Source organism: Glycine max, chromosome 8 (assembly GCF_000004515.6).
Source record: "Glycine max cultivar Williams 82 chromosome 8, Glycine_max_v4.0, whole genome shotgun sequence".
Taxonomy (NCBI): domain Eukaryota; kingdom Viridiplantae; phylum Streptophyta; class Magnoliopsida; order Fabales; family Fabaceae; genus Glycine; species Glycine max.
In genome coordinates this window covers 16,642,844-16,693,364 of record NC_038244.2, presented here as the reverse complement: position 1 = coordinate 16,693,364, position 50,521 = coordinate 16,642,844, and the positions used below count along the sequence as shown (strand labels likewise).

Sequence of the window (50,521 nt, the reverse complement as noted above, 5' to 3'; positions counted from 1 at the left end):
TTAGAAATATAGATGATGATTGCAAGATGCGTAGTTAGAACAGAGAAAAATAAGGAAAAAGCAATAGCCTGGCATTAAGGGCCAGGGATCTCCTAAGCAAGAGAAAAAAGGAAATTGAAGGTAATTTTCATTGTCTCTACCTTATTACATTAGTCTTATATATAGTAATGTTGAGAGAATGAAATTTATAATTCTGTGATAACAAAATCATAACAAAAAACAAGTGGGAAAAGAAAATGGCAGACAGGATCAAGCAATATCTCTAGCTAGTGCCAGCTCAACCCAAATTCAGTTAGACATAGTCCTTGAGGTACCCTGGTGTGGTAACCTTTCTCGTGGACCTTTCCCTTAAGCCTGGTTGCACTTGTGGTTCATTCTTCCTATCATTCCCTATGCCTTCCAAAAACATCTTGTCCTCAAGGTGATAAGTGGCTTTTAACTGGTCCCAGTCCTTTCATAATGTGTCATTAGGTGATAAGCCCTCCCATTGGACTAACACTTGTAGCTTGGGATAAACAGAAACAGGGTTCCAACGAGTACTCAATACAACCAAGGGAGTAATGATTGATTGATTCTTAATTGATGTAGCTGGTAACGGTAAAGGAGAGGTGGTATCCAAAGTGGAATGATGAAATGGTTTGAGCAAGGAATAGTGAAATGCAGGATGAACACGGGCGCCATCAAGCAACTTAAGTTTATAGGCAGCCTTACCAATGTGTTCCATGATCTGATAGGGCCCGTAGTATCTCTTAGGAAGCTTAAAGTAAGCAGCATGGTTCCCAGATTAAGTGGATTGTCAATGAGGTCACAATCTAACCATTACCCAGTATCCTTCATCAGAGTTAACTTCCCTGCATTTGGCATCCGCAATTCGCTTCATAGTTGCTTGGGCCTTCAAAAGCTTTTTTCTTAATTCAACGAAAACAACCTCTCTGTTAGTCAGGAGTTCGTCAATTGCCTCCAAAATAGAGGTTCTGATGATGTATTGAGGGATATTGAAAGGCTTCTTGCCGGAGGTGATCTCATATGGAAAAGTCCCTGAACCCGAATGTCAGGATGTATTGTAGGACCACTCTACCCAGTTCAAGAGCTTATCCCATGAAGATGGCTTCTTATGAACAAAAGCATGAAGGTACTATTTAATGACATGATTTAGCACCTTGATTTGTCCATCAGTTTGTGGGTGATACGCTGAACTCATCCGTAATCGAGTTCCACTTAGCCGAAACAATTCCTGCCAAAAACAACTGATGAATAGAGGGTCGCGATCTGAAACCAGGCTACTAGCATCCCATGAATTTTCTTGACAATATCCATAAAGATGAGGGTGATAGTGTGAGAAGTATGGTGAGTTGGCAGTATTCCCAAATGGATGTCTTTCAAAAAATGCTCCACAACCACTAGAATAGTGGTGTGCCTACGATACGTCGGTAGACAGACGATGAAGTCAAGAGAGAGATCTTCCCATGGCCGGAAGGGAACAAGTAAAAGGAAAAGCAACCCAGTTACTTTTCTGGTTTCATATTTCATATGCTGGCAATCAACACAAGTTGCTATGAGCATTCGATGTCCTTTCTAATCCCAGGCCAATTGAAATTCTCGCTTAGTAGTGCCAGAGCCTTAGCTACACCCATGTGGTCGCCTGTTGGGGATGAATGATACTCCGTGAGCAAAGTTGGGATGAAATGCGAGCCTTAAGGTAACCAAATGAGGCCTCCCTTCAAAATCAAGTCATGTGTAATGGAGTAATCTAGATATGTCGCCGAATCGTCGGAGATAGCTTGTCGCCACTGGATAAAAACTTGGTAGTGTGGAAGGTGTTGTTTGAGTTCCTCCAAAAATGTCCAACAAGGAACTGACAATAGAAGCAAAGTGCTCAATGGGGTCTCTCGAATTCTAGATAAGGCATCTGCGACCATGTTTGTTTTTCCGAAACAGTATTGGATCGAATAATCGTAACCAATGAGCCTGGCGAGATACATTTGTTGCTTCGGCATCTGCACAACTTGTGTCATTAACTCCTTGAGACTCTAATGATCCGTGAGGATGTTGAAGTGATGGCCAAATAGATATTGGCGCCATTTCTTTACCGCGACAATGATAGTGAAAAGCTCACTGACGTAAGTGGAAGCTCAAAGTAATTTGAGGCTAAAAGGTTTGCTGAAGAAGGTGATAGGGTGCCTTCTCTACAACAGGATCACACCCATTCAGACACCAAACGCGTCTGTTTCCAGAGTGAAAGGAAGGGAAAAATTAGGCAAGAGCAAAACTAGAGCTGACGTAAGAGCATCCTTAAGTCCATTGAAGGTCTGTTGGGCTTCAGGCAACCATTCAAATGGATCCTTTGTCATCAACCTAGTCAACGGAGCCGCGATGGATGCATAGCCACGGATAAACCGACGATAAAATCAGAAGAGACCAAAAAAGCTTCGCAAGGCCATGGAAGATTGAGGCGTTGGCCACTACAGGATAGCTTGGATCTTAGCTAATACAGGTTCAACACCCTAATCTGAAATCAAGTGACCCAAATACTCCACTTGTGTCTGGGCAAAATAGTATTTCAATAATTTTAAAAAGAATTGACCATCCAAAAGGACCTGGAAGGCCTTCTCCAGGTGAGTTAGATGGTCTCCCAGGGTTCTGCTATAGATTTATATAACATAAAAAAAGATGATGATTAAATGACGAAGATAAGGCCGGAAAATTGCATTGATTGTCGCTTGAAACGATGACAGAGCATTGCACAACTTGAACGACATCACCCTAAATTCATAGTGGCCATGATGAGTGCGAAAAGCCATTTTACAGACATCATCCTCATTCATCAAAATCTGGTGATAACCTTATAAGAGATCCAGCTTCAAGAACCAACTCGCACCTCTAAATTCATCAAGGAGCTCATCAATGGTTAGTATCGGAAAAAAATCCTTGATAGTTATCACGTTGAGTGCGTGATAATCAACACAAAATTGCCATGTGTCGTCGTGTTTCCTGACCAAAAGTACAAGGGAGGAAAACGGATTGGTGCTAGGGTAGATGAGTTCTTTCTGCAACATCGAATCCACCTAGGCTTCAATTTCATGTTTATGAAAATAAAGATAACGATATGTGCAAACATTCAAAGGCTCTGAGTTGGGAAGAAGGTGTATATGGTGATTGGTAGGTCTTAATGGAGGTAAGGATTATGGGGTTTGGAACAAGGAAGCAAATTTGGTGGTGAAAGTCTGCATTTTAGGAATGAGTTGGGTTGAGTTGGTTTGGGTCAAATGGAGTGCTATGGAAATAATTTGAATGCGAAAGAAGACATTGGCTCCGTCTTTTTGAACCAAACAACGAAGTTGTGGTGGAGTGATGAGATGAAGAGTAGATTTAGTGCCATCCTTTAGCTCAATGATTCGACCTCTATGAAAAAACTTCATAGTTAAATCATTGTAGTTAGTGAGAATCGGGCCAAGGGATTTGAGCCACTATACCCCCAATACCAGGCTGAAACCACATAACAGTAAAACATGGAGGTTGACGGAGAAGGTGGCATCCTGAACGCATATGGTGACTGCCTCACAAAGAAGTTAGCAGTGGAGTTGATGCCCATTACCCACCATGACTTTGAGTGGAGTTGTGGCCCGAGTTGGTAGGCCCAAACTATGTGCCGAATGCTCTTAGATGAAATTGTGGGTGCTACCTAGTCAACTAATATCACCACCTACTGGTCTACAATATGGCCCAACAGATGCAAAGTCTCAAGGGCTAGATGTATCGAAAATATGTGCAAGTTGATCTGGGCTGGAGTTGGAGCAGGAAAATTAGGTGGGTCAGGTAAAAGGCTTATTTCAAGATTATTTTCCTGAGGACCGTCGTCGTCATCTGCAATTAAGAGGAAAAACTTAGAGGTGCATTTGTGGCTGCGATGAAACTTTTCATTGCAGTTGAAATAGAGGTCGCATTCTCGCCGCAAAGTTAATTCCTCAGGTGACAACCTTTTGATAGAAAACGAAGGAGGTAGTTTCAGAGGTGTGGGCAATAAAGGTGAGGAGTGTGACAAAATGGAGGAAGAAATAGGTGATAGTGTTACGGAGGATGAAATGGGGGGCATTCTGCCACGCAATGAACACTGACTATTAAGGAATTTTTCCTCTTGAAGTCTGGCCAAACCAACCGCCTGAACCAATGTCAATGGTTGTAAGGCTTGAACCTCGTGTTGAATCTCTGGGGCCAAGCCAAAAATAAAAAACTCAAAAGAAATGGTGGCGGAAGACCTATGATTCGATTCACCAGGTCTTCGAACTCAAAGAGGAAAGCATTGACGGTGTTGCATTGTGTCAATTTGAATAGAGCCCCGGTGGATTCTTCATACTGAGAAGGGGCAAAACGGGTCTATAAGGCCTAAAGGAAGACATGCCAAGAAGTAAGTTGACCGTTATTGGTCATCCATTGAAACCAAGTGAGGGCTCGACCTTCCATGTAGAAGGAAGCAATAGTCAGGCGTTTGTGTTCTGGGGTCAAGTGGTATTCGAAAATTTGGGTGATGTTAAAGATCCAACCCAGGGGATTAGCACCATCAAAACGCAGAACTTCGAGCTTCATGGAGTAAGAAGGAGAAAGGGAAACATGAGGTGGATTAGTGGAAAAAATTGATGGGGAGTGGGTGGGTGATTCTGGGTTAGCTAGTTTATGGATGAGCTCGTCGAGTTTAAGGGTTATAAAGTTCAGTGTTTCGTTAGGGGATAACTGATGTGAAGTGAGCTTGACTATGAATCAAATTCGTTGAGTTTTGGATTGAATTATGAGTTTTAATATTTGAACTCGTTGACCCGTTGACTCGACTCATTGATCTGTTAATTTATATTAAATTATTATTATTATATAATATATTTTTAAATTTTAAAAAATTCAAATACTATTGACTATTGATTACATAGACTAATCAACCTGAATTGAGTAAACATCAATGGATCCTTAACCTACATGATCAAAGCAACAAAGGTTTTATTTATTGAAGCCACTTCATATGGACTTCTAAAAATATTTTCAAATTTATTTACAAAGAGTAAGTCTTGTAATGTCTCATTGGCTTTGATAGAAAAAGTGTTTAAAACTCATCCTCACCATACTTATTGAAACTCCTTATCTCAAATATGGTGTGCTTAATTTCTCATCCCCACAAATAGATAAGAGTCAATGGATATGAATAAGGTGTGTCAGGATCACAAAATTTTCTTTTTAATAAAAAATCTAACAACAAACATTGTGTTTGATTCATTTAATAAAAAATTTAGTTTATAAAAAGTATTGCATTAAAAAAATATTTTGACTCGTTGATTCAACTCAGACCATTTACAAACGGGTTGATTTGGATTGAATTTTTTTTTTTAGAAGATCGACCTAAACCAACCCTTTTAAATTTAATTGGATTAGATTATGTGTTTGACCAAATCCAACCCAAATCCACCCACCTACACCCCTAATCTCTTTACCAACTCCTTGCATATAATTTATTTAATTGGTCTAATCATTAAACTAAAAACTAAAAACTGTAATTGAAAAAATCTATTTTATAAGTTTTATTAATTTAAAAAAATGTTTTACGTTATTAAATAAGTTAACGTATGTTTTAAAAAATAGAAATAGTATGTCTAATTACTGTATATAATTGCTAAAAATAATATTAAAATATTTAACAGGTAGATTAATACAATTTAAAATATATAGAAAGTTATTAAAGAGGGTAAATCCACACACACAAAAATCCTAACATAACTTATTTCTTCCTTTTAAAAAACAATTTATCAAATTCATATGAATTCTATTTTTTTCAAATTTTTTTATATAAATTTTAATTAACATTTACTTTTAAAAAATATATCTATTATTTGAAACTAAATAGTGGCCTTTGTCACTTCCGTCTTATAAATGGAGGTCCTTCCTTTCTTCATTTAGTTCTATTTTTCTTCTCCTTTTTTCTCCATCTCTTTTGAGCTAAATAGACTTTTGTGAAAGTTCACTTTGCTTCTCTATAAGTGTATTTGATTTTATTTCATTTCATTCTATTTGTCTAGAAGCACATTTGATTTTTTATTTCATTTCATTGATTGCATTCTATTATATGTGTTTTCAGTTTTCACATCTCTTATTTCTAACAAAAGGTGGTAAAAATAAAGATACATATATAAAACTATTTAAAAAATAATCTCTATATAAACATCTAAATTTATCTTATATTCTAATTGTTTTATTTTTCTCACTCTCTTGTACACCCCTTCTCATTTAAATATTCTTCTCTCCTGAAATGATGTGAAATGATGAACTCTCCTCTTGTGTTTTTAATGTCAATTAAATGATTCAGTTTTACTTCTTATTTTAAATCTATTATTTTTAAAGTCTCTAGCTATAACTTTAATTTGCATATTTTTAAAAAGAAAGAATCAATAATTAATAACAATAATAATAACATATCACAGTATAAATTTGATCATAAATTAAAAAATATAACTTATGATCAAATCATAGTATTAAAATCCAAGGAAAGTGAAGTAGAGAAACACATGAGGCGTTAAAGATAAAGAAAAGCCCAAAAGGCCCAAAAAGGTTGCACACCACCGCCTCAATCGGTGCTATATGCATCCATTGTGATTACGGTTGACACAACACAAAGGAAAACGTGATGTGATGTGATGTGATGTGATGGAGTCTACAAAGGAACAATCTGGAATGCTGCACAAGATCCTACCTCCACGTCTAGAAGATGCCGGCCTCGAAGATCCTGCCCTTCCACCCGATTCCATCCACGAAGCTTTTCTGAAGGCCGCCGCCGCCGTCAAATCACGCGCCGCCTCCATTTTCTCCTCCACCGACGACGACAACGACGGAGGTTGCGTCAGCGACCCGTGGCCCAGCGCCAAGGACGCCTCCGATGCAGTCATCGGAGTCGAATCGGAAAACGAACTGCCGGGATCCTGCATCGTAGAGAGGGGAGTCGAGCCCGTCGCCGACGAAGTCAAAGTTGCTGGTGAAGGAGGCGACGCCTCCGCCGACGTGGTGGTGGAGGGAGGAGACAAATTAGGAGAGGATGTGGAAGCGTGCGTTGATGAGTTGCAAGGGTTGGATATCAAGGATGTGAAGAAAGGTGGAGAAGAAGATGATGAAGAAGAAAACAAGAAACCTACCTTGGTTGAAGGCTATGTGTGAAAAAAGGGTTAAATCTTTATGTTCTTGTTCTTTACCCACTTGTACTAGTAGTTTTCTGTAATAATCTTTTAAGTGTCTTAACGTTTGTAATATGAAGAAAGTTTCTTCAATGTTCATAATCAATGCCTTCGTTTCACATAATCTATAGTCTTTTTGTATTACTATATAGCTGGCTAATATGCTCATATTTTATGAGCTTTTATTTAGTTAGTCCAATCTGCTAGAATCACATTGTAAGGCTTGTTTTTTGTGTATGAGAAAAAAATGTTTGATTCAGGATATGGTTCGTGTATTTTGTAATGCAGATGACCCTGCAATACTTGTGATATTTCCCCTGCCTCAGTTTTATGCAACAGACCAACGATAAACGTTTAATGCTTGTTAAGAAATCAATCGCGTTTATCATGTAGACACCACATCTGAAATCATCATTAATAAAATTAGTGGATGAAATCTTAATACCGCCAATTTAATTGAACAATCGTTAGTCGTTACAACTGCTGTAAAGGCCTTTTAGATCAGTTATTTAACTCATGCATTAATTGTTTTTTTTTTCCTGTGAAATTAAATAGGACGTGATCTTCTGCCAATGTGGCTACCTGTTCTTGGAGTCCCACCATACTGCATTTTCTCATTAGAAGAAATTGAAGATGCTACAAACAACTTTGACCCATGAAATCTTATAGCAGAAGGATCACAGAGACAGATAAAAGAATTTTCATATTTGTTCATTTCTAGCTCATAATGATATTCTCTACAAGACCAAGTGGTAAATACCTTAAGATTTTAAGTTGATTACTTTTAAGGAGTTGTTGATTTAGGATTCAAGCACACTGAGGATTGTCACTAAACTGAAGCTTCCTGTAAATACCTTAAGATATATGCAGGTTCTCTATGTTGGGGATCACATTTATGGAGATATACTACGCAGGAAAAAGGTTCTTGGTATATCATTCATCCTTTTAACTATTCTGATAAATGGATTTTTAATTTGTATTCAATCTACCCGTAAATTTTGGTGATAAAATGTGGTTATGATTGTAGGAGGGGAAATAATAACTGGAAATGTAATTGAGAAAATAGACATTGATGAAATCTTTAATGAGTTAATAAAATACTTGTTTGTCTAGAAACCAATTGTTAACTGCTCCTTTTGAAATTCACTTATATTTCTAGATGTTGCTTTAAGTAACTTAAATTTGATACGATGCGATGCGCTCAATGGACAAGATGGAGAACAATGCTTGTAATCCCTGAGCTTGAGAAGGAGGTTAAACTCCTCTGGGAATCTAGGGATACCCGCAAGATGCTTATTATTTATTATTGTTGCATGCAAGCACAAATATATTTGAAGTATTTGGGAAGAGAGAAGTTTTTCATGTTTGAGAATCATGAATTTTAAAACGAATAAAATACATAATAAATATGAAAAAACCAAAAATTACTCTTCTATCAAATGTTTCCCTTAGGTAAAAAATAAATAAATAAAAATACACGGACAAATTACAGACATGATATGTGTTGATGATTTTAAGTGGTGTTAAATTCATAATCAACTGTTCGAATTGCGAGAGCTAGTATGCAACCTTCAACCTTCTAATTGTATGTGTTCTTATTGTATGGGGCTATTGTTGGTTCATGATACTACGTACGCAGTACTTACAGTAAGGGACTAATACTTTGTGAGTCATGATCGAAAATTAAGTGCTTCAGCAATTTTGAACAAAATTGGGTAAAAGGAGGCAGTCATGTTTTCTTGCAAGACTTGACAAGTTTACCGTCAAAGAGATACTGAAGGAAACTACAAGTCTACAAGTTCTTGCTTGCAATTTAGCTGGTACACTAAAGATATAAGGAGATAAATTCCTGCTATTCAACACACAAATGATACAAGATCAAGTAAAAAAATACATAACTTATATGCTTATTACAACACACGGATTGAAAGAGTAAACTAGTCACTGCAAAATTTTCAACATGTTCAACATCACGTTCAGCAATAGCAAAAGGACAAAAATAGAAAGAAGTAGAAGAATGACCTCAACTGAAATGGCGTTCACTATATGGGACATCAACTTGACATCTGTATGTTGTTCCATAAATATCAGGTTAGGGATTATCAGATTGAAGATTATGATATTTCATAAAGTAACACTTGTAAAATTTAAAGCACATTAAAATTTCACTTACCTGCTATATATTCCCAGTGTGTGTGCTGATTCTCAGTTCCTTTAACGACCTTGATCGTATCGTCTTGTATTTGCATTAGATTTGTTGCTTTTCTTTCTCACTCTTTGATTAAGAATGCCTTCAACAAAACTGATTGACCATTCTGGTTTCCGAAAGAAGACAATATAACCCAATAGTATTCCAAATACCCCTCCACATGCATATCCTATAGCTACGGGTTTCCAACCAAACCTGAATTCTTCATCATGCTGAAATGTTGCTGAATCTGTTGGCAGTTTTTCATCATTGTGGCAAGACTTTGACAAAGGCAACCCACATAGCCCTTGATTGCCTTCATAGGAATCATTCTGGAATGTTTCGAACTGTTTAACTGTTGGTATCATCCCCACCAGCTGATTTTGTGAAAGGTTTAATGAAGAGAGGAAGTGAAGATTGGTCAATGCCTTTGGAATTTCACCCATTAACATGTTTGAAGAGAGGTCTAACCATTCTAGATTTTCCAAACCACCAAAGTTTTGTGGAATAACACCAGTAATTCTGTTGTGGGAAAGGTTAAGCCCGTTGAGTGACTTTAACTCTCCAATGATTGCTGGGATCACTCCTCCAAATCTGTTATTTGACAAATCAATAGTTGTGAAAGTAGTTAAAGATCCTCTCCAGCTCATAAATGTTTCCTTTTATGGTGATTACCACAGAATCATAGTAATTGGAAGAATAGTTTTTGCCGACCATTATCGACATTCACCATCATTCCCTTGAAGTCTTTTATGCAAGCTGTTGGCAAATTGTCACTGAAATTATTGTTAGAGATGACAAAAACCCGCAACATGGGGCAACAAGACAACGTTTTCAAGCCCGAATAATTCTTCTGGAACAGTAGGCTCATTTTCAAACACATCTAGCCCAGCACCACCCAAAAGACCTTCTAGCAGTGCTGGCACTAACTCTGCCTCATCAACATGCTTGCCTCGTCCAATGTTAATAAGATAACCCTTGGGACCCAGTGCATTGATCACCTCCCTGTTGATGATGTGATGAGTTTCCTCCGTTAGTGGGCAAGCAACTACCAGTATCTCGCACTTAGATGCTAGTTCTACAACACTTGGATAGTACTTGTATTTTGAGTCTCTTTTTTCAGTTCTAGAGTAGTAGCATATGGGACAGTTGAATCCTTCGGCTCTCTTAGCAATTGCTTGGCCAATCCTTCCTAGCCCAATAATGCCAACAGTTTCCCCCGAGAACTGGAAGGAAAATACACAACCAAAAAGATTACTTTTGCTGTTGAAAATAGGGGCAGGAATACTATAATATATAAAAACAGATTTTAACCGTGAAGCACCGACACGGCCCGAAACAGTGATATCCCTGTTTCCGACCTGGACATGCGCCGAACACGCATTTGCTGTGTCCAACTTTTTTTTTAAAAAAAAAACTTTGACACAGTTGTGGACACGAGAAACCAATAGACACGACACAACTTTTGTTATTTTTTTTTTCAAAATCATATTTTTTAAAATCTTAAAAGATAAAAGATTAGAATTTAAATTATATTAAAAGAAGACAAGTGAATGTAGAGTTTGCAAACTTTTCTGGTGGAAGAAAAAACTTTGATGATATTGACTTTTTAAGGGATAAAGGTCTAATGGAGGCAAAGTCTTGGTGGCTAGTTCATGGTGTTCATGCACCAACACTTCAAAAGATTGCTCTTAAGTTACCAGGACAACCTTGCTCATCATCATGTTGTTAAAGAAAGTGGAGTACTTACTCTTTCATTCATTCAATCAAAAGAAACAAGACGGCATCTCATCAGGCAGAAGATCTAGTATTTGTTCATAGTAATCTTCATCTTCTTTCAAGAAATTTTCCACAATATCATCAAGAAGAAACTAAAATGTGGGACATTATAGGAGATGAGTTTGGATCACTTGATGAGAATGAAATTCTTGAAGTTGCTAATTTATCCCTTGATGAATCAGAATTAGAAGTTGTGTTTTTTGATAATGATGATCAAGAAGGAAGAGGGAGAACTTAGATACATTAGGATTAACATTTTTTTATTTATCTTTTCAATTATGATGATTTATCTTGATACTTTTTTAAGTGAGACTCTATTAAATATGTTAACAAATCTTTTTTAAATTATTTTTAAAGAGACAAAATTTTTGTCTTGTAAAATTTTCTTTTGAATAATAACGGTGCTACTTAATATAATTTTTTTATGCATATAATAATAATAATAATTATTATTATTATTATATGCATAAAAAAATTATTATTATTATTATATATGTCGTATTTTCGTGTTTTATGTTTTAAAATTTAGCCGTGTCACAGTGTCATATCCGGTGTCGATATCCGTGTTTCATAGGATTTTAATGAGCAGAATAATCATATAATACAGCTAATTACGAAGATTGACAGATCCTTAGTGTCCAATTTTGTATTTGGTTTTTCACCACCACTAAAAGTCCTAGACATATAGTAGTAAGGTATACTGGCTTCGTTTATATATCTTGAAGAGAAAATGAAGAGGAGAGAGATTCTAGTAGAACACTGTCACGTTCACACCTAACATTTATTGTCCACTAAGGTACTTGACAGGTAGGATTTTCTGCAAATAATTCTGATTGAGATGATGATAATAAGATAAAGATAGAGATGGTTCTTTGTATATATATGCACAGCGAAGCTAAATTAGCGACTAAGGGGTTCTTTGTGACAATTCTCTTCATAGCAAGACAGATCCAACTCTCACTTTTCAGGATAAAGTAATCTCAGTTATAGACTATGATGCATAAGTACAATTCATATCTGCTGCGACAATATGATTATTCTAAAAATATATAGGATGATACCATATGTGTATGAAACATATCTAGATATGTATAAAAATGTCATAAAAATGTAACAAATATATAATTACAGTTCTGCAAAACCCAAAATTATGAACATACTTTGTTGGACGTGACTAAAACCAAAATAAAAAAGGAGATGTTGGATCAAACACATGATACATGAATTTGATTGGAACTTTTTAAATCTTTTTTTTTTTACATCTCAAGCACTCAGATCAAAATTGAAGTTGAGAATGATTAATATGAGGATTATAACTGAAAATTTTATGAATTGAGTTCATTTTCAATTATTATTATTTTAGAGGTCATCCTGTTTGAGTAAGGTATGACAACTAATTGTTATTTACATCTTTTGGGAGGCCAATTAAATTAAAGGAAGAATGTGTTGAGAGAAAATCTATCATCTCTCATCTTCCATTTTTGTCTCTCCTATTTGAAATTCTCGTGTTTTACTAATTTTATTGTAGGTGGGGTTAGAATAACTTTTTGAAATTTTATGTGATTCAATGTACTTCTTTGAAATTGGAGTAATGTGCTCTATTTCTAATGTAAACCTTAGGAAGATTGACATTGAAAGCTTTGGAAAACTTTTTTTTTTATCATGTTATTAGTACACAAATATTTATGGATTTTATTGATAATTAATATTCATCGAAAAACTTTGAAATTTTTTTTAATTACCTTTAATAATTTTTTTTCTTATCATATTTTTTTTTCATTCACAATATTCAAATTCAAACTTACTTGAAGACCAAGTTAAATACCACTTGTAAATCTTTTAATCCATCACATAACAATTAACAAACTATAAGTCCTTAATTTTAATCGTTCACTTTTTTTATTCATATATCAATTTTTTTTTTTATTCATTCATGGTGCGGTTTTTTTTTAATTAGGTCGATTTAAGGAAGAGAGGAACAACCCATAAACACGACAAACCACAGGAAAATCCCAAGCATTTGAGAGTTTATGAAGAAAATATGCTGCGGCCCAAAAAAAGTATGAGAACTATTTCAAATTTACTCATGAATCAGCCACGCAAGTTCTTCATTTTGCTTGTAAAAAAAAGTTCTCCATTTGCCATGAGAATTAGGCATTTTTCAATAGTGTGTAAGATCTGGTATATGTTGAGCAGAGATCATGACGTTGATTTTCCACATTATTTATTAACTCACTAAAACACGATCCGGGAAGTTTATTCCTTTTAAAAAAAAATTAGAAAAGTAGTTCGCCACATTTTATCTAAGTCACTTAAATAATGAAGAAATAAAAGTGTAGAAGGGAAGAAACAATGATAAAGAAGGATCAAATAGGATGATGAACAGATAGAAACAGAAGAGCGAATCATTACTAAGACCATATTGAGACCAAGGTTCAAAGAAAATCAAATTCTCATTGAAATTGAAAAATGGATACAAAAATTATCTCTGATCTACAATATAATTGAATATAAGAGAATAACAGAATAACTAATTTTAACTATGTTTTTTTACTATCTCTGTGCTCATTGCACAATATTTGGTATTATTAATATATAAGTAAAAGTTTTGGAATGTGGGGCTCCGAATTTTGGTAATGACAGGGTGGAAAATTGATGTCACTCTATAATGGTAATCAAATCTAATAAAAGACTCAGGTTGTGTGCAGGTGGCATCATCAGAGAAACCGAAAACCAAGAATTTGGAAATTACTATGAACATTTTGAACTTCACAAATCACAAACAGAACAGTAAAATAGTTGTACCTGAAAATTGAGATTGAAACATGTTCCTTAGATTATTCAAGTGATGCATCTGCACCGTCCAATGATGGGGAGAAAGTGAGGCGTGTCATTGTAAATTGCCTAGGCATGCATGTCTGTCTTCCCTGGTCTTCAGCTACCTTTGACCTTTAAATTAAAACCTTAACCATCCAATTTTCCACATCGTGGCCAAAACAGATTCCTCTCGACATAAAAATGCAAAATTTTGTTTATAACTCTTAAACCCACCTCATTTTCATATAACATGCACCCCACGTTCAATGAACCAAGCTCAAAAAAGAAATAGAAACTAACACAAACCCCATCAAATATTCACCTCCAACTATTTTTTTGCTTGTCAAACTCTCACTCTCCTAAAAAAAACATCTCCCTTTTCATTTGTACTTCTCCCCTGGTATTTTCCTCCCCTGCCACAATGCAACAAACTTGACTTTCCTTATTTCTCTCTCCCTACACGTACCTGAAACCCCATGTTTTGTTCTTGCTTGTTCATCCCTTGACAATTTTCCTTAAAACATATATTTTGATACATTAAGAAAAAGGAAAAAAATGGTTAAAGCAATGGAACAAGAACAGGAAAGTCTCAGGTCCAAACTATTCCTTTTCAAAGGAATGTTTGAGAGTGCAGGGAGGCATACAAAGAGTTTGAGCATTGAGAGTGCCAGCGCATTAGATCCTTCTCCTTCGGATGAAGAGCCGGTGTCATCAAGAAGTCAAGGATCAAAACCTCTAAATGATCTGGATAAGGTTCCTAAGCCAAGGATAAGCAAGGAGGAAATTGTAGCCAAAGAAGCCAAAGATAAGATGGTGCAAGGTAAACATTGTGTTAATTAGATTGAAACCTTTACTTTACTTTGATATGATTAAATGCAATGTTAGAAATATTTAAAATTGTTTCCATGTTACAACATATATTTGATTTAGAAGCTCTTTCATTCAATGTTTTTATTTTCAAACTCTTGATGTGTTGCATTGGATTAGTCTATATATAATATTTATCTATGGTTGGGTTTAATTCAGAAATGGAACAGATGAAGGAGAGATTTGCTAAACTGCTATTGGGTGAGGACATGTCTGGTGGAGGAAAGGGTGTTTCTTCAGCTTTGGCATTGTCAAATGCATTCACAAACCTTGCAGGTATCTTGACCTCTTGCTTTCTTTCTCCTTCAACTAAGACATAGCATTCTTCTTTCTATCCTGCTCCAAATCTCCAATCATGACGTGAAAACATTGTGCTGTTCCTTCCATTTTCAGGAGAGATTGACAGCAGAAATGTTTGAAATAATTCATTTACAGTTTCTCTCATTTTTTTCTTACTGATAATGCAGCTGCTGTTTTCGGTGAACAAAAGCGCCTAGAGCCAATGCCACCAGAAAGGAAAGCAAGATGGAGAAAAGAAATCGATTGGCTTCTATCGGTCACTGATTACATTGTTGAAATGGTTCCTGTGCAACAAAAAAACAAGGATGGCTCAACCATGGAGGTAAGTAACCCTTTCTCCTTCCTTATGTTTCTCATCTTTCCTATCACAATTGCTGTATGATTGAACCTAATCTTTGATTATTGAATAGGTTATGACAACGCGACAAAGAACTGACCTCCACATGAATATCCCTGCCTTACGAAAGCTTGACACAATGCTTATTGTAAGATCAATATCCTTGCATCCTGATTCCCTCCTGAGTTAAATATAATCATTGCTTTTCTGTTGGCGTCAATTGACTGTTAGCTCTCATACAATTATTGATGATGAGCAGGATACTCTAGATAACTTCAAAGACCAAAATGAGTTCTATTATGTATCAAAAGATGCAGAGGATTCAGATAGAAATAATGATACCAAGTGGTGGTTGCCTACACCTAAGGTTCCCGCAAACGGTTTATCTGATGCAGCAAGAAGGTTTGTTCAGTATCAGAAAGATTGTGTGAACCAAGTTCTTAAAGCAGCTATGGCCATAAATGCTCAAACTCTATCAGAAATGGAGATCCCTGAAAGCTATATTGAATCCCTACCCAAGGTAAGTAAAAAAGGAACTATATTTTCTTAAAAGTTATCATTGTTGACATTCAGACATCTTACACACAACTTATTTCTTTAGAATGGAAGATCAAGTCTTGGGGACTTGATCTACAGGAGCATTACAGATGATTTTTTCGATCCTGATCAGCTCCTATCAGCCATGGACATGTCATCAGAACATAAAATCGTAGATCTCAAGGACAGAATTGAGGCATCCATTGTGATTTGGAGACGGAAGATGAACCAAAAAGATAGCAGCAAATCAGCTTGGGGTTCTGCTGTGAGTATGGAGAAAAGAGAAATCTTTGAAGACAGGGCCGAAACCATCTTACTTCTCCTAAAGCATCGTTTTCCCGGGACTCCCCAATCTGCATTGGATATAAGTAAAATCCAATTCAATCGGGTAAGAGCATGTTCATTGTAACCACAATTTTCAATTTACGAAAAAAATGTTAATTATATGTCACGTTGGAGATTGATCGTGACCATATTATGATTCCAGACCATGTAATAATTTCTTGGGGCTCGCAGCTTCATTCTGCATGATTATTTGGCAAAGTTGAAAATGTGTTATTCTTTTAACATAGTTAAGGATCTCTTAACCATTATGCAGGATGTGGGGCACGCTGTTCTTGAAAGCTATTCAAGAATATTGGAAAGTTTGGCTTTCACAGTGCTGTCAAGAATAGAAGATGTACTCCTTGCAGATCAGCAAACTCAAAATCCATCACACTCAGGAACAAAGAGCAGCATTTCGAGAAACCCGGTTCCGAAGCCAGAGAAGTCTCCAACTCCAACTCCTAAAGAAGAGGTAGACAAGAGTGGCTCAGAAGCAATGACACTATCAGATTTCATGGGTTGGAACAATGATCAAGGTGACTCAGACGCTAAGAAAGACCATTTTGCAGATTCAGATGACTTCGACAAAAACATTGATAATGGAAAGCCTCAAAAACTTCCAAACGTAGTGACAGACAAGAAGGTGTCCTACCTTGAGACATTGGGAGGTATGAGGAGTCCAACATCACGCCATTAAGCCCAAAATTGAAATGCAAAACACTTGAAGTGGGAGATAAAAAAAAAAGGAAGGGAAAACAACACGTTTTTGTGAGAAGCATGTGTGGTCTTCGGAGGAGTTGTTTAAAACACAATCATTTATTCTTTATCATCTATTCTTTCTTTTTGTAAATAGGAATGAATGAATATGAACATACAAATCCCAAAATCATCATTGTTTTTGAAGCATTGTCAAGTATGAATTTGTAGTCTGGCAGCCACAAAATGTGATATTTTATGAATTCACAGATGTCATGCTCATGCATGCCTTTCATTGGCATCGTACCGTGAAATACTATATAACTCTATTCGACCTATGATAGAACGAGAGTCGAGCTATATGCCATTTTATTTTTAAATAAACAATTGTCTTATACATATTTATTAATATGTTGGATTTGAAACGCAATAATAAAAGCACTATATATACATCAGTTATCATCACTTTTTTTTTATTTAAAAAAAAAATCACTATACTATTTATAAATTCGTAAGTATTGTGATAAGTAAAGTTGTATTGTTTGATGAACCAAATAATATTATACAAGTTAAAGAGGTAATCAGGTAATCAAGGCTCTGGCTAGCTTTGCGAGTTACAGTTATATATCTGGTTAGACAAGCCTCGAATCCAAATCAACAATTTAAGATCAACATCCCAATTCCAATTTCCAAATATGTCTTTGCTTCAATTGAAAACCAAAGCAATGCCACTCAATTAGACTGGAAAGAAGCATCTTTGAATAGTAAGTAGTCTGCAAGCATACTTACACATTATGCAAACCAGAAAAATAAAAATTAAAAAGGAACTCAATAGATGGAGCTCTGATACAAATCAAATTAGATCTTGCCACGAGGACCAAGCTTTGGTGGAAGTTGTGGTCCCTTCTTGATTGGTAGAATGTCACCTGAGGCTGTTGCACTGAAGTATGCAAGGGTGGAACCACCTCCCAATATCAGAAACTTGAGTAACAATCCCCTCTTTGTGAATGGAGCAGCAAATGTCTCGAAGAACTTGCTCTGCAAATCCATATCAATAAAACAGCTATATACTATAATTTCTATCAAATGTAAGTGTATATGTCAAAAAGTCATAAATCAATCATGCATACAGGTACCACTTTTAATTTAGTTATTATAAAAATCAAAGACTTATCATATATGAATTAGATAAAATAGTTTATAAATTGACAATATAAATTTTTTTACGGTCATTCAATTATAACAAATTAATATGATAAATTTATTAACTTTTACCGTTATTTTCTTTTAAAATCACACCTGTCATGATTTCTTATCAGTTGTCAATGTAAAATTGTTTTACAGTGATATGGATACAAAAAATTAAACTCTAAAGTTATGCATGCATCTTTGTTATCAAAGTATATATTATATCATTGAATTATCTATAATTTTTCATGTTTGATTCTCATTGAAGAAGATGCACATGTAAAGAAGCAACAAACCTGAAGAGGGTTGTAGGGTGAAGGTGCATCTGAGCCATACAAGTCCCACTGCCCCGTAGTGTTGCCCAGATCCTCCAAATCAAAGTACACACTCTTGTCACCATACTTTGCTACCACGGCACCACTCCTGTGATGTTTAGTACACTGTTTTAGCATACAATTACAACACATGCGAACCATAATATTCAAGGGATATTTTTTCTTTTTTTATACAAATATGGATCATTTGACTATCTTCTTCTTATTGTTTGATTTTAACAAAATTTGACATATACAATCTTAATAATTCAACGGATGCATGGATTGATCAAAATCATATTTTATATCAAATTATAAGATGATATAATAATTGTTTAAGTTATACAAGTATAATTTAACCCCTCATCGTGCGTGTATATATATATTAAAATTAAAAATTTATGGAAATGCATGGAACCTGAAGTTCTTGGATTTGACAGTGTGGCGAGAGGGCTTGAAAGAGAGCTTAGTTCCAGAGAGGGAACTTCCAGCAAGGCCATTGAGCGCAGCTGGTTGAACAGCAGCTAAGGTTGCAAGAGAAGCCATTAATGATCTTCTTAATTTACTTTACTTGTAACTTTGTTTCTCTGCTAGCTGTTCCTGTATCAGTAATTTAGTATCAGCTGGCCAATGGGGAATATAGCTGTTTCTGTTACTTGGAGCTCATGTGTCCACGTGGCCACATCACCAGATTTGGAAATTCATTCCTGAGGTCACGCGTGACTTGAGGATAGATAAGCTTATCCACTTCTCAATTCTTGCCCAATATTAATGAGGGAAACAGTAAAACGTATGGTATCTATTATTGTACACTTATATATCAGTTAAACTAACTCTACCTTTTTTTTTATAAATACACACTCTGAATTTCAATTTTGGTTTAATTAATTTTTATTTATTTATAAATTTTGGTTCTCAAATTGATGTTGTTTAGCACCATTTAAATTTAGACATTTTCAATATCAGTTTCTAACCGATATAAAAAGGATTCGCTGAATCGCTGTAGTAGTGTACTTACAATTCTCTATTGTAGATATTCTTTTTCTTTTTGACCGTTGTAGAGTACAAATAAATTATAGAAACGAAAATAATAATTAACCTAAAGATATCTTTTAAATAAGTATGATTGATTCTTTTCAAAGCAATAGTTACCACAAACTACCCAAGAGTTCAAGACTACTTATGTGAGCCAAAAAAGTAAATCATCATATAAGGCCTTAATAAATGGTAACCTTGTGCATAATACTACATTTGTAGGATCTAAAAGCTTTTTGTCTCTCTTCATGCAGATATACATTTGCCGTTCTGCAAATTCTATTTCCTATTGTAAATAATAAACGACAAATGATACTAATCCAGAATAAGGGGTCGGGTAGAAATCAAAAAACATTCTATTCTACTGCTGAACTGGATACTAATTAAGACTCAATTTGGTATTCCTTAAAAGTTAATTAGAGGTCAAAATTCAAGGATAGATGAGTTTTCCATGTAAAATAAAGTCCATCCATGGAATTTCGCCTCCTATAATTTTGAAGGAACACTAAATATTCATCTCAACTGTAATTAAAAGGGGTAGAAATTAAAGCCTGTAACTTTAGCAGCTAATCAAATCCTATGTATGATCTATCTAATTATCTTTTATCTTGACTAACCATCTTCACACTGCAAACTTGTTTTAATATTTCTCAATGTACAAGACACAAGATTATTGACCGATTCCACAGACTCCGTTGTTAACTTGACTGTTGGAGAAGGGTTGACAAGAATCTGGAATGCCATTGTAAACAAAGAGCCTCCTTCAGTGTATTTTTCTTCTTGCCTTGACGAAATCACCAATGGCCTTCCCTCAATCCCATCAGGTAGAATTGAGAATCCTGACGGCAATATAGCAAGATTACTTGAATCACATCCTGTAAGCACACTTTGTATACCAGCAAATTCCACAGGAGCATATACCACCATTGACTCATAAGCACTTGTGCAGCTATCTTGCAAGATCCACACACTGTTATCTTTTGATTGTATTTTCTGCCAAGTGAGAAGAATCAGATACTTCACATTAGTAACCATGTTTTAAACACATTTTACAATTAAATTCTTTGTGTACTATTGACTATTCAACCATCCACAAATTGAAGAGAAAAATATAGAACAACTTACCTTGATCTTCTCTCGCTACCAAAAAATTAACAAAACTAACAATTAACATTTACTAATAAAAATAAAACTTACTTGAATGTTTACAACGTTGCCTCGGTCTTTTCCTTTAGCTAAATTTGCAACGGACTGAACTGACCCACCACTGGACATGATATCCCACTGTGGCAAAGAGAATTTTCTACAGTAAACAACACAATGACCCCATTTGCTATTACTATTACTCACCAAACTGCCTAAATAGCTGCTGCTATAGATATGTATCTGTAGAAGACACAAGGTGGTGGATCCACTTTTGTGGAACTCAGCAACTTTAAATGGTATCTTCCAAGATGCCTCTAACTCTAGTAATAGCATTAACTAAATAAACTAACATGACGTGATGATGTTGTCAAATAATAAGTAATTTTTTCTTCTTAATGTGAACAAATATTTATTGAAAGATATTACAATCTTTCAAATAGGTATCAATACAATACCTGAAAAAAATCCTTGAACTTGGGCCCAAGAATACCCTAGATTCATTCAAAAAAAAAAAAAAAAAAACAGAAGGGATGCAGAAAGTTGTACCTCACTTCGACGAGCTTCATCCCTCAAGAAATCGAACAGCACGTTAGTAGAGACAGGAAGCCACACAGAAGAAACGGCAGACAAGATAACCCCAAGAGGTTCACCTGGGTCATTCAAGTTCTTCCTAGAGCTAATCCTTATGTCTTCTCCTGTTTTACTTGTGACCATGGTCCATGTATGAAAACTTGATGCACCAATTGCATGGCAGAAACTCCACGTCATCCTTTGTGCCAACTTCAAAATGCTCTTCCTCCCAGCCAACGTGGCAACACCTAACATTTCATCATCAAATTATGATAAGAGAAGATGTTAATTATTTCAGTAAAGCCTCCAACACCTTGGAATAATTCATTAATATTTCTCACCAGTTGAATCCTTCATGGGAACATTCGTTGCCATGTAGAAAACCAAACGTTCACAATGAAGTTGTAGTGTTGCTATCCAATGCCTTGCCCCAAAAGCTAGACCACTGTTGACAATAGTTCGGTACATTGTATGAATTGTGCTCTTTTGGCACTCCAAGTGCTCCACCCATATCACCTGAAACCAAATTAAAGCAATCTATTATAGCCCGAATTTCTCATAAAATGTTAAAAACTACTTTTGTTCATACCTTGCAATGGCCATTTGACTTATCCTCAATAATACACCCAGACGGGCGTTTTCTACATTTCACAAGGGATGCATCAATGTTGTCTTCTACTTTGTCTATGGAGACATCAACTATTGCCCACTGTTCATCACTCAACTGTTTGCAGCACCTCACAAAATACACTTCTCGGGTGGGCACCATAGGAGTGAGCATTTGAAGCTCAGCAAACATCTGCATTCATTATAGCTCATGGTTATTACTTGAAACTTTTCAATTTTCATCATGTCAAACACAAAACAAAACCTCGTGCCTTTGTGTACTTTGATGGAGAAAGTCTCATTGTCATTAAGTGTGTTCTTTTGGAGGAAAAGAGAGTAGAAAATGAGATAAATAAAAAGTAAAATTATGTGGGACTCTCACTTTTACATTCTATTTAATTTAAAACTTTGATCTTAATTCATTTTTTTTATCCTATTATTGTCCACGTCTAAGGACTTAAACAGTATATATGTTTGTCTTGCTATCTTAATGTATTGAATAGGGAATAAAGCAGAATTCTACGACCCTGGGGATATGCCGGGAGAGAAGAAGATTTTTTTTTTTCTAGAGATAAAGAGAGATGGAAAGAGAGAGATTTTGTGTTATATTGGAAAGTGCGAGGAAAGTGCCAAGAGTTACTCAAATTATGTTCGATCTTTTCTATGTATGCTTTTAAGCTTTTTTTGTGTCCTTATCAAGACTTTCAGAGATACAAATAAAAGGGTATGTTTAAAGGGACGGAAAAAGGCATCAGCACTTACATTCCCCTACGGAAGAGTAATGCATGATGGGTTATTAACTTATAATAAAACCTTGATTTATGTTAGGCAAAATTATAATCATAATCCACATGCATCGTCTGAAGTGTTTTAATTTGTTTTTTATTTTAACCTTAAACGTGTATAACAGTCGGTTGAAAATTTCAATTGTGGGAAAGGTCACTTTAAAGAGGAATCCCCATCTTTTTCTCTTGCTTGTCAAGGTTGGACCACTCGATCATAAATAAAAAAAAGGATCCACGTTCTAACATGAGGCCGAAATGAATGGCTAAAGATAAACGAGGCATTTATTTTGTACGTATATGTAGCAGTAGTGTGGCTGGCTACCTAACAAAGTGAAATTATCTTCCCCTTACCAATTGCACTGCACCATTCCTGTTAGAACCTTCGCCATTGCTTATAACATCAACAGTTACAGCCTTTGATATTAAGCACGGAAACATTTCCTTCCATTGATTCTGCAAGAAACATATATGTTACAAATATTATAAGAAATTAAATACATTCCAAAAATGATTTTAAATTATTGTCGGCAACATCAAGGTATTTAAACATTTCGTAATGGCATCACGACCACAATTTCTGCTGTAATAATATAGTCACATTTTCATATGATTGTTGTCTGTAATGTAAAGACTTTTTAACTCACCATAACGCTGTCGCAATCACAACCTCAATTTAAAACCACGATTCTAACCTAGAGCTTGATTAGTATTAGAGAATGAAAAAATATTCAAGTTTAATAAAAAAGTTGTAAAATCATTTGAAGCTATCATGCGGTTCAAGATTTAACTCAAATATATCTTTTGGTAACATTACCTATGATGCATTCTTTATATATATATTCATGCACATTGGTACGTGTCTTACACTTACCACGTCTAGAAAACTTTGGAGAAGCCGAGGAAGATCCATAAAAACAACCTCAGTTTCTCTTGAGGCTTCGATGAATGTCTTTGGCCTTTCACTGCCCGAATTTTCAGCTGCCATCTCCTTCACATATTCATCGTAGTTAAGTATTTCGCGACCTGTTTCAACGCTACGAACCCATAATGGTTCCCCCATAGTTGCCATCTTTATGAGCTCCTCCGTTGCTCGGTTTGCTACATCCATTATCCTTGATTTGTCGAGCCCGAAAAGTACACTGTAAAAACCCAAAGAGTTTCTATTCTCTTCTTCATCATGGCCAGCAGAAGATGTAGTAGGAGACGTTGTCCTTGGTGAGAATTTCCCTAAAGCTGTTCGGAGCTTCTCTACCTATATAATGATTAATCAATTAGCGAAACATTTTTCAATAAGATTGTAGTTTGTACTTCATAGACATACAAGTGGTTGAGAAAATGAAAAGGAAAGAAGGAAAAGTGGTGGGTTTGATTCCCTTATCTGATAATAAAACTAATAAATTAATATTTGTCCATAAAAAAAGTTTGTTTACACAAATTAATTATACCTCAGCTTTGAGTTTGGCATTTTCAATAAGAAGTTGTTTTTCTTCAGTGGACATGGAAGCATCTATGGTAGCCGTTACCATGCCACAATTGGGGCAACAAGATTTGTTTATGGTTTCTCGCATGGCCTTAGTTTCCTCCCTAAGTTTGTCTAATTCTGTCTTCAACAATGAGTTTTCATGGCGCTCTTGTAGTGCCTACAAAAGACAATAATATTGCATAATGCATACATATATAATTTCTAAATAAATTAAGTCTGCATTATTCTAAGGTAAATAAATTTAGATATACCTTGATTTGGGTTCGACGATTTTGGAACCAAAACTTGACTTGCCTTGGAGCAAGGCCAAGTTGCTGGCTGAGTTTTTGCCTCTGCTTTTCATCAGGATGCGGTGATTCCTTGAAAAGCCTACAATATTAATTCATTATTCATGTCAGTTTGTCTGTCTTTTTTGCTGTATTATCTTTCACTACAAGCTTCATCTCAGAGAGACTGATCCTACAATTAACAAAATGTTTAATATAATAATAATGCAACAACCTAAAATAACACAAACTAATCAAGTGGAAAAATGCTTCTTATTGACATAAGATCAACAAATTAACCGACAAATTAAGCAAAAGCAGTTACAAATTTTAAGCAAGCTTTAGCTTTAGTAATCATCTTTTTGCTTTGACTATACGATGTCGATCGCAAACTTTTCCCACAATCTTTGCCATTAGTACGGTATACATACAAGTTATATACATAAATTATACTTTAAATTACCCCACTTGTAATGTCGGCATATGCAAATTATATATTTAACTTCGGAAGAAACCATTTTCATTAGTACTACTTAATCACCTCACACCTAACATTTTTTGTATAGATCACATTGATAACCTCTTTAGCAATCATGTTAGAATTATTATAAAAAATAAAACTTTATTTTAATATTTAAAGACTTAAATTTATTATTATTAATTAAACTAAAATAATTTTATATCAGCTGATAAAAATTAGACCATGTTATTAGTTAATACCTAATATATGAAAGTATGCAAATATAAAATGATCTCACAGGCCATAAACTATAATTAGTTAATAAGAAAAGCTGCTTCTCAATCCTCAATTAATAACTCGAAGTGTCACTCTCTCTTTCTCCAACAATGAAGGTTGAACTGAAGACACCTCACAAATAAATAAATAAAAGAAGAAAATTATAATGCTCACCCATGATTCAATACTAAATTAATTTATACGTATAGATATACGCAAGGTGAGAGAGTTTACGTACGCTTCCATTTCTCTTATCTGTTCAGTGGTGTGCCTGTGATACTTTCTCTTCTTCTTTCTATTCTTATCATCGTTATCTTTGTCATCACCATCATGAACATCATCACAATCAAAATCTTCTTCTGACCTGGATCTCACGGGTCCTGAGTTGTCGCTGCTAATATCAGCAGTATCCTCTTGCCGGACCTCATCGCTGGCCATCTCCATGCCGGACGTCTCCGCCGCCTCCCCAGCATACCGGAAAATCCCAGCCTTCAGTATCCAATTCAAACAGAAAAAAACAACAACACAGAATTCAATCACAACAGAAACAAACCAAGTTCAATTTATTCATATATATACTATATTTTATGCTATATGCACATATATGTATATATTGATACACATATATATATAAGGAGTTGATTATTACTTACTAAGCTAAGAGAGAGAACTGGAGAGGAAAACAAGTCTTTGGTGTGAGGTGGCGTGTTGGACATGTTGACTCCCATTGACAACCACGCTTGCTGTGCTTTTTGTTGTTCTTGATGATGTTTTTTAAGGAGCGAAAATGGCGAGGGCAAGTTTTTTTTTTTTTTTTTTTTTGGAGTGAAAATGCTGTTGGTGCTAAGGACCCTTTCTCATGTTGCACGCTCTCATTATTCTTATAAAATAAAATTATATAGAAACAGTCTGTCAGTACAATTTATGAAAATAGAGATAAATATAAAGGGGATAAATGCTCACAACATTTATTACCCAAATAAAAATAATATATAATGAAACAAGTATTTATTGCATTGGATTATGCATTGAGTTTCTAATATTAATGTCATTAAATATAGCTAATATTTAAACTATTTAAATTTATGAGTGTTATTTAATGTAACAAGTATTTATTGTATTGGATTTTTTCTTGAATTTCCAATATGATTGTCATTAAATATAGCTACTATTTAAATTATATAAATTTATGACTTTTTTTAGTAAAATTTAATGAAGCAAGTATTTATATATTACTGGAGTATATTGGATTATTTCTTGAATTTTTAATAATAACATTAAATATAGCTACTTTATGAGTATTTTTTAGTAAATTTAAACTTATATTATTAATCAAAATTAATTAAAATAACTATTTTCATTAATTGATCTTGATGAATTCATTATTATTTTTTATTTAAAAGACTCAAGATTATGTTTTTAAAGAGTTTAATAGATATGTTTATCAATGTAAAAAATATATATAATATCAGCCAATCAAAAATTATTTTTAAATAATTTTTAAAGTAATTATTATAAAATTAATAAATTTATCATACATGATTTGTGTTTATATAACAATGTAAAAAAAAATACTATTCATGTATATTTATTTGTTTTAATTAAAACTATTTACTAAAGTGTGTTAGTAAATATTTATTGAAAAGTTCTTTAAAGCTTAAAACACTCAATTAGTACCATACATATTAAACTTGAATTTAATTAGAATGTAATGATAATATAAAGATTGTTTTAGACTTTAATTTAATTTAATAATAAATTTATGGTAGGATTATTATTTTTTGTAATACTTAATTTAAAATTATATTTAGACGAATTAAATTTTAATTAATTAAAAGTATAAAATATTTACATAATAATGTGTAAAAACTAAACTTATATAAATTTCACTTAAAAATGGAACATGTTACTTGGAAAGCTATAAAAAAAAAAGGTTGTATATCTAGAGAGAAAAAGTGACAGAGAAATTAAAAGTGATAGATGTAATGGGTATTTGAAGTGGAAAAAAAATAAAGATAGAAACAAATATGAGATGTCAATGAAGTGTTTAACTCTTAAAAAATAGTGCATCGATGAACATGAGTATAGTAAAAGATGTTAATTTTTCATAATGTGATGAATTAAAATTTAAATTCTCATTAGGAAAAATGTTAATATTTAATATTTTATCGTGTCTTCAACAAGATCACTTTCAAAGGAAGATATTTGAGAGAAAAAAAATAAGAGTCTTATTAAAAAAATATGAATAAATTTTCTCATCATATGTCAATTTAAATACCAGTTCTGGAAAATTTAGATAAATACTGAAAATATCTAAGACACTTGATTCTTAGGAAAATAAAAATATAAGTTATGTAGTAATAAAAATATTATATTAAAAACATTGAGCTTATTTAATACAATGTCATATGTGCTAATAGTTTTGTACACATGTTAAAAAAAATTAAAAATGTATCTTATTAAATAATTTTACATGGATATTAAAAAAAAACTTTGTTTGTTAGAATTCTCCTAGATAGGGATGATCATAGGTTAGGGTGGATATACAAATATATATAATCTATTCATCATCCGCGCCTTGTTAGAGGAAAATCCATTTCATATCTAAATAAATATCTTTCAAGTAGATATTTATGAATTTTATTAATATATGTTAGTAGCCACGATTATCCGTTGATACTTGCTAAAATATAAAATTTTAAAACAAATTGTAAAAACTATTTAAATATATTATGATTATAATTATATTTTAAATTCTTTAATTTTTAACTTCAATTTATTTTTAAAAAATTATAATAAATACTTGAAAAATTAGAATATATTTTTTTAAAATGAGTGATTCTTTGATGAAAAAGAATTTAACAAAAGGCTTAGTAATTAAGGAAAGTTAACTATTTTTAAATTACAATGTATTTACAAAAACACGGATACTTTGTTATCAGCCTTTGTTCCATCAATATAAGTGGACAAAGAAAGAATATATTTACAAAAGCTCTTAAAATTATCTGTTTTTAAGCTGTAATGAGTTGTCCACGGATATATATCATATTGGTGATGAGTGTCTCTTTTTTCACTTTTTTTTATCCCTTTTATTTGTAAAACTTATGAAAAATTATTTCTCTTCCACTAATGTGGGTGTTTTTGCTTGGAGAGTAAAAAAGGAGAGAGAGACGTAGGTACAGCTGAATTGAAGAATATAAAAACAAAAGAGAGGAACCCGCTGAGAATTTTTTAATTATTTATTTTTCTTTTTGTGTTTTTTGTTGGTTAGTAAGACAGGGAAAGAGCTAGTAGAATATTGACCGTTAGATATGCTAAGTTCCATAAGTTCCACTGTTTCAGGAAGACCCAACTAACCTTACGCCTTAAGCACTAAGCAGTTGAATTGAATTTATGGCCTCAATGGTTTTCTTAGGGTATCTTAAAGGATAGGGCTGTCTGCTTCAATCTCATTGCTTTGTTCTGTTTTTTTTTTTTTAACGTGTCACATTTGTGTGAAATTTTTATCATATTTATTATAATTAATTTTCATCAGAAAATTTGATTCATAATATTTGCCACATTAGATTTTTTTCTTTTAATAATATTTTTTTCATTCATAATATTTGAATATGAGACATTATTTAAAGAGGTCAAATATAATATCACTTAAACAAACAAATCCTTTTATCCACGTTTGTTGCTCAATGATATTTTAAACATCATAGCAATAATTTGATAATGGTATAAAATTATTTAATTTTATATTACTAATGTATGATCATTAAGCTTATATATTTTTCAATTTTTTAATACATTAAATTTCTTTTCCAAAATTTTAATAAATTGTAAGTCACAATTTTTTTATCAAATACAAAAGGTCATAATTATATATTTTAAATATGATTTATTTTTTTGGAAAAACTACTTATTTAATCCTTATAATTATGTAAGTTTTCTCTTTTTAGTTCCTAAGTTTAAAAAACATCCTTTTAGTTTCTATACAGATATTTTTTATATTTATTTTGATCTTTACGTTACAAAATAACAAGAATCAAAAATGTAAAATTTGTGTAACGATAAGATTGAAAGTTATATAAGGACTAAAAGAAATTTTTTTGAATGTAGGAACTAAAAGGAAACTTTTTCTTTGGTTTTTCTCTTAAAAAATATTGTTAACAAATAAAAGAAATAAAATACTTTACAACATGTTTATAAAACTACATTTTTCTTATAATAAATCTGTGTGTTTGTTTTATAAAAATAATTATTTAAAATAATTTTTGTGTGAATTAAATAAAGAATATGTATTTATTACAATTTAAACATCTATAATATGTTATTATATATTTTATTTGCAATAAAAAAATCAGAGAAAGAAGATGATGTCTTAATTTAAGATAGAAAAAAACTTCTTGACTTTAAATATGCATGCACAAACTTTACATTTGTTTCATTTTAAGAAGATGGGTTACAAAATTTAAAAGAATATATTTTCACGTTTTTTAAAAATTAAAATACATATTTTTATTATGCAATAAAATTTTGGAATGAAAAGGACAATGCATCGTAAATGAAACGGAAACAATATAATAAACAGGTAAAGAATAAAACAGGTATAGTAAGTTTTATAATATTATCATTATACCTTAGAGGAATTGAACTATTCATAATAGTAGTAGATTGGTCGATAGAAGCTAGAGTTAGAGGCTTGACTTGTTTTCTTCTTTTTATTTATTTATTTTAACATTATTTTTCAAGAATTAAAATCATGTTTTACTTAAATTTTCGTGCCAATTTAACCTAGTGTTTAATGTGTCTTCTCACATGTTATCAGCATTTAATAACAAAATTTAATATAAAGATTAATTTGAGTAATGAACTTGTCTTCTTTTTTCTTTTCTTTTTTTTAGATTGGTTGATAGTAACTAAAGTTGGAGGCTTGCTAATTTTCTTCTTTCCTTGATTTATTGTATAACATGTTTCAAAAAATCTATTTAAGTAACTCTATGTTTTAATAATTAAAATGACGTTTTACTTCAATTTTCATGTCAATTAAACCTAATATTTAATGTATGTCTTGTCACATTCTATCCAAATTTAACAACAAAAGTTAATATAAGGATTAATTTTAGTGATGAACTTTTTTTTAAATAATATATATATATATATATATATATATATATATATATATATATATATATATATATATATATATATATAAAGAGGGATTAATTTATTCTGAGAGTACTTTTTTTAGAATTATTCTTCATCAAATTTAATGATTGAAATTAATTACTTATTATAATTATTATATCTTAAGAAAACAAACAAATAGCCTGATGAAAAATAACTCAAAGAGTTATTCTTAAAATAAAGTATATGCCTCCTTTATATATATTATCAAATATAGTGTTATTTAACTCTGATGCATATTTAAGACTCAAAGTCCATATTACTCCATGTCAAAAAAAATTTGATTCAGCTCCTTTATTTTTATATTTATGCAGAGATTACTCCGTGTCATTCAATTGACCAGACGCTAACTAAATAGTAAATAGTGATATACATATATATATATATATATATATATATATATATATATATATATATATATATATATATATATATGCTCGTTCTATTTAAAAAAGATAAAATATACAAAATGCCCCTTTAATTTATTTTTGTTCTAAATTAATTTTTATAAGTTCTAAAATGATTATCTTACTTGTTTAATTCATGATAAATTAATCATTTGGATAATTTGACCATTTTCAATTTATGAAAATAAACTAATATTAAAAAAAGAAAAATAAGATAAGAAATACATGAAAAATGGGTCTCATAATCAACCAAAAACTTAAAAAAATCTTATATTATTATTTTTTATTATCCATGGGAATCATTTTTCATACGATTTTCATTGTATATATAAGACTTTTTTTTTTTGTTTCGAGTATTCGTTGATTCCTATATAACTTTTATGTAGGTAAATCTAATGAAACAAGTTTCATATCTTAAATCAATCATTAAAAAATTAAAAATTGTGTTCAAATATAAAAAATGATTTATTTTTTGAAATGACTAACTTATCATAAATTAAATATTGGATCAGCAGCCTCAATAACTTAAGAGAGATAGGCTTAGAATGCAAAAGAAGTAACAATCAATTTAATAATGTTCTTTAAACATGCAAGACAAAATTGATTGCAACAAAATAAATGAAATAAGGGAAGAAAGAATGCAAACACAGTTTTTATACTGGTTCGGCAAAGTCCGTGCCTACATCCAATACTCAAACAATCCACTTGAGATTTTTCACTCTCTTTGTAAAAATCCGTTTACAAAGTCTGAACCACACAACGACAATTCATCTCTTGTGTTCAGGAATTCTTACAACTTAAGAGACCCTCAGTCCCTTAATCAATCTCTTTGAATGAGGAAAGAAGAATTCTCTCTTGAAGAGAAGGATATTACAATTGAAGTCTATGGAGAAACTCTTAATGGATTTGCAAGTGTTTGTCCAAGAGTTTCTTTTGAGAAAACATCTGACAATGAAGTTCTCTTGGAATCTCTCTCATTGTCTTTTGAGAGGATCAGACATTTTGGACCAACAAAACTCTCTCATCAAAATTCGTGTCCAAGTCACCTATTTATAGGCCTTTGATGGCCATTCACAAATTCAACTAAATGATGTGACTATTGACAGATTTTCTGAAAATTCTCAACTGGTAATCGATTACAATATTTGTGTAATCGATTACACAGTTATAATTTGAAGGGTCATGACTTTTGAATTTGAATTTTAGGAGTTTCGTTGCTGATAATTGATTACGAACATATGGTAATCGATTACATGTTCAAAATTCAAATTCAAAATCTTTTTCAACAGTTCTTTCTCATTCTTCCCTTTTGATAATTGATTACACTTCCTGGTAATCGATTACTAGAGTCTTGCATGACTTTGAAACCCTTTTTTTTGAGGCAAGACTTGATTTTTAGTGAATCTTAAAACAAGACTTTGTTTGTTGAAACAATCTTGAAGCAAATGCTTATCCTTTGAAACGGTCTTATTTTATTCTTTTTTGACATCATCAAAATTTATGTATTCATACATTCACATTAAATAAGCAAATTATTTTTAGAATCTTTAAAAATTAAGGAATAAACTTAAAACCAAAAATAAAACAAAATACTGTTCTTATATTTTAGCCATCTAAAAATGTTTAATATTTATCTTTTAAAAAGCAACTTAATTATTAAAATTGTTTTAGAGGCATCACGCTCATTATGTCAACTAACATTTTGTCAAGGAACTTTTATAGCCAGAGGTCCACTAATTGACTCTAGAGCACATTATATTAAAAGCGTATGCACAGTTGGTAAATGATAAAAATGTGGATTTCTCCTTTCCTTATACAACAACTAAAAATAAAACAACTCAATACAATTTTTATAATAATATTATAACAACAAAATATAAAATTCGAAAGTTAGATAACAAATTTTAATTAGTTTTAACTTTTTGATTAATTCAAAATTTCATTTGACTATTCAAAAATGAGTTTTTTTTAATAATTTTTAATATTTTTAAAACATTACTTAAAATAATATTTTTTTAAACGTTAACGTCTACGTTTTAGTTTTTTATATTTTCTTTTATTTTTATTTTTAATATATTTATTTATTTTCCTTGTTATTTTTTTAAAATAAATCATAATTTTATTATTTAATAAATTAAATTTTTAACTATTACAAGAGAGACTCTTTTAATTCCTATTCAAAGTTTTGTTGCCATGCATCACTCATGCGGGACCATGGGTAATAGAGAAGTTTAGCAGGACGCAATTCATGCTAAAGTTTCTGATGTAATAGTTAGCAACCAGTACGTAGATAATTTGAAGTAGTCACTTGATTGATGCATCTTTGATTTAGGGTTAAAATTAATGATATGTGAACGGATAAAAATATAATGAAACTAAAAGTAAAGATTTTAATTTTTTTGCAAAAATATTTTACCTCAAAAATATTTTTTTTATTTGATTTCCAAACATATTCTAATAATTCAGAACATCACTATCAACTCATTTAAGGGATAATCTTAGATGTTCTAACTCATTAGGGTTGGTCTATGGAAAAATAGAAAATAACACATTTTTTTTCTTTTTTTCCACCATTATATTACTGAAAATATCTATTAATTTTATTAATAGATAATTAATGTCAAAAAATAGTGAGACTTTCTCTCCCTATCACTACTTTATTTTTGGTGCAAGAAAATATTTTGATTCGTTGTTTGGTGAAATAAAATGAATTACTTTTTTTAAAATCAATATTAAAAAATTATTCAACTTTTTAAAATGTTTTCTTAAAAAAAACCTTTTTAAAGATCAAATCACTAATTTTTCAAATATTTTCTTACAACTATTTTGTTTTTCAAATATTAATGATATTATGTTTTTAAGATTTTTAAAAGACATAAAAGTAATATTTATTTAGATTAATAATAACTTGATAAAGTGGTTATTTTGTAGTAGTATTTAAGAGACTTGTTTAATATTTTAATTGTTTAATAGCTAAATTGATATTAAATGAATTCTTAAGATATTAAATAAATAATTTAATACTTTTCTAATAAGTTATAATAACAAAATATACATCAATTTAAATAAAAAACTATTTAACATCATTATAAATAATTAATAATATAAAATAAAATATTACATATTTTGCAAATTTTGGATACAAAATCCAGTTTTAAAAATAAAACCTATTTAACATCTTTAGAATTTTATGGCTGGGAACTGGAAAGCACAGTAAAATAAATATACAAAAAAGAGATTGTATTTTATTTTTTTGTGGTGCACATTCCTTTCATTGGCTGTGTCTCACTCATCCTTTGCACTAGAGTAATACTACATACTACATACAATACAAGGCAATCTTACTTTTGATTTCTGAAATCTGATTATCATTGGAGGATCTGATTTCTGACATCTGATTCTGATTATCATTGGAGGGAATCTCAACCCAAAGTTTAGTTTTTTATTTTTATTATTATTATTATTGTTGTTATTTCTGCCACAACATTTAGGGGTGCATTGCAAATGGCTTCCATTGTTGCAAGCTTGCCGCCACCATTGCTGCTCCCTGCTAGAAAATATCATCCGGGCAACTTCCCAAGTTCCCCTTTTTCTCTTCTTTCAGGTAACCCTTTTCTTTCAAAGTTGAGATTTGTGTTCCCATTCGCACAAAATGGTTTTATCCTCAGTAGTGTTTTGTTTTTTTTCAAGCATAATTGGTTCAAATCAAAGTAAGTAAGTAATCTTTGACCTTGAAAGTTCAGTTTCAAAGGGAAAATTTTGATCGGGTAATCCCGTAGGAAGAAATGGTTAGGTTTTCTTCTGCATAATTCTTGGTTGTCAAATGATATCGTTACAAAGGTTGAACTGTAAACTCATCTGCTTGGAATTGGAATTTGGCAATTCTCTGTCTCTAGAAATTAAATATTAACTGAAAATCTTAGTATAAGTGGTTTCTGGTGGCTTTTTGGCATGGTTATGCACCCTGGCACTATGTAAAATTCATGAGATTTTTGCATTAGGTTGAATCCAATTAAGAAAGTCGTTGTTGTATCATGTATGTGAAATTTGTATACTTTTCATGCACAAAAAGCTCAATTTTGAACTGCATTGACTTATTGTTGTATGGAGCAACTATGACTATTGATTGCATATAACCTCTGCTGATTTGTGTTAGAAGTGTTTGTATCTCTTATGTTTCTGATTACTGACTTTCATTTTGCTCATTTCACAGGGAGACGGAATCATGTTTCTTTTGTTGTGAAGGCTTCTGGAGAAAGTTCTGAATCTTCAACTACCCTTACTGTTTTTAAGTCTGTTCAGAATGTTGTGAGTTTTTCCTCCCACTCCCACCCTTGTCTTTCTTTCAAAGAGACACAAAAGGTACCATATACCTGCATTGCTGTTTGTTGATTTTTAAACAGTGGGATCAACCTGAGGACCGTCTGGGACTTATTGGTTTGGGATTTGCAGCCATAGCAGCATTTTGGGCATCAACAAATTTGATTGCGGTAATCTTTGCCACTTTCAGTGTTTTGGAAATGAATACGTGATTGTAGAATTTAGCTGAACTATTGACATATGGATATGATGCACAGATTAGATACATTGTATTAGATATGATATGTATCTGATACAGCGATACAACTTTTCTTAAAATGTATAGGATATAATATATGCAGGATACATTTAAAATTTGATAAAGCATAAAAGGTATGCAATTGTCAACATTACTAAAATAAAAATAAAAATGATAGTTCATTGTCATCATAAGTCACTTGCTTACTGCCTACTAGTAAGAACTAAGAATAGTGTCAATCTCATTTCCTTCTCGAGCATCATCTATAAAGAGGACAACTTCTATTTTTGGTTCAACAAAAGACAATGTTTCTATATTTCTATCTTATGTACACTTTTATGTTTCGTATCTTGCTGTATTAAATTTCATAACCTTTTTCAAAGGCCTGGATACTTCATAAATATGTATCAATGAAGTATCCAAAAATATCAGGGGTTTGAATTATGGACATGTGAAGCAAATGCAGGTACAAGTGCTTCATAGCATATGGGCTGATATGGCCACTGCTAGAAAAAAAATGATCTGATGGTGGAAGAACAAATCCATTGGGGCTATCACAGTTTGATCCATAAGTAAATCATTATTTTTTAAGGATTTGAAAACCTCTTTTAAGTGAAAACAGCTTCACAAGAGATTCCTTCTTTCTTTCTTGATTTGGCTGTTGAGCCTGTACATATTTTTTCCATGAAAAACAAGTGTCTGTAGATCTTATCCCAATGCTTGCACCCTACTGATTTTGTTTTTGTCATTGTTGTATGTAGGCCATTGACAAATTGCCAGTTTTCCCAACAGTACTGGAATTAATTGGAATATTTTACTCTGTGGTAAGTGCTGTGCTGCATAATTGGTGTGTGTTTCTATTAATGCCAATTATGTTTCTATTAACTTTTCCTTTCAATTTCAGTGGTTTACTTATCGCTATCTCATATTCAAACCTGACCGGTAAGCATGTTGGTCCCCTTTATTCTTATTTCCACAAGTTTGTTTAATATTAACCACATCATAATATTAAGACCTCTGATTTAATAACTGAAGTGAGAAAAGTAAAAGAAAACTTACAGTGCATAATGATTAACTATCTAATGAAGAGATTAATCTCATGTAACTAATGAAACTTTTTATTTCATAAATAAGATCACTCACGGATTCTTGTCAAGAGAACCTCATTAAAAAAAAATTAGCTTGTAGTGCACTCAGTTTGCAAGCAACTTCACTTGAATTTTCTTAATACAGGGAAGAGCTTTTTCAAATCTTGAACAAGTCAGCATCAGATATCTTGGGCCAGTAAGATGTGCGGCCGAAATGCTATGCTAGATTGGGAGGAAAAGGTGAAAGGGGCTTTGGTTGTCTTCACTCCAATCGTAAATGTCAATGCAAGGATTATTTATTTGGTTTAAGACCACTATATTACATCAATGAGTTAAAGCTTACTTCTTTTGTGTTGGTTTCTTTGTATAAAATTTTAACTGAGTTCCCTTGTGCATCAAACTATCAAGAGTAAAACTAGCCTAAATAATGCCCAGAACATAACTGCTAAGTGCCAACTTATATACTGCCATAAATCTTTACAAAATCATTGTATGTGTATTCTCATAGTAAAAAAATGCTAATGCTTTGGGAAATTTTGTATAGTCAATCTCTTTAGACCAAGGCCCCGAGGAATGCTTTTGATTAAGATTAAAAATGGGACTCATTCTCATTTTATGTAATGTCCCAAAGGAACATATGAAAAGAGAAGGGCGCAAACATTGAATATCCCATCTTACATGTATTATTCTTTGAATCATTTATCATGCTATACCTTTGTGCTCTTGTACACGCTTCAAATTCCTGCGTTCGTCAATACAAAAGTACGAAGTAGTCAATCAATAAATTACGCAATCAGAGATGGATGAACTGCTTGTCAGTCAGTTGAGGGCTATTGCCACCACCATATATGTTCACAATTTCAACCAAAATAAGAAATAAATAAAACTGTATGTTCCTTATTCATATCAACTCATCATCCACCGAGAAAAACAATGGTCAATATTCACCTTTATCACCTTAAACCTGATTCTTTCTTAAGACTACAGTATTTTTCACAATAGATGATATTTTCTTTAAGCACTAATCAATAGATATATTAAAACTCTATTAAAACTATCTAGCTTTCAATTTGGTTACAACGTATTGACATGACAATTTTTCAAAAAACAAATATTATTTTACACATTCTTTCTCTTTTTAAAGCAGGGATCCACTGTTTTTTATTTTTATTTTTTCCTTTTTACTTTCTTAGCCTGTGCATATGCATAGGAGCTTTTAAATTGGTGGCTCAAGAGAAATTAGACTAATTTGGTTTGATCCAATGGACCAAATGAATCAGATTGGGCCGGTGAAATGTCGGCCCAAAATTTACTGAATCTATTTTGCCGGTATCTTTTTTATTATGAAAAAATACATATGAATTTGGCTCAATCCTCGCCTAACTAACAAATTGTGACGAAGATCAAAATCACTTAATTATACCTTTGGTTTCTTAACTATAATTTAAAATTTAATTTAATCTCTTAATTATTAAAATGTTCAATCAAGTTTCTTAACGGTTAAAAATGCTACAAACCTTTTTCGGTGGAAGAAAGGAATAACCATGGATTCCTAGGAAGCTTTCAAGAACAAGAAGATTCAATTCGACCACGAATTCTTACATGGTATACCCTTTTTGGCATATATTGGTTGCTAATACAATCAATGTGAGATGTATTTTTTTTTTTAAAATCTAGAAGTCTCAAGAAAACCAAACACTAGATCTAGATCCCTAAGATCACCATGAGATCCAAATCCAAATCACGATGGTTGGTTCAATTCTTTCAAATATGAACCATATTCATATCACTTCGCAAAGCCACTGCAATATCCAAAAAGCGCCTCACCACAAGATCCACTTTTCGTTCTCTTCATCTTCAAAAATCAAATCTAACGAAAACCGCCATGTTGCCCTCTGCGTCTCTCATTTTCGTCGCCAAAGAGATCGTTTCACAAAGCCACCACGAGATCCACTCTTTGTTCTCCATGGCTTGCGGTTGGTTGGCACGCAATTGGCTATGACTTGCGGTGGCACACAATTGGAGGAAGGGTTAGAATAAAGAAAGGAAAGATCGTTAGTCAGCATTCAAAAAATCATAGAAATGACATGATTGTTGTATTTAATGGACCTAATTAAAAATTTTAATAATTGAAGGATCAAATTAAATTTTAAATTAGAATTAAGCCTATCAAAATCACAAAAATCGATTCAATCTGACTTCATCCATTTTCATGTTTTGGCTCATCAAGCTAGTAAGAACAAACCAAACAACCCATTTTAATAAAAACATCTAGGAGTGTGAAATGTTTTATATTTTTCTAGTTTTTTTTACAATAGAGAAAAAGGAAAAAAAAAATTACAAACGTAAAAACGAGACACGTAACCCATCCCCAAGTAATAATATCCTCATATGATAGATAATTTTAATAGTTTAGTAACTTGGTAATATAATAATAATAAGAATAAATTACAGTTGCTTATGTGTGTTTTTTTCCAAATTGTATTCGACATCTCTCATTCTTTTGCATCCTACAAAATTGTTTTTTTAATTATTTAGCTCATATTACACTTAAACCTTTTTTCTCTAAATAATTTAACAAAAAGTAGGTACATATTGGTCACATGATTTTTAATAAAAATTTAGGTCTAAAATACCCTCATCTTCTTCCTCTTAGCTCCATAAAAGTCATGACATCATTTTCAACTTAAAAAATATTTTAACACTTTTTCTTTTTTTCTCTAATTGAACGTAAATCCAACTTTTTGTTGGACGTGAACTCATCTGTTGGTACGCATGTGTTAACACCCTTTGTTCTTCTTCTTTTTAGTGTTGGATGTTTGGTTATTGCGTCTTTGTTAAACATGTTCCTAACTATGTTTATTGATTGAATATGGTCATTTGCTTCAAATTTTAGTGTTTTGATCCTGCATTTGTGTTTTTAACTTCTTTCTTTGAAATATTTATTTTTGATGACTATGTATTTGATATAATATCTCAAATAAGAAGTAAATATTAAAGAAAAAAATTATTGTTTAAAGAAAGGTCCATTCATAGGATCAATTGTTAATTTATTATTAAATATTTAACAAAGATGTTAAGACAATTTTATCTTCTTACATAATTCAATTAAGGTTAGTTAATGACCTTAATATAAGGGGTAAAAATAATGTAAAAAAAGAGAGGAATATATTAAGAAAAGCATGGGAGAGTGCGAGTGTAAAAAAATATCATGATAATTTAATCTGTTCATATATTTCAATTGAGATTAATTAATTGACGTTAAAAAAAATATATAAGTAATGTAAAAAAATAAGATATCAGATGTAATTTAAAAAAAACACTTAGAATTTGATTTACTCTAATAATAATAACATAAAAACGAAGATTAATCTATCTTATAGCATTAGCATTTATTCATACACTTCAAGTGAAAAAAGCTTCCCTACTTTTTTTGAAAAATAGAGCCATCAATATCATATTGACCATATCAGACTCTACATTCTTGTGTTGTACAACAACTCCTGTTGAAGATGATTAATGTGCAAGCAAAATGTAAATTTAAATCCCAGCCAAATTTTCAGTCTTGTCGGAAGCACATGACATGACAGACAGACACCATAGCTCTAGAAGCTGCCACATGTCCAAATACACACACATCTATACTACACGTATCCATATGCGAAATCTATGGTAGCTTTTATATTATATTGACCACAACACTGCGGGGCATACTGACACGTGCCTTCGTCCTCAACTGCCGTGATAACACTTCATTCACTCTCTACTAATCGCCACCATTCTCTCTCTGTCTCTGTTAACCTCTGCATTTCAAACGCCATTCCAGATTCTTCATCTCAGAACAAAAAGGTATCCCCCACCTTTTAAATTTCTCTCCTTTTTTAATTTATTTTTCCTTTGTTGGGTATGATTGCATATTGGGTGTTCAGTTTTCTTCTGATAAGGGTTGCCAGTGAGAGAAGCTTCTTGATCTGTGTGATTCTCTTCAAATAAATAAAATACCTTTGGAACAAAAATAGTAACAGTGGGATTTCGGGAATGATAATGTGCATGGAAAAATAACGCGAAAACGAAGTTCTGAGGGGGTGTTAGATCTGAGAAAAACTTTTCTAATTTTTGATTTTGAGATTGGTGTGGTGTTGTAATTGATGTTGTTGCCAATGCCTTGTGCTGCAATGCAACTGATGAGTTCTTTGTTTGTTGTTGTGATGATGATGCAGTAGTGTGTGCTGTGTGGAAAGGTTCTCGCTGGCGAACTTTGGAGAAGTTTTCTATCGTTTTGCCATGCGGGGACGGCAGCGAGTGTCATCAAGGGAACACATACTTGGCCACGATAAAGATGAAAATTTAGGTACCTTTGTTTTTGTTATCTTATTCATGTATATCAAGATTTTTTTAAAAAAAAGTTGTCTGCAACCGCAATGTCGGCCGCAACGTCAAGGTTTTTCGGCTATTAGCAGAGGGCCGCATTTGTTTGCAATTTCCTGCAACCGTAATTGCGACCGCAGTTTAAAATCTTATTGTATATACTTGTTTTATTAGTATTACACTATTACGATTAAACTAAGTAGTTAAGTTTTATTATTTTAATTTTGGATTTGTTGATTTAGTATTTGAGTGATTCCGCGACCACGAGTTATCAAAGATACAAAATATACCTAAGGAATTAGATATAGAAGCTGAGACTGAACTTAATGTTGGGTTTTTTGGCTTGGAGTAAAGGCCAAAAAGAAGATCCATTTTGTCTCACTTATTTAAGTTAATAAGTGGAGAGGGTTGAGATTAGAGAGAGAAAGTGAGATACTGCAAAAGACTCGTTTGAGAGGGGAAAAGAAGGAGAGGGAAAATGGTTGTGATTTTTGCATACCCATTAGAGAGTGTTTTTCAAATGTGGATTGGTTCACCGTTGGATCGGGCTGATTTTTGGACAGCAGGTTCTACGCGTGTGATACTTCAAATTGTCTGGCTGGATCGGGAAAAAGATATATGTAGAGAGAGATAAGTGTTTCGCATTATCTGCTCTATACTTTGGGGTTTTATCTTTTTGTCTCTATTGTATCAATCGAGGGTTTGTTTTGATTTGTAGCACGTTTTAGTGCACTTGTTGGAAGTTCTCTTGTATTTTCATTGATTATAGTGGACGGTCCGTAGTTTTTACCCTTGCATTGAGGAGTTTTTTACGTTAAACAAATTGTGTCTCTAGTTTTTTCTTAATTTCTATTTTGCGCTCACATGTTCTTGCAAGTTTTGAGGAATTTATTTCCGCTGCTTATTACTCTATTATAGAGTTTGTTATTGTGTTGGCCTATTTCTCCCATCACTCGACTCTTCAGAAAATAAATGTGAGGGAATATATTGTGATGAGTATTAATTTCTGCAGCATATGCTTAAAAATTGAGTACACAATTTTTATTTTGGAAAAGGGCAGTGAGCGTATATGTTTTGATGAGTATTGATTTTTGTAGCTTATGCTTAAAAATTGAGTACAAATTTAGCTTACGAAATTTGGTTTGACATTGAGAGAGAAATTGTACATGTACATATAGATTGATACACATCACAAAACGTGATCAATCATGCCTTGTCTAATTAAGAAAGTTAAAATGTCAACAAATGACGAGCTTCTGTCTCATTTTCTATATGCAATTTCAGATTCTTAATTTTTCTTTCTGAAGGGAGAGAAAGCGACAAAGAAGTGTTTTTTTAATTTCTCTTTAATATTTTAATATACCAATTGGAGAAATTGGTTTGTAATGATATGACTAACAGAATAATTTCGTTCCTCATAGCTTCAGTTCGTATACCAAATGCCAAACCTTGTTGGCGGCGGTCTTTGCGGCATGTAATTGTGGCTTCTCTTTCTTCATTCTTGTATGGATACCATATTGGGTATGTTCTTCTACACTCAGGCTTGATCCACAATCATTCTTCTTGTTTCTATGAAATTATCTAATTTTCTTATTGCTATTGCCAATGCAGAGTAGTCAATGAAACCTTAGAGAGCATTTCTATAGATCTTGGCTTTAGTGGGAATACCATGGCTGAGGGTACTTCATCTTAATTTTCTGACTAACATTAATGTCTTTATCATGTTTTACATTTAAATATTTATCTACTTCCTTTTATTTTTATTTTGATGAAGGTCTTGTAGTAAGTATATGCTTAGGAGGTGCTTTTGTTGGATCTCTGTTCAGTGGATGGATTGCAGATGGTGTTGGGCGTAGAAGAAGTTTCCAGTTGTGTGCTTTGCCTATGATAATTGGGGCTGGAATGAGGTATCAGCAGCATAAGTTTTAAATTAATTTCTCTTTCATTATTTGTATCACCTTGCATTCTTATGCAATAAAATTTGCATTTTATTGTGGCAAAGGATGTACAAAGGCTATGCTCCAAATTAATGTCATCTTATTCCAAGGTGTTTTCTATAGAAAAAAAAAAAAAACAAAACAGAAGATAAAATAGATAATGCAAGGGAAAAGGAAGAGTGAGAAAGAAGGAAAAAAAAAGTCCTTACAATCGCAATAAAACAGCAGATAAAGCTGTAAACTTATTATTCACAACTTTTGCAGTGCAACAGCAAAAACTCTTTGGGGCATGCTTTTGGGACGGTTATTTGTTGGTACTGGAATGGGACTTGGTCCACCTGTTGCAGCTCTTTATGTGGCTGAGGTATATTAGATGATACCACAATTTGTTTTCTGTTTTCTCTACAGTTTGAGATCAATATATTTATCAGTAGAGGTCTTTTCAATTTACTTAAATCCATTTGCATTTGTAGGTCTCACCTCCAGCGGTACGAGGTGCTTTTGGGGCCTTAACGCAAATTGCAACATGTCTTGGACTCATGGGTTCTCTCTTTATTGGAATTCCAGCCAAGGATATAGTTGGTTGGTATGGAATGCTAAATGGGCTTGGTCAAATTCATGAACATATGTTTACTGTAGATTTATAGGCCAATTCAATTTCCAGTTACTTTTTTTTCCATGTGTATTTTCTTAAAAGGTAGTATTTACTTGGAAATTATGTGCACAGGTGGCGGATTTGTTTCTGGGTATCTGTCATTCCTGCTACAATGCTTGCCCTTTTTATGGAGATCTGTGCAGAGAGTCCTCATTGGCTTTTCAAGGTTATCTAATCTCCATTTGTTTAAAACTGAGAAGAACTTTCAAGTTAACTTAAACTAATTATCATAATTTAATGTATTTGCTTTCGACTATTTTGGATCCTTTTTTGGAGGCTTCCTGCTAGACTATAAATATTTTGATCCCAACCATGGCTTATAGATATTTGAGTATGAACTAGATCTTTGCAATGATATATAAAGTTTAATGCTGGACGATATGTGTATCTTAAGAGGGAGGTTATAAAAAATTACCATGTCTTAAAATCTCTAATTTATGTTTTTTTTTTTGTTTAATACTTTCTCTTATTCTGAAGAGGGTTTTTGAAGGGCTGTTTCTTTGATGCCCTCTCTCTGAACAATGTTTTGCTGATGTGATGCTATAGAAAGACTGTTGCTCAGTGCATTTTGTTCGACTATGTTGTTTCTCCCGCTTTACGAAAAAAAGAGAGGAGATTCTCTCTTCCCATTATGACTGATACCTCTTCTCTAGATTTCTGAGAATCTGAGTCTCCCTCTCCCAATGATTAATTCCCTTTTAAATTAATAAATAAATGTATCCTTCCTGATATCTATTTTGTACCTTGTGATTGACTTATTTATATTATTTCATAAGAAGAGTACCAAGTGCCTCATAATAAATAAATATACCCTTCCAATTTTTTTTCCTTTTTGTTATTGATTAATGTTATTTTTCTACACAGGCACTTATATTTCTTTGATTTTGTTCAGAGAGGAAGAACCATTGAAGCTGAAGCTTCATTTGAGAAGCTCTTGGGAGGAGTACATGTGAAACCTGCAATGAATGAACTTTCAAAGTCTGACAGAGGCGATGGATCTGATTCAGTAAAACTTTCAGAATTAATCTGTGGCCGCTATTTCAGAGGTACATAACTACATATCATAATATTTTATTCTTTTGGAACAGTAGTGTATCTTTTAGACGATTGCTTAATCATATCATAATTTCTAATTCATTTGTTTTTGCAATAGTATATAGTTGTCTTATTTATGGTTGCTAAATCACTAAATGCATTTTGCAGTGATGTTCATTGGATCTACACTTTTTGCGTTGCAGCAGCTATCTGGCATAAATGCTGTTTTCTATTTCTCTTCAACTGTCTTTGAAAGTTTTGGTGTACCATCTGCTATTGCAAACACATGTGTAGGAGTTTGCAATTTATTGGGTATCTGCTGGCTTAACTCCTTTTTTGTTTATTTGTTGATTTGTAATTGCTCTTCATTCCTCTCAACCTTGTTTTGTAATACCTCTTCAGGGTCAGTAGTTGCAATGATTCTGATGGATAAACTTGGAAGGAAAGTGCTGCTCCTGGGTAGCTTTCTGGGCATGGTAGGAAAGAAAAATGAAAATTCGTACATTGCTGAATCAACCTCTTTTAAACTCTAATATTACTTGAACAAAATTTCATTAGACATAAACTGTAGTAGACTACTATTCAGTAATTGCTTTAATTATTCATTTATTGGGTTCCATATGAATTAACTTTCACTGGAATTAGGAAGGCACTTTAATCATTTAGCTGCTGAACAATGGCCTGCAACATACCTCCCATTTGACTAGGCCAGTAAAAATGGATAGAATGTAATCTGGAATGCTGGACAAAGAAGCCTGAAATGGGAAATGGAATAGTTTTCTTGATAGTTTTGTGGGATTTAGGTAGGATGTGTTGGTAGGAAATTATTGGAAAGATAAAAGGTTCAAAGAATGAATTTCTCTATCTTGTATTGGAATAGAATGACAAAATAAATCCAAGAGGAGAGTAACTCCATCATGATTTCAGATTTTCAGGACTGAAATGTGTAGTACCAAGAAGTTAGGATTGATTCTATATTTACATAGCTAATAAAAGAAACACAAACAATACTAGCTCAGTTAGACTAATCAGGAAAAATACACTCATAAAATTTGTATCAATAACAACCAACCAGATTAAGACTCAATTGTTTAACTAGAATCTCCTGTAGTTTTCAGTGAAAATTGAGTAATTGACAATCCGCCCAAAAATTATTATGCTCAGTACATGGCCATTTTCCGCCAATTCACAAGTCACATGCTTGTTTTCCATTTTAGCAAGCTCACCAAGAGTAGGACTTCACTTTTGCACTTTCCTATCTTGGGTTTTCCTACAATCATCAGGAGAGAAATCTAAGCCATTTGATAGTAGGAACTTACCTACGATGCTGTTTAATAGTTGGATTTCTTTCCATCGTTTCCAATTATACATTTTCTACTAATTTTCATAAGCTATGTAATGAGAATTATATTATCTGATCTTTACCTATTTTCTTGCTTAGGGGTTATCAATGGGTGTACAAGTCATCGCTGCAAGTTCTTTTGCATCAGGATTTGGATCAATGTATTTATCTGTTGGTGGCATGTTACTGTAAGTGGTCAGAAAGTTCAACTTGCGTTTGTTGGGAGGGGGATCAGTCAATGCTTTTTCTGAAATTCATAACTTGCATCCTTAGTTTGTCACTGCATCAGATACACAAGTAAATATATGCATTAGTAATAGTTTAACGTAGATTTCAATCTCATTTTATCTGCAGAATCACAAGGCAATGATTCTAATAAGGATTTTTGAACATTAACTATATTTTGAAAATATTTGCATTATTTATTTTGAAATGAACTGCTGCATTGATTGTTGGACACTGCTTATGAATCTGAAATACCTTCATTCCTTCATTTGACTGCCAAATTACAAATCTCTACCAACTGTCCAACTTTGAGAGCTCATGTTTCATGATATATGTTGCTAAATGTGAAATGGACAACACAGGTTTGTGCTGTCATTTGCTTTCGGCGCTGGTCCAGTTCCTTGTCTTATCATGTCTGAAATACTACCCAGCAATATCAGAGCAAAGGCAATGGCAATTTGCCTGGCTGTGCATTGGGTAATTGTCTTTCCAGGTTTTCATATTCAATTATTCATCTTTAAAGTGTCCTTACATTATTCTATTTCGGCTTTACTTTCCAATGTATTTAACTCGTTTCGGACTTTTGTATTCTTATAAACATGAAATCTACTACTAATGTGTGATATTTTACCATATTTAACTCAGAAAGTGCCAGTAAATATTTTATGATCTTTTTACATTTTAAAACTAAATTCTGTTTGGATATTTGAGTGATCTGTGCCCTTATATTCTAGTAAGGTTCCTTTAAGTCTGCAAGTTAACCCTTTTAGGTAAGAGATAATCAGTAACTTGACATGGTATCTGAGTCCGATTATTAAGAAAGTTATTATTTTGAAGAATCTTTTTTTTTTTTTGAGATGACCCCTCAATAATCAATAATATTTTAACAGCCAGTCTTACATGGTGCTTATGCTTGACTGCAAGTATAGTTGGTGATGGCTTTGGCTGTATGCAGTTTAGCAGTTTATAATATTTTGGGGTGCTCTCACAGATTATATTGCTCATGTTGATTGCCAAGTATGGGATTAAAATTTTGAGCTCCTGAAGATTATATACTAATTAGAATTACTTAGATCTTTTCTCTAGTTCTCTTGATATGTGTTCAATAGCAGGCTGTACATCAAATACAATATACATGTCTGAAGGAAGTCTGGGCCTTTCAGATTATATCAGTGTCATTTAGTTTGTCTCCTCCAGTGTTATCATGTTCTCTGAGATTGTAAACATTTCTTTAACAGGTGATAAACTTCTTCGTGGGTCTATTTTTTTTGCGCTTGCTGGAGCTAATTGGGGCGCAACTCCTGTATAGTATTTTTGGGTTTTGTTGTTTGATAGCGGTGGTTTTTGTGAAGAAAAATATTCTGGAAACAAAAGGGAAGTCACTTCAGGAAATTGAAATTGCACTTCTTGCACAAGAAGCAAACTAAATTGGTCATAATATGGACAAGGTATGGGCATATTTTCATATGTTGAATCACTTGAATGAGTTGTGGAAACATTTTCGGTGAAAAGTAAAAAGAAAAAACTTCTTTCATGTACTATTTTCATTAGCTTAAGTATATAAATTGAAAAGGCCCTTGTGCTGAATGCTACAGTACACAGAATAAGTGAATAAATGAAATTTCTTTCCTTCGGATTTGTCTGTGGTCTTGAAGTTAATCATCGTGGTAGTCAAAAGTTTTTACATCCTTTTCATTCTCGTATACATACCCTCTCCCTCGTAAGGCCTACCAAGAGTGTCTATTAGAAAAAAAAATTCTAGCATCCATTATTTCTGGTTGAATTTTGTGAGAAATTGAATTATAGAAATAGTAGCTAAACAGAATATATAATTCAAATAATTGGTATTGTTATTGTGGCTGTATTAATCGATCTGTATTTCTTTCTTACTCATTTGCAGGAAAATCTGTGCTTTGGTTGCATGGGGGTCAAGTTTTGAGAGTCTTTGAGATCATCTCATGCTATATTTTGAGTCTTTCTTCGAGTGCTCACTAAAGGCATTTGTAAATTTTAGTTTTTTTTTAATACTCAAAAGTGATGAACACATTGCCATTGATACTTTTGGGCAATGTAATTGCTAATTACATAATTGATATCATAGTTTTTTTTACGGTATATCATAGTTTTGATTTCTCATGAATACGATAGTAAGAATTTAGAATTGTATGCCCTCTCCTGTTCAAAATTCTCCTAAGAAAAAATTAATTACTTATTTCATCCTATAGTTACAAAAAATTTCCTTTGATTAAAAAGGTTAAAATTATATTTATATAGATTAGAAGAGATTAAAATGATATGTAAAGTATTAAAATATTTTTTTTGTAACTATAATCAAATGAGTAATAAAACATTTTTTCCTAACAAGCTTGTTAGCATGCCTTGCCTTGTCTTTGCGAATCATCTATCTAATCTAATAACAAGAATATTACAATAGTCACTGCGTATGTTGTCCTTTTCGGAAAAATCATGACCTGATGCATGGTTGATGCCGTAAATACTATGCTTAACATAAACTTATGTGCAAACTTTCTAGCTAAGAAGGGTGTGTCTCAATATGTTAATTTCATTTCTTGAAACTCTCTACACAGAGTGTGAGATTGAGGCTTGCGGTCATTATTGTTGGTAACTTTTCGGGGTTGTTGCAGTTCCTCTAAATGGCATAGCTAATACTACTATTTTCTAGTAGGAACTGCTAATTCATGCTTATTATGGAAAACAATTAAACAGTACTACTATGAATCTATGATGTAGTGGAGACCTTAAGAACTAAGTTGCGGTTCTTGAGGTTGTTGAATGTCATAAATTCAGTTTAAAATGATATATGAGATGTTATTTATTGCTTAATTAGCACATGGAGGAGAAATTGTTATGCACTCAGACTACTACGATGTAACCTTGTTTGTTGAGAGCTTCAGCCATAAGGGAAGGTCAAAGCGAGGGAATAGAGCTTCGGTCCTTATTGCATTAATACCAACCATGCAGTGCTAGCCCTATCCTGCTAAGCCCTTAAAGAAGTTAGGTACAATGGCCGAACATGACCATGTTCTTTATATCTAGTTAAAAAAGGAGGTTATGGTTCTAAACCGTCACTTTCATTTGTTTTTCCAATAGAATATGCCGCTAGTTTTAATCGATTTTTCAGAATCATTTAGGCAAACTTGTGACTTGGACTTATATAGAAAATTGAGTAACAGTATTTTCTTCAGTTATATAAATAATTTATGGGAGTTTAATAAACATGTACTACTGGTGTGAAAAAATTATACTATCAATCAATCTCAAATGAAAAATGTTAGTAGCATGCCTCTAATATATTCTTCTGAATATACATTTTATTATTAATTGAAATTAGAAATAATTTTTTATAGGTTTCAACTTTCATTTAATGAGTCTCCTTTTTAAATTTTGTAATTTTCAATAAATTTAATCAATGATAGAATATGTGTTAAAAAGTGTTGCTAATGCTCCTCATATGAAATATATAACTTTAAGATAATTATTATAAAACTTACTAATAAAACTTTTAATGTGACCTTGTTATAAACAATTTTTATATTTTTTTTCCTCAAAAGTTTTCTCCTTTGGAGACAATTCCAATTGAGATATGATTAAACATTGTGGACACTTCTTTTAGCAAAAATTTAAATCTTAGTTCACCATATTGTAGATATTCTTTTCTGCTACACTTAAACCTCATTGATAGTAACAACTTTTGCACAGTTAATATTCCTCTATAATATGAATTAATTTTAAGTAATAAAATATACGAGAGACAAAAAACAGACAATTTTTTATGCTTAAATATCTTTATCATACTTGAAAAATAAATTGTTTTCAAATTACTACATAAAATTCACTTTTGGTAATCTACGTACCTAAAATATTTTTATGTTTCAATCTAGTACCCGTCATTAGTCTCATTTTATTAAGTGATGATGTGACAGACGGAATGTCACATCATCATCAACACTTAATCATTAACACATCAATGCCACATCATTCTCCCTCACCTTTTTCTTCCCCCTCTTCTCCCCCTCCCTACCTCCCCCACATCTTCCTCTCCTTCTCCCTCTTCTTCTCCCTCTTTTCCATTATTACATTTTTTCCTTGGTGTATATGCCTTTTGTCCTACTCACTTGCTATTTTATTGCTCCTTTGTGGTCCCTGAAATGTAAACGTTTTAGAGTTTTGATGAATTTTGAGGTTTGGAATGTTGACAATTTTGAGTTGGTTGGTTTGACCAAGCGTTGAAAATATTGTTGTAACTAGGTTAGGATTAGTGGCAATTGTAGTTCCCAAATTGAACCCGTGAGTGTTTTTTTTTGGTTAAAGATATATGGAGCGAAGGTTGTTAGATTTTTGCTGAAAGACGAGTCTCTGGTTTTGAGACTGCAATTTTATAATTTTGAAGTGAAATCTGTGTTTATTTTTTAATTTTGGGTTATGAATTTTTTGGTATTATCAATTGCTCACTCAATCCTAGGACAAGAGTTGTAGTTGGGTAAAATTCTTTTCATAGCAATAACCAAACCGTCATTTGCAACTATTATGAGCA

At 32.5% G+C, this 50,521-nt stretch overlaps 6 protein-coding genes across 12 annotated transcripts; 4 read left to right on the top strand and 2 right to left on the bottom strand.

Annotated features, from left to right (window-relative positions):
* Positions 1–6,543: 6,543 nt before the first annotated feature.
* LOC100812629 (uncharacterized) lies at positions 6,544–7,326 on the top strand. The gene has a single exon (XM_003531628.5). The coding sequence runs from the start codon at positions 6,682–6,684 to the stop codon at positions 7,183–7,185; it is 504 nt and encodes a 167-aa protein (XP_003531676.1). The 5' UTR covers positions 6,544–6,681; the 3' UTR covers positions 7,186–7,326.
* A 6,449-nt stretch (positions 7,327–13,775) lies between these two features.
* LOC100812078 (rop guanine nucleotide exchange factor 12) lies at positions 13,776–17,623 on the top strand. Of its 2 annotated transcripts, none has more exons than XM_041018306.1 (7): positions 13,776–14,806; positions 15,013–15,129; positions 15,321–15,475; positions 15,564–15,638; positions 15,750–16,010; positions 16,092–16,415; positions 16,626–17,621. In XM_041018306.1, the coding sequence occupies exons 1-7, from the start codon at positions 14,542–14,544 to the stop codon at positions 17,046–17,048; spliced, it is 1,620 nt and encodes a 539-aa protein (XP_040874240.1). In that variant the 5' UTR covers positions 13,776–14,541; the 3' UTR covers positions 17,049–17,621. The 2 variants fall into 2 exon arrangements, with proteins under 2 accessions (XP_040874240.1, XP_040874241.1); XM_041018307.1 differs by having other exon boundaries at positions 14,668–14,806; positions 15,024–15,129; positions 16,626–17,623.
* An 88-nt stretch (positions 17,624–17,711) lies between these two features.
* LOC100811201 (photosystem I reaction center subunit VI-2, chloroplastic-like) lies at positions 17,712–19,159 on the bottom strand. Its single transcript, NM_001254370.2, is given in 3 exon segments — positions 17,712–18,085; positions 18,532–18,658; positions 18,968–19,159. Coding segments are annotated over 3 exon segments (435 nt in total). The 5' UTR covers positions 19,096–19,159; the 3' UTR covers positions 17,712–17,905.
* A 559-nt stretch (positions 19,160–19,718) lies between these two features.
* LOC100789432 (homeobox-leucine zipper protein GLABRA 2) lies at positions 19,719–26,095 on the bottom strand. 3 transcript variants are annotated; one of them, XM_014779139.3, is made up of 11 exons: positions 25,830–26,092; positions 25,415–25,638; positions 24,426–24,543; positions 24,137–24,331; positions 23,563–23,943; positions 23,043–23,144; positions 21,890–22,099; positions 21,642–21,816; positions 21,277–21,548; positions 20,782–20,868; positions 19,719–20,577 (listed from the first exon to the last, which is right to left on the bottom strand). In XM_014779139.3, the coding sequence occupies exons 1-11, from the start codon at positions 25,902–25,904 to the stop codon at positions 20,197–20,199; spliced, it is 2,220 nt and encodes a 739-aa protein (XP_014634625.1). In that variant the 5' UTR covers positions 25,905–26,092; the 3' UTR covers positions 19,719–20,196. The 3 variants fall into 3 exon arrangements, with proteins under 3 accessions (XP_014634625.1, XP_003533048.1, XP_006585590.1); XM_003533000.5 differs by having other exon boundaries at positions 19,720–20,577; positions 25,415–25,665; positions 25,830–26,088; XM_006585527.4 differs by lacking the exon at positions 19,719–20,577 and having other exon boundaries at positions 20,782–20,887; positions 25,415–25,665; positions 25,830–26,095.
* A 7,917-nt stretch (positions 26,096–34,012) lies between these two features.
* LOC100306487 (protein CURVATURE THYLAKOID 1C-like) lies at positions 34,013–37,059 on the top strand. 2 transcript variants are annotated; one of them, NM_001248818.3, is made up of 6 exons: positions 34,014–34,362; positions 34,972–35,066; positions 35,162–35,248; positions 36,078–36,140; positions 36,221–36,258; positions 36,550–37,059. In NM_001248818.3, the coding sequence occupies exons 1-6, from the start codon at positions 34,263–34,265 to the stop codon at positions 36,602–36,604; spliced, it is 438 nt and encodes a 145-aa protein (NP_001235747.2). In that variant the 5' UTR covers positions 34,014–34,262; the 3' UTR covers positions 36,605–37,059. The 2 variants fall into 2 exon arrangements, with proteins under 2 accessions (XP_040873515.1, NP_001235747.2); XM_041017581.1 differs by having other exon boundaries at positions 34,013–34,362; positions 36,078–36,258; positions 36,550–36,938.
* A 3,037-nt stretch (positions 37,060–40,096) lies between these two features.
* On the top strand, positions 40,097–48,081 carry LOC100810660 (probable plastidic glucose transporter 3). 3 transcript variants are annotated; one of them, XM_041018304.1, is made up of 15 exons: positions 40,097–40,253; positions 40,625–40,755; positions 42,194–42,293; positions 42,384–42,451; positions 42,547–42,679; positions 42,974–43,073; positions 43,183–43,291; positions 43,437–43,530; positions 44,229–44,410; positions 44,568–44,711; positions 44,802–44,875; positions 45,841–45,929; positions 46,329–46,443; positions 47,205–47,414; positions 47,867–48,081. In XM_041018304.1, the coding sequence occupies exons 2-14, from the start codon at positions 40,689–40,691 to the stop codon at positions 47,391–47,393; spliced, it is 1,464 nt and encodes a 487-aa protein (XP_040874238.1). In that variant the 5' UTR covers positions 40,097–40,253; positions 40,625–40,688; the 3' UTR covers positions 47,394–47,414; positions 47,867–48,081. The 3 variants fall into 3 exon arrangements, with proteins under 3 accessions (XP_040874238.1, XP_003531672.1, XP_040874239.1); XM_003531624.4 differs by having other exon boundaries at positions 43,183–43,295; positions 44,257–44,410; XM_041018305.1 differs by lacking the exon at positions 40,097–40,253 and adding an exon at positions 40,309–40,489.
* The last annotated feature ends 2,440 nt before the right edge of the window (positions 48,082–50,521 follow it).

Bases quoted from the DNA above. Each gene is read 5' to 3' on its own strand.
- LOC100810660 (XM_041018304.1), top strand. From the start codon at position 40,689: ATGCGGGGACGGCAGCGAGTGTCATCAAGGGAACACATACTTGGCCAC. The intron at 43,531-44,228 runs GTTATCTAATCT...TTTTCTACACAG, and splicing joins GTCCTCATTGGCTTTTCAAG to GCACTTATATTTCTTTGATT. The intron at 44,712-44,801 runs GTATCTGCTGGC...ATACCTCTTCAG, and splicing joins AGGAGTTTGCAATTTATTGG to GGTCAGTAGTTGCAATGATT.
- LOC100812629 (XM_003531628.5), top strand. From the start codon at position 6,682: ATGGAGTCTACAAAGGAACAATCTGGAATGCTGCACAAGATCCTACCT.
- LOC100789432 (XM_003533000.5), bottom strand. From the start codon at position 25,904: ATGGGAGTCAACATGTCCAACACGCCACCTCACACCAAAGACTTGTTT. The intron at 21,817-21,889 runs GTATGAACAAAA...ATTTGGTTTCAG, and splicing joins AGTCAAATGGCCATTGCAAG to GTGATATGGGTGGAGCACTT. The intron at 20,869-21,276 runs GTACAACTTTCT...TCTTTGCCACAG, and splicing joins ATGAAGCTCGTCGAAGTGAG to TGGGATATCATGTCCAGTGG.
- LOC100306487 (XM_041017581.1), top strand. From the start codon at position 34,263: ATGGCTTCCATTGTTGCAAGCTTGCCGCCACCATTGCTGCTCCCTGCT. The intron at 34,363-34,971 runs GTAACCCTTTTC...CTCATTTCACAG, and splicing joins CCCTTTTTCTCTTCTTTCAG to GGAGACGGAATCATGTTTCT. The intron at 35,067-35,161 runs GTGAGTTTTTCC...ATTTTTAAACAG, and splicing joins TTAAGTCTGTTCAGAATGTT to TGGGATCAACCTGAGGACCG.
- LOC100812078 (XM_041018306.1), top strand. From the start codon at position 14,542: ATGGTTAAAGCAATGGAACAAGAACAGGAAAGTCTCAGGTCCAAACTA. The intron at 15,130-15,320 runs GTATCTTGACCT...CTGATAATGCAG, and splicing joins TGCATTCACAAACCTTGCAG to CTGCTGTTTTCGGTGAACAA. The intron at 16,011-16,091 runs GTAAGTAAAAAA...TTATTTCTTTAG, and splicing joins ATATTGAATCCCTACCCAAG to AATGGAAGATCAAGTCTTGG.